The 68,537-nt window shown below is 34.1% G+C and overlaps 3 protein-coding genes across 9 annotated transcripts; 1 reads left to right on the forward strand and 2 right to left on the reverse strand.

Moving 5' to 3' along the window:
* The first annotated feature begins 10,021 nt into the window (after window positions 1-10,021).
* Window positions 10,022-27,366, forward strand: LOC110102274 (LRR receptor-like serine/threonine-protein kinase ERECTA). 4 transcript variants are annotated; one of them, XM_020830540.2, is made up of 28 exons: window positions 10,022-10,582; window positions 10,655-10,823; window positions 18,796-18,934; window positions 19,019-19,090; window positions 19,187-19,258; window positions 19,333-19,404; window positions 19,484-19,555; window positions 19,635-19,706; window positions 20,056-20,127; window positions 20,251-20,322; window positions 20,407-20,475; window positions 20,566-20,637; window positions 20,996-21,067; window positions 21,624-21,695; window positions 21,772-21,843; window positions 21,945-22,016; window positions 22,106-22,177; window positions 22,324-22,395; window positions 22,481-22,552; window positions 22,624-22,695; window positions 22,810-22,881; window positions 22,971-23,039; window positions 23,112-23,183; window positions 23,496-23,578; window positions 23,699-23,824; window positions 24,221-24,568; window positions 24,789-25,159; window positions 26,732-27,366. In XM_020830540.2, exons 2-28 carry the CDS (start codon window positions 10,733-10,735, stop codon window positions 27,098-27,100), a joined length of 2,961 nt encoding a protein of 986 aa, XP_020686199.1. In that variant the 5' UTR covers window positions 10,022-10,582; window positions 10,655-10,732; the 3' UTR covers window positions 27,101-27,366. The 4 variants fall into 4 exon arrangements, with proteins under 4 accessions (XP_020686199.1, XP_028557189.1, XP_020686200.1 ...); XM_028701356.1 differs by having other exon boundaries at window positions 10,677-10,823; XM_020830541.2 differs by having other exon boundaries at window positions 10,022-10,574.
* A 5,606-nt stretch (window positions 27,367-32,972) lies between these two features.
* LOC110102277 (fatty-acid-binding protein 2) lies at window positions 32,973-50,911 on the reverse strand. 4 transcript variants are annotated; one of them, XM_020830543.2, is made up of 12 exons: window positions 50,746-50,911; window positions 50,427-50,533; window positions 45,633-46,235; window positions 45,200-45,428; window positions 43,278-43,353; window positions 42,991-43,093; window positions 39,972-40,040; window positions 38,529-38,565; window positions 38,368-38,442; window positions 38,242-38,293; window positions 37,036-37,080; window positions 32,973-33,432 (listed from the first exon to the last, which is right to left on the reverse strand). In XM_020830543.2, exons 3-12 carry the CDS (start codon window positions 46,124-46,126, stop codon window positions 33,335-33,337), a joined length of 1,278 nt encoding a protein of 425 aa, XP_020686202.1. In that variant the 5' UTR covers window positions 46,127-46,235; window positions 50,427-50,533; window positions 50,746-50,911; the 3' UTR covers window positions 32,973-33,334. The 4 variants fall into 4 exon arrangements, with proteins under 4 accessions (XP_020686202.1, XP_020686204.1, XP_020686205.1 ...); XM_020830545.2 differs by lacking the exon at window positions 50,746-50,911 and adding an exon at window positions 50,607-50,680 and having other exon boundaries at window positions 50,427-50,516; XM_020830546.2 differs by lacking the exon at window positions 50,427-50,533.
* A 1,506-nt stretch (window positions 50,912-52,417) lies between these two features.
* On the reverse strand, window positions 52,418-60,573 carry LOC110102275 (ESF1 homolog). The gene is made up of 7 exons (XM_020830542.2): window positions 59,441-60,573; window positions 58,783-58,899; window positions 56,102-56,322; window positions 55,831-55,993; window positions 55,590-55,718; window positions 53,077-53,741; window positions 52,418-52,838 (listed from the first exon to the last, which is right to left on the reverse strand). Exons 1-7 carry the CDS (start codon window positions 60,098-60,100, stop codon window positions 52,622-52,624), a joined length of 2,172 nt encoding a protein of 723 aa, XP_020686201.1. The 5' UTR covers window positions 60,101-60,573; the 3' UTR covers window positions 52,418-52,621.
* Between the last annotated feature and the right edge of the window lie 7,964 nt (window positions 60,574-68,537).

Genomic DNA, 68,537 nt, shown 5'->3' on the forward strand with positions numbered 1-68,537 from the left:
TTGCTTGGCATGAAGAGTATCAAGTTGCAGATTGATGGATTGAGAGTTAGCCCATTGATGCTTTTTAATATCCCCTTTTAATAACCTCAGAGTGTTACAAAGATGGGATAAACGGTTTCCAGTAATAGGCATTGAAAAGCATTTAAGAGAAACATCCAATATCTGTCTTCACTAGTCCAGAAATTCTTAAAAAGAAACTTGTGATGAGAGAAAAAATTCAAACCTGAGTGGAAAATAATAGGGGAGTGGTCCGAGCAGGACGGGCTCTGAAAGGAGCAATAAGCTTTAGGGAAAAGCTTCACCCAGTCCTAATTAACAAGGGCTCTATCCAACTTGATAAAAATTAGATTATCTGATTGCTGATTAACCCACAGAATGTAAATCCAACATATTATTATCAAATATCATAGAGTTGAGATCTATCAAATTGGAATGATGAAGCACAGAACCACCAGATTTTTCAGTAGCATAACGACAACAATTAAAATCCCCAGCAATGGCCCACGTGATACCATTAGAAGGAGCAACCATACTAATAGAGTTCCAAAGAGCTTTCCTATCAAAGGCATTATTGGAAGCATAAACAAAAGTGAACTGAAAAGGAGAGTGATTACCAACTTTAATCATACCACTGATCATCTGCGGGGTCACCATTGAAGGAAAAAAATTAAGTTTGCTAGCATTCCATTTAATCCAAATCCAACCCAAGGATGAGAGATTAAAATTGTGTTGACTGTCTTCATAAGAAAAAAGAGAATGAGAGGAGACAAAAAAAGGGTCACAAAGAGATGGAGCGTGCACCCGAGTTTCCAACATACAAAGCATGCCAAGATTGAAAGACTTGATGAGTCGTTTGCAGCTAAGAACTTTTTCAGGACGGTTGAACCCCCTAACATTCCACACACCAATGGAAAGAAGGGACATTAGGAAGTAGATGGGGTTTGGGATTTTTGCTCTGCTTACCCTTTGCAGACTTTTTTGAAGTTTCTGAAGCAGTTTGCTTCTTGCCTTTACCTGGCTGTTTGATCAAATTATCAATCAAGTCACTACTTGAAACAAAATTCTCTTGCGGATCCGAAGCAATTTGAGAATTTAAAATCTCAAATTTGTTGAGAGAGGTGATACTAGTGGATGTCTTTTTGGTGGAAGCCAAAACAGAGCATGAAGAAGCCGAGTGTTCTTCAGTTGGGATATTATGGTTGGGAATGCTAGCAACAATGGAATTAGATAAAGTAGCTTCATTTGGAGTGCCCACTGTGGGAAGCGCCTCAGTAGGAGGAATGATTTCAACAATGCTGGATGCTTGAAGATTCCCAATAGAGGAAGGTGGAGGTGGTGAATGAGCTTGGTAATATAGAGGTTGACCGATGCTATTGGTATGGAGAGGGATAGTGGGTGCTAAGTTAGCAACAGTCGGAGCAGAGGTGGAAGCATCCTTAGGTTTAGAATCAGACCGAGTGGGTCTGGAATGAAAACGGTTTGTAGGTTTCTTGTTGTAACTTCTCCCACGAGAAAAAGGTTTGGAAGCTACAGGATCATTCCCAGCTGGAGAAGGGTTCAAAGGGCAGGAAGAAGAGTAGTGAACTAACGACTTACAATGTTCACAAGGAGACGGTCTCCATTCGTACTGCACCTTAAGATCCACAACATCCCCATCCAAAGAAACTTTAATTACTTCAGGATAAGTGTCATTACAGTCAACCAAAACACAAACCCGGGCAAAAGTGAGACGACTTTTATGCTCGGTGAGATGATCAGCAGCTAATGGAACACCAATCTTACTAGCGATTCTCGAAATGCCCTCCGAATTCCAACATGCCAAAGTAAGGTAATGTATTTTAACCCAAATTGGAACCAAAGAGAAGTTCTCCCTCTTCGGCTTAAATTTGGGGTGCCATTTTTGAAGAACAAATGGTTTACCAAGCATAAACCATACCCCCTTTGACCAAGCCATGTCAAAATCTTCAACACACGAAAAACGCAGCAAGAAGAAACCATCACTAAGAGATAAGAGTTTTAGAGAATATTTAAGATACCACGTTTTGTTTAATGCTCCCAAAAGCGCTTCATAGAAGGGCCTTCGTCCAATGGAGTAACCGACAAGGCCTAAGCTCCAGTCATCACTCCCTTTAGCTAGTATCTCACTAGAGAAAGGTATAATGTCTGGTTCTGAAGGATGATGAGTGAAACTAAAGACTTTAGGGGTGGAGGAAGTAGCCGGTGCAAAAATCTGGTTCCAATTGCGCAAGGAAGCAGGAAGAGCAAGAGTACTAGCAGAGGAAAGAGGGGGAAAATCAGATGAGAGGAGGGAAGGCTCCTTGAAGAGAATCCTCCAGCCTAGCCGGAGGGGAGGCGGAAAAGTAGAAGCTCAGCAGGGAAAAAAAGACGAAACCCTAGCGGAGCTCAGCCGTCCTTCCTCTATCCTCACTGTTTGTGAAACCTCTAATTTTTTAATTAATATAACTTGCATTAACAACAAGATACCATTGGAGCTGGCAAATACTTTCCATCAGCCCGAAGAAACTGCCATGATGAGATGAAGGATTTTATCTTTTCTTCTTAAGGCAGGGATGCTTATGTAGAATTTTTTTAATATAATATTTAGGTCAATTAAAGTAAATTCGTACACGTGTCACATACTCAAGATTTGAACCCAAAATCTCTTGAATGGTAGACAAAGCTCCCAACCAACAAACCAATCTGGATGCATGGTGATGTAGAATATCAATCATTGAAAGCTCAACCGCAACAGAAAGATGTCGGATTTGTCGCGGGGGTACAAATACATAGCACCCAAGGTGGAACCATTATTATTTTCATGTGGTGCACAATTATTAAATAAATAAAAAAAAAACTCTCAACATGTTCATCCGGACTTGGGACCAATATTGGCGTTTCTAATTTTTTTTAATTGTCATTATAAAAAGATAGAATATATGATTGTTACATCTTGGAGTATTCACGGTGGCAGAGAGATAGAGAATTTAGCATCCTAACTTTGTACAAAAATTTATCATACAAATAGATAAAGATAGAGAGGTGTGAAAGTAATAAGAGACATCAAAATTTTTATGTAGAAAATCCTGAAATGAGAAAAAGCCACTAGGTCTGGTCTAGTTTGAATGAATCCATCAATATTGATGGTTTATTACAAATAATATTTATCCTTGGAGGAGGGTACTGATTCAATGTAATAAATACACATTGCATAGAGCACATTACATGATATCAATTCTGAAGAGGATGTGGAGTACCATTGTTGGATGACATCAACTCATCCCTTGACTCAATATCGGGGATAAGACAATATGCTAAAGAGATTTTAAAACTTCGGAAGATTGGCCCCCTTAATGTAGATTAAATAACAAAGAATTTTCCATTAATGTCTAGTAATTGATGAAGATGCAGTAATAATCAGTCGTTGAGTAGATGTTTGGAAATGTTTGATAGTTGGGAAAATATCTAACAACAACCAATGAATATCCGGAAGTCCAACAATTGTTGATATTCGAGAAGATATGGTTGGTGGTGCAAGCTTGAGAAAGCAATAGAGAACTTTTGTTTTTCATCTCCTCCTCCATTTGTGAAGAATGAGGAGTTCATTTCTAATTTTTCGGGAGTGCCATGATCAGTAAATATGAAGAATATTAAGGCCATGTTGAGAGTGTTTAATGGATGACTGATATAAACTCCATCGATCATATATCATTTATCGAATATTTTAGTGTCTTAATTATGTCAAAATTTTACGATCTTGAGCTCATTAGATTTGTCTTGTCGAACATTTTGATTCGACTATAAGCATGTCACACATGCATATCATTTTGTCATCCAATTAATGTTTTGAAGCTTCCAAATATGTTTCGGGCCTTGATGTGAATCCATGTGAGTTTGGATTGATCCGATGTTGATGTTATTGGGTTCTTCTCTTTTAGACTTTTAGTTTGACTAACAAAAATTGGAATTTTAATGGTCATGGATTTAATTTTGATAGTTTATGAGTCATATTTAAATCAAGATTTGTGACCGATCAAGATAATTTTTGAGGACATATCAATGATAAATAAAAAAATTATAATTGACAATGTTAAATCTTGATATTCTTCTTACATATAAATGATAATATGTCTCGCCAAGTCTTTATATTTTAAAATTGTTCTATAATCATTTTATTATCAATACTATTGAATATATCTTTGTTAATATAAGTAGACATTCATTCATTCAGAAGTCTTTTTTACGATTGCATAAATGGTTGGTTCTTTATAATATTCATTGCAGAGAATTTTAGTTCGACTGTTGTTGTAGCAATTGGTAATATCAGAGCAAGTTTTATAAATAGGAATATCAAAGAATAAATATTATTCTTCCAAGTCTCTACTATTTTCTGCGCAATTTCTCTTTGAATTTAATGTTATAATTATATTTAATTTAAGAAATCTCTCATATAATTTTTTTTTTCATTTCAATATATTAAAGTATATCAAAGTAATTTTTTCTCATACAACTACAACACATGAGCTCAACAGTTATGCTTCCCAAATAAAATATTCTAATTTCTGCACAACTTTAAATATCAACTTTTATTACAATAACTTCACAATCTGCTTTACTGACAACTGCAGCAATCCTAAGCAAACCCTTAATCATACTTAATCATACATCCAGTGGGGGGCCATGCCCCCAAGGCCCCCAACTTAAATCCACCCCTAGCACACCAAAATCATAGGAGATTTTAAGACTCTATTCCACTTTTGAATTTGAAAAATGAAAAAAAAAATATTTCAATGATTTGATGATTTTCTAAATTTTTGAAAATTAAATTTTGATTATTTTTTGTTGCAAGATATAACAAATATATTTTCAAAGTAGGATTAAGAAGATAATTATCTAATAAAGATAACAATTATGCCTTCAATAAATATAATTATCCAAATTCTAAGAAAATAATTTCTATTTCATATACAATATGATGCATTTTATAATCTTATTTGCATGCTCAAAAGACAAGCCGATTTCATCTCTAATTATTTTCTTCCATATATTATAATTAAAAAAAACAATAATAGATTTCTTCCCGATATTACGTTTCAGAATATCTGTTTCTTAAAAGCATTTTCTTATCATAATTAAAAAAAAAATTAATAATCAAACAAATGTGTTTATAATGAAAAAGCTGCCCAAATATATCCAAAATTTCAAATATAATTTGTATATAAATTAAAATTAAATTTTAAAAACAATAAATAAGGAAAAAAATTTTAAAATACAAAACAAAACGTCGCTGCCAAAGCATTGGCGCATTGTTGGAATGTATCCATCACGTGATAGGCTTAGGCTTTTTAAGCGCTGAGTTTGACAGATTTGTATGTTAGGCCCAACTAATATTGTGCGGTGGAGATTTACAAGCAGAGGGTATGATTATTTTCATACTGACATCTGACCCCACCACATTTAAAGTTGAAATCTCTCTACAAAAATAAAAAGATTTAATATTTGTTTCTTTTGTTGAAATATATTTCAAATTTTTGAATTTCATAAATTTAATTTTTTTCATTTTATAATATTCAGACTTTGTTTGTGACGACTTTTTTACTACTTTTTAAAGCAGTTTTTTATTACAAAAATTTTAATTTTTTTACTAGAAAATTGTTTTAAGAAACAGTAAGAAAATAGTCCTAAACGAAACCACTAATTTATATGATATTGCATAATAAGAATTTATTTGGGATGATGTTTGACAACCGTTTTTTTTATTGTAGCTTTTTAAAATGAGATGATGTTTGGCAGCCGTTTTTTGTTGTTGTTTTATTATAGCTTTTAAAAAAGTTATTTTTCTCAAAAAAAAATTAAAAACATGTTTATAAAAATTTATAGTCATCCCTAAATTGCAAAAAAAAAGAAGAGAATGATTAGTTATTTCATTCCTTATATCTTTAAGATTAGGAACTTTATTTGTATTTGAAAAGATAACATCGATCTAATCTTTGCTTAAGTTCTTGATGTTATCTAATCTTTGTTTAAGTTCTTGTAAATTGATTTTGCAAAATGAAAATATAATATCCATATAATCTCTTAACTATAGTCATTCCTAAACCCTAACCCCCCCCACACGAGAGAAAGAAAGGGAGAGAATCCAGAGGTCAAAATTCAGGTATCATCCGTCAGGCTAGTTAGGGATTTCATAGAGCACAATGCATATTTTTTACTACTATATTTGATTTTAAATACAAAAAATTCTATAAAAGATGTGATTTAAAATTTGTTTTTATTTTTATTTTATGACATTTTAATCATGTAATTTTTAGTATGTTGTTGAATGCTTTATTTTAAATATTTTAACTATAAAAAATTGAATTTTTACCGGTTAGTTTTCTCAACACCGAATATTATGCGTATTAAATAAATGAGGCATTTCTGATTTTTGTAATAGTTATTTAAGAAGGCTTAAAACACCACTCTGAATATTCTTCTAAAATTATAATTAAAATAAAAAAGTCTAGTGGACATATTTGTATACATGCAACATGAATTACCATAGACGATTTTGGTACTTCAAGCATCATCATAATTATTTGTTAAAGTTATTATTACTTATTATTGCATTTAGAAAGCATAACTCATGGCATAATATTAGAGGAGCTCTTAATTATATAATATGATAAGTACATTCTTTGAAATGATATAAGTGGCTTGCATGTTCTATTTTGATCCTATCTGTCTTGTGTGGATGCGAAAGAGATTTTGACCACACTTATTAAAAGCAAGTATGGGATGTTATTCTATTATGTTCTGATCCCACTTGCAATATTCGGATATGGGAGGTTAAGAGGAGCTATAAGTAAAAGTTGAGACATAAATAGTCATTAGGACGTGCATTATACTGATTCATTACATATTCTGATAACTCCAATAAATTGAATATAAATGATATTTTGAACTAATTCTGATCATCCCTAATTTTTTGTATGAACTCATATGAAATAAAAAAGTTATTTGCAAGTGAACCTCTCATAACTAGTATCATTTAATATCTCTAATATTTATTTGAAAGTGGGTTGTAAAAGTACAAATGATGACCATGAAATTAAGCACACTTTGATAACTCAAATTAATTATATTTTACTAGACTTTATTTATTCTTTAATAATTAATTGAATATTTAAACAAATTGCTATCAGTATTTTAATTTGATATTGATTATGTGATTTGAGATCAATGAAATAGAGGAAGGTAGATCCATAATCCTCTAAATACTTAAGAAATTCTTTTGTAATATAGTATGAATTATTTTGACGTTTAGATTCATCATAAACTGAATTATATATATATATATATATAACAATGAAAATGAAATAATATTTTATTGGTAATATTGCTTTGAATTTAAGAATCAACTAATTTATTTTGTTGAGGTTGAGTTAAAGTTTAAAATTAGACATTCAATTATTCTATTAGATCATATGGAGTCACAACTTATGTCCAAATACCACCATCATCCAATAATATCAATGCATACCTCTCCTATTAGGTCGATCTACACTCTTGGGATAAGCACCTGCGTCGAATAGCATCATAACACAATGTCACTAATAACATTAATGTATGACATCAACTATAAAACTGATGGTCACCATCAACACAAATGACGACATTCACTTGCTTCACACCTCATAATCACTACCAACATTGATGCACACCATCAACACAAAAACACATACACCCATTAACTTCATTGCATATTGTCACCAACAATGTTTATAATCACCAATGTGGATGTCGACTAGCTCATCATCTATTGTTGCCAATATTATTGATGTATGTCATCACCAATAAAGATAAAGAATGATGTCACCACAAACTTTAACATTTAATATTAAATAATGAATCATACTAAATTTCATGGTCTTTGATTTCCTCTCATAAAAAGAGAATGATAAAAAACAATCCCTTAGAGACTACTCCAATACCTTAAAGCTCTTCCAACTTCTACCATAAAAGTCATCATCTATAGTTTATACCTGCCATATTGTATCAAAGCTTTCGCAAATTAAGTAGAAGGATATCATTCATAATATACGGCATACATTAGTGAAAATATTTCAACTAAGCAAGACCCTTTAGTTCTTCCCTTTTTTTAGGATTTTCTACATAAAAAAATGATGTCATTTGTAATATTCTTATATATAGCGTATGATCTTCATACAAAATCAAGATACTAATCTTTCACTCTGCCACTACGAATATTATAGCATGCAACTACAATATTATCATTTTTTTGTATAATTAGAAATAAAATTTCTAACTTCCATTTCAACAAACTCTAGCTTTTATAAAAAAAAAATCGACCTTCCTAACATACCCATGTAAATAACCACATCTACAAATTATATTATTATCTCAAAATAAGTTTGTCAATTTTATTGTTGGTTCTAAGCTTATCCGTGAATGATACCTAACCTTACTAACAACATTAGGCGAGCTCATTGAGTACGACCCAAGAACTAGTGAGAAGATAGACAAATAGAGAAATATAGAGAGACAATTATGTGGGAAATAAGCAATCAAATAAAATATCCATAGAAAATGCCAAAAAGTTACAAACATCCTCCAAAATATTACTCTTCACCTCTTTTTTAATAGAAATAAGATGGCTACAAAAAATGTTTCACCAATAAAGAAATTAAAATACATATATTAATACTCTAAGTACAAACTGTCTTAGACACATGTCGCACTCCCTTTGATTTGATGGTTGATTGCTTTACTTGATTCTGCTTTTTCTGTCATAGGTCAGTTCCGTAATGTCGATGCCTAAGAGCAAGTAGGGGTAGACTAGTTAGTTTGGAGGGAGCTGGGCCAAAAGGTTGTAAGGGCAACTCCAATAGAACGACAAACAAGTGTTTGTCATTTTTGCTTTGCTCCAACCGACTGTCATTTTTGATGTCATTTGATCACGGATGAACAGTGCGACGCCAATATTGGCGTTGCACTGTTCATCTGCACAATTCTTTTATCTCTACCGAACTTTGGGAAGAAAGGCGCGAATGAAGAGAACGATGGTTTACGGGGCAAAATGACGTTCGATTGGAGACGAATCACGTCATTTTTTGGTTTCACTGTATTTTGGAGTGAAAAATGAGATTTTCGGTTGGACATGCCCTAACCAGCTAACATCCCAATGTCATTGATGAAATGTGGTGGAGCTTCAAATTGCCAAAGAGTTTCGTGGCACGTGCATTTAGGTTGCGATGATGACGGACTCTATGGTTGGCTAACTATGATGAGCGAGCTGAAACCCTCTACGATGGATGCTTTTCTATAGCTAAGTTGATGCGTATGAATGGCGACGCCCTGTCATATATGTGTGTATATAGTAATAATGTTGCTTGAAGTGATAACTTTTATTGAAATATATTTATTTTGAACAAAATCAACTGACTAAATATCCACAATATATTTTTATTAATTTTTGAAAAATCCTTCTTTAAAACTATAGATCTTGAGCCATAACATACATCTACGGTCTAGAATAATATAATATATTAAATTAAATTATTACTAAGTCAATTAGTTTTTTATTTATTTTTTATTTATTTATTAAGTCAATCAGTGTTAAAATTATTATCTAAAATATTATAAGAATTATAACTCTTTGAAAAAGATTATTAAGTGTGAACAAATTTATTATTTTAAGAAAGAGAAGAAAATTTATAAAATCGTTTTTTAGAAATTTTAGTTCTCTTTTTTATTATTAAACTAACTAATTATAAAATTATTTTAATATTATCAAATTTATGAAAATTATTTTTTTAAGATAAACACCCTGAAAACTCTCACAAATAATATTTTCTTATTCGGATAAAATTTACGTATACTAATATTTTCTAATTAGTTTAAATTACAATAATACCTATTTTCAAGAAAATCAATAAACAAGCAATTTCGAATTAATTCTGAACAATAAATGCTTATTTATCTTTACCTCCTAGCTTGGTAACGCGAACCGTTTCCCACACGTTTCGTCGCACCTCGGTAGATCTGCAGATAAGATCACGCCTTTTTATTGAAGCTTACACCCACACTGATAAATTTGCACCCGCTGAGTATTAAGCAAAAGAGAGTGAGATTATCTAATATCATTTGGAGAGCGAGGCTGAAAAGGCTAATGTCTGTCCTCTGCCACCCCCATGCCTGCAACTGCAAACTGCTCTTCCTTTATAGAGACAGAGAGACTTTTAGTGAGAGAAATGCATACCTCTAGTAAGAGAAAGTTGATGGTGAGGGAGAATAAGTGAGTAATCATGTCTACGGGAGTAGAGGAAGCTCTTATTAAGTTCATGCGGAAGAAGTCTATAGTGGAAGGTGATGAGCAATGAATTGTTAGAGAGATATTGCAGCTAGAAAGATAGGAGACATTTAAAGGTCGGATCTTTGGAGGGATAAAATGGAGCTCAGCAAGTTATGCATTTTAGTTGGAGAAGTAGCTACAGGGACGGGAAGTAGCTGGTAGCTGCAGGTTAGCTGTATGGGCCTGTGATAAAAGGCACTGCCACATCGATGTGACAATACGAGTATGCGAGTAAATCTCTTCGTAGTCATCGCTTCTTCTTTCTTTCTCACTCAAACTGCGTGTGACCGTTCTTCTCCTCAGTCTTAACCAGAGGCGACTCCAGCTTCCAGAGCTTTGAAGCTGCGACGCTTCCAAGCGCGCGTTTAGTGGCTGTACGCAATGCGAAGGAGGTGGTCGTTGTCATTTGTTCTGGCTCTGTTTCTTGCGTGGGGTTTCTGTTTCTGCGGCGGAATAACCGGTGGAAACGACGGTGGGTCGCCGGAGCTACGACTTCTTCTTTGTTTATTTCTGCCTCGGTATTTTATATTTCCGGACTCCGGACTTAGTGCAGAGCCGCCATTTACTTCTTGTTTTCATTATAATAATACTACTTATTCTGCTACTGTATCTTATTTAGTATTTTAATAGGGGCTCCATAGATCTTTCTCTCTATTCTATCCTCCACACTTTGATTTTTTAAGCAAATAGGAAAAGCGTTGTCTTTTTTAAAATTTGCTTTGCTTGCTTACCTCCAATCATTTTTGTTTGGTTGGTTTATTATAGTATTGAAGCTGTTTGTTCTGTTTCGTTGTCCCTTTCAGAAATTTTAATCTTTTTTATCAAAGAAGGCATCCATCTCATGAACAGACCACAAAGGAATAGATGCCGGATAAGAAATGGTTGGTTGCTCTGCTACGTTTAGGCTGTAGAGCGGTTAAGGCATCACACCTTATCCTTACCCCGCCTTTACTGTAATGAATTGAATATATAGAGCAAGGGTAATACTCTGTTTTCAGTTCAAATAGGATAGCTCATTTTCTTCTCATGCTGTATAGTTTACACTAACTGTAAGTTCAACTCCATAGCAACTTCAACATGTTGAAGATTTAAAGGATTGAGACCATGAAAATTGATGAGTTTATAAGTTCGTTACTAATAAAGTAAGCAAGAGCAGTTCTTCAAAGGTAAATTTACTTGAAGGAGGCAGACAAAATTTAAAACATAAACGAGGAAAAAGCCAAAGAGATCACGGTCATGGCCAAGAAAATGCCCTGGACATGATCAACGATGTGGAGGATATAATTATGATGAAAGAAATCGAAGTCCTTGAGGAGTACATGGACAGGGAAGAATACATATATGGCAATTAAATGATCCAATATTGTTAGTACAAGAAATATGGCCATTATGTTTCATGCTAATGGTCTTTCTTACCAACTTAAGGAGGATTCAAAGTTCATGAAAAAGCAAGTAGGACATTCTATTTAATTACTGCATATAGAAGAGAAGATCACAACCAAAGGGCAAGATCCTACATCGCACATTTCATGCAACTTTGGAAGATATTTCAAGGGGTAACAAAAACTTGAAGTTTGCAAGAGATCTTATTATGTAATTAATGTGCTTAATCTCATTTGTCTTGTTGCTATTCTAAAAATCGATTTCTTATTACATCACTTATCTGGTAAAGGATAGAACTTTTTTGGATGAGACCATCAAATTCATAGAAAAATGAGAAATTGGCACTTCTCACACTTCTAGGAAGCATGAAGATATTGATGTGTAGTTGGCTTTTAAAGTTAAGAAGAAAACTAATGGAGATGTGGAAAAATTTAAGGCAAGATTGGTGGCTAAATACTACAAGCAATAATGGGTATCAATTATGATGAGGTATTTGCTCTTGTTGCATGTGTGAAAATTATTATATGGATATTATATATTGTTGTACAAAACCAATGGAAGATTTTTTAAATAAATGTTGAATTTGCCTTATTGAACGATTTTCTTGAAGAACTCTATATGCAACAAGCTAGGCTATATGTGAAGGATGGCTATGATGAGAGAACCTAGAAGTTAAAAAGTGAAACTTAAATGGATTGAAGTGAGTGCCTCTACCTTGGAATATTAACATTAATTATTTGTTTAAAACAAATGATTTTGTTGGGTGTTTTTGTTGGTAGTGTATGTAAACCATGCAACGAACACAAAATAAAAAATAGAAAGCAACAGATATAGGAAGAAAATAGGATTTAATGGGGGAAAAATTGAATTAGGTTCAAAATTGGGAGAAACAAGTTCAAATGTCTATTTTCTTCTCTTTCATTGCTTCTCTTACCTCTTACACCATTCTCACACAAAATAAAATAGGAAGTCAAGTAAACAACATCAATGGATGCCACCCTTAAGAAAACAAGAGAAAAACTGTCTAGTTGGTCTAGAAGCATTGCGATGCTGAAACCTCTATCATTGGTTCTTCTGACAGCACTGTAACGATGACTTTAGAGCGTTGTGATGTCGAATTTAGAACGTTGCGGTGCTAAGCTCTAAGTCATTTCTCCCAATAAATTTGTAGCATTGGGGTGCTTTGGTACACAGCACCGGGACGTACGAAAAAAGTTTAACCCAAGCAAGGGGTGGACACCCTACCCCCTCCTCCCTCCTGCGAGCAAGACAAATTGTACTAAGATCCAAGGTAGATGTACAACCCGATTAATCATCTCATTTAGATTCCATACAGACTGACAGTTATTATGAGCTTGCTTTTTATGTAGAGAAAAGTTGAGATATATTGATAATAGTTGTTTTGTTTTCTTGGGCCCCAAAAAGGGGGGGGGGTGGTTGACCCCCCTCTTTCTTATCTTCTGTTAGGCTCGATTGTCCTGAATTGCGCAGAAGGCTTTTGCTTGACCTGGGTGTAACAATACTTGTCCCCCAAAGATGCACCTTATCCTCAAGGGGGAAGAATGATAATTGTCTCTTGATCTTCTCCTAAAAGGGATGAGGCCTGTTGAGGGATTCTCCTGATGCGACATAGTAGCATTCCCATACTTATCAGTGGCTATGTCATCATGCCAGAAAATTATTATATGGATATTATATATTGTTGTACAAAACCAATGGAAGATTTTTTAAATAATGTTGAATTTGCCTTATTGAATGATTTTCTTGAAGAACTCTATATGCAACAAGCTAGGCTATATGTGAAGGATGGCTATGATGAGAGAACCTAGAAGTTAAAAAGTGAAACTTAAATGGATTGAAGTGAGTGCCTCTACCTTGGAATATTTGTATTAATTATTTGTTTAAAACAAATGATTTTGTTGGGTGTTTTTGTTGGTGGTGTATGTAAACCACGCAATGAACACAAAATAAAAAATAGAAAGCAACAAATATAGGAAGAAAATAGGATTTAATGGGGGAAAAATTGAATCAGGGAAAAAAATCACGGAACCAAACCACACCATGAAATTCACTATAAAAATTGGGAGAAACAAGTTCAAATGTCTCTTTTCTCTCTCTTTCCTTGCTTCTCTTCACTCTTACAACAATCTCACACAAAATGAAATAGAAAGTCATGTAAACAACACCAATGGATGCCACCCTTAAGAAAATAAGAGAAAAACTACCCGGTTGGTCTAGAAGCATTGTGACGCTCAGACCTCTATCATTGGTCCTTCTGACAGCGCTGTTACGATGACTTTAGAGCATTGTGATGTTGAATTTAGAGCATTGTGGTTCTAAGCTCTATGTCATTCCTCCCAATAAATTTGTAGCATTGGGGTGCTCTGGTACACAGCGTCGGGACATACGAAAAAAGTTTAACCCAAGCAAGGGGTGGACACCCTACCCCCTCTCCCCAGCGAGCAGGACAAATTGAACTAAGATCCAAGGTAGCTGTACAACCCGATTGATCATCACATTTAGATTCCATACAGACTGACAGTTCTTATGAGCTTGCTTCATATGTGGAGAAAAAATGAGATATATTGATAATAGTTGTTTTTTTTTCTTGGGCCCCACAAGGGGGGGGGGGAGTTGAATCCCTCTCTTCCTTATCTTCTGTTAGGCCCAATTGTCCTGAATTGGGCAGAAGGCTTTTGCCTGACTTGGGTGTAACAATACTTGTCCCCCAAAGATGCACCTTATCCTCAAGGGGGAAGGATGAGAATTGTCTCCTGATCTTCTCTTAAAAGGGATGAGGCCTTTGGAGGGATTTTCCTGATGAGACATAGTAACATTCCCATACTTGTCAGTGGCTATGTCATCGTGCCATACCCTCACATGAATTTCTGATAGTATTCAGTGAGGCTTAAGAACCCTCTCAACTCCTTTATGTTTTTATGTGAAGGCCAGTCTAGCATAGTCTCAATCTTGGACTGGTTTGTTGCTACCCTTGCTTTGCTCACCACATTGTTATAGGTACTACATTCGTGGCTATTTAAAAGAATATTTATTTAGGTTGGCATATCGTTAGTGCTCTCTCAAAATCTCCAATACAATCCTCAGGTGGCCCACATGCTCTGCCTCTATACGATTATAGATCAGTATGTCATCAAAACAACATCAAAACAAATTTTTTCAGGTATGGTTGAAAAACCCGATTCATGGGAATGAAAGGTGGTTGAACCATTGGTCTGGCCGAAAGGCATCAACAAAAACTCGTAATGATCTCATGAGTTCTCAGAGTTGTCTTATGCACATCTCTTGATTTCATTCTAATATGGTGGTATCCAGACTTCAGGTAGGGGTGTCAATATTTTACCCCACTTAAAACCCGACCCAAATTCAACCTGAAAAATTATGGGTTTGGGTCAACCTGTTTGGCAAACTAGTCTGATTCAGGTTCAATATCTCGACCCCTTTTTAAAATTTGGTAGGATTTGGGTTAACCCAAAGACTTGAATTTGGATTGGATTGACCTGAATCTCGCCCCGTCTAGCATTCTCACATGCACCTGTTCGATTTCCTGCGCCCTCTTGTGTTGCCAACCTTGTATTGCACTCCTTGCCTCACCTGCGCACTGACGCTCTTGTGCCCGCTGCCGCATCTCCACGCGTTGCTGCACCGTTTACACTCAGTGCCCTTTCGCTCTCGTCTGCAAGTCAACTCAGCTACCAGCACTGGTCATTTGCAAGTTTTCCTGCATCGCTCATCAACCAGATCGGGTCGAGTCAATCCGGTAACATGTGTGTGTTAGATTCGGGTCATAAATCTTGACCCGGGTTAGAATTCCTGCCATTTACAAAATCGAGTCGGGTAGGGCCAACCCTTTTGGACCTAGGTCAATTTCGGGTTGAACCCGATAATTCGTTCTGGCAATCCTAACTTCAAGTTAATTTTGGAGGAAATGATCGCTCCAAATAACTCTTTGATCATGGGGATATAAAATTTGTCCAACACAGTTTCCTTATTTAGGATCTTAAAATCCACACAGAACTTCTAAGTATCATCCTTTCTTACCAATAAGAAAGGTTGAAAAAGGGGCTCACATGCCTTCCTCAAGCATCTTTTTGATGAGCTTCTCTATCTCATTCTTTTGAATTTGCGAGTATCGGTATGATTTGGCACCGATAGGAGAAGCTCCCTCCTTTAAGGTAATGGCATGCTCGTGCTCCTGGGGTGGTGGTAATCTACGAGGCAATTGAAAAATCTCAGAGAGTTGTTACAGAACTGTTATACACCATTAGAAACCTCCGTCGGCTTTGAGGCTTGGACCTCCTCCAGGCTCTATAGCTGAACTAAGTAGTCTAGTCCTGCTCCTTAGATCACCTTGACCATGGTTTTTAGTGAAATTGTGGTTCTGCATGGCCTAGCATGTCCTCGTAGTACGACCTTCTTGCCCTCCACCTAAATCTCTATTGTTAGAGATTTCCAATTTTCCTTTGTCTCTTCGATTATTTGTAACCACTTCATCCCTAGGATAAAATAAGTGCTCCTGTGCTCCCCAAATCCAAGGAAAGAAAATCCTTCACTATTTGTATGTCATGGAGTGTCAGCATCACCTTCCTGCAAATCCCTCTACTCCTCTCCACATTTTTAGTTCTCATCACAACTCCAAAGCTTCTTGTGTACACCAACTTCAATCCCAACTGGTCCACAACCCGATTTGAGAAGAAGTTATGTATGACCCCACTATAGACAAATATCACCACAGGATGCTCCTTGATTTGACCCCTCACCTTCATGTCGTGATTTAGAGCAAATCCCATAGAATTTAGGGACACTTTAGCCACATCAAGGTGAAGGTGTTCTCTTTCTTCTTCTACTTCCTCCACCAAGACCTCACTATATTTCTCTTCCTCTTCACACAACAAAAGACATGGAGTGTGCATACTTCTCATTACAACGAAAACATTGACCTTTCGCTTTCTTGTCCTGCACCTCTATTTTTGTAAGGCGTTTGAAGTTGGCCCTAGGACGAGCTCTCCTGTTCTTCTCCCTTGGTGCCTCCCACTAAAATGATACCGTCTAGGTCCTCGACGCTAATGAGGTTGAGGTACTTCCGTAAGAGCTTCCCGCAACTCTCCTTATATTGCTTCTCTCGATCTGCCTTCAATCCTTTGTTATTTATGCTTGCTCAAATGTTTCCTTCAACCCCTCAGCCTCAATAATCGAAGGTCTGCTTGTATGGTTGAAAACCTTCCTTCCATGGTGGATAACCTCTCCTCCATCCTGTATGTAATTTGTTCGAATTCACTTTCCAATGCATTGACCTTCTTTACTGCCATGATGCCATCTCTTCAAAACCTCGCTCTGATACCAATTTGATGGGTTTTGGAAGCGAAAACAACAAAATAAAGAAGAAATTGTTGGAAAACAATTTGAGGGCTGATTTTTATTACTCCTTCAACAAATAACAAAAAAAATACAATTGATCTACTATTTGGAAGGTAGATTTGCTCTCTGACAAGCCCTAGACACCACCAGGAAACTCTTAAGAAAAACTACAGCAGAAAATCCATGGTATAAAATAGAAAATACAATATAATTAGCCTTAAACAGGCTTCCCACTTTCCTTTTAAACCAGCCCCTTTTTATAATTAATTCCCCTCTCAATTTAAATTTGATTTGTATCTCTTTGCTAAATCAATTCTCACCCAATTATAATTAAAATCTTCCTAAATCTCTTTCCCATTATTTCTCCTCATAATATATTTAATTAAATATTTTTTGGGTCTCTCAAGGGGGCTTGAAGGCCCCTCTTTCCTATCTTCTGCTGGGCCCCTCTTTCCTATCTTCTGCTAGGCCTGGTTTTCCGCCTGGCCTGAGCATTAGCCTGGGCGTAACAATGATCTCATTTGGGGGGGATGGCATGCTTTGAGAAGTCGAAATATAAATTGTTTTCTGTTTGGGTGATCCGCCATTCTTATGAATTAATTTCTTAGATCACATAGGGTGGATTTGAGTTGACCTTTTGTTGGTTTTGTGCTCTTGCCTTCTTATTGCAACCATGTCTCGTCAAAAGTGTCTCTTCATGAGTTCTTTTTTATTTGGGCTATGGTAAGTTATTTTTTGACTAGTGATTTCTCCTTGGAACAAATGCACCTCTACCTATATTCTTTGTCTAGTTATTTTGCCTATGCATTCACATCACTTACATGTAAAAGTTTACATGTTTTCCCTTTTTTTCTTTTGCCTTCGTATTTTTGTTTTCATTGGATAGTTTGAGTAATCTTTTATGTAATTGGGAAAGGCTATTTTGGTTGCTTTTTGGTGCCCGCTTTGAATGAGTTTTTTTGTTTAATTGAATTTTTATCTCTGATTGTTATTTTTGTAGTTTTGGCTTTTTAGTTTGTTTGCTTAAATGACGAGGACTAGTTAGGTTCTTTGTGATCTGATGATCACTTGGATCACCTATGGTTGGTTTTCTTGACCTCTGCAGTCTGCCCATATTCCAGTCAAGTTATTTTCTTATGCATTCTCATCTTTCTTACACTTACAAGTTTACATGTTTCCCTTTTTGAGTTGGTTTTTGGTAGCCCGTTGAGACCTCTTCGACGAGGGGGCTACTTTATTTGGTCATGTAGTTCAACTCGGGCATAGCTCAATTCCCTCTAAAAAAGGAAGTTGATTGTTAAAGCTAATCTCAAGTGGAAGTTGATTGTTAAAGCAATGACTGTGTTCTTTAACCTTTTTTTTAGAAAGGAAGATTCCTTGTTCCCTTAAATTTGAATTTTGGGTGACATCAACTTTCAAGCTATTCGATTACATATCCGTTTCATGAATGTATTTGATTTTTCTACCAAATACATCAGCATCACAATGCAATTTAGGCTTCGTTTGGGACGGTTTTTTTACTGGTTCTTAAAGCTGTTTTTAGTAGAAAATTTAATTTTTGTACTAGATAGCCTCTTTAAGAAGCAGTGAAAAGCCATCCCAAACGAAGCCTTAGTGTAAATCGGCTAAAGTTACTGATTTCATAAATTTTTATGCTTATGGCTCTTGAGTCCGTTCCTTTTCAGGTTTGACGCTTGTAGAAATCAAGAAGTCGTTCCGCAATGTTGATGATATCCTCTATGATTGGACTGGTGCTGCTTCCTCAGACTATTGCTTCTGGAGAGGGATAACCTGTGACAACATAACCTTCGAAGTTATTTCACTGTGAGAATACCCTCTCTATCATTTCTGAAATAGCTTTTGAATGATATTGAGGTCTTTTGAATTTTTTTTTTAAATTTAATTCAGCAATTTCTCTGGCTTAAATCTTGATGGGGAGATCTCACCAGCAATAGGGAATCTCAGAAGCCTTGTCACACTGTATAGTTTTATCGATACTTTTTACGGAATTATCTGAAATTTCTGTGGCTTGTTGACCTTTAGCTGGAACTTGATTCATTTTCTATGATTGAATAGTGACCTCAAATCGAACCAACTTTCGGGCCAAATCCCTGATGAGATTGGTGATTGTTCCTTATTAGAAACATTGTGAGTCCTCATTTACATTTCTTTTCAACATATATACTATGATTATAGCTTATGGCCTTTTTTTCTGTCATCAGGGATTTGTCATTTAACAATATCAATGGGGATATACCTTATTCAATATCAAAATTAAAGAAGTTGGAAAGCTTGTAAGTCATTGATTTGAAATGCCATGGACTCTTCTTTATGTCTTTATGTAACGTAAATGCTTCATGTTTTTTTTTTCAGGATTTTGAAAAGCAATCAGTTGACTGGTCCTATTCCTTCAACGCTCTCACAGATTCCAAATTTAAAATTTTTGTATGCGTCGTAGCACTTTCTTTATTCTGATCAGTTCTCATAAAATTTGCCCAACTTCTATTACTTGTTACTGTTACAGGGACTTGGCTCAGAATAAATTGAGTGGGGAGATACCCAGGCTTATTTATTGGAATGAAGTATTGCAATACCTGTGAGTGGCATTTCCTGGTCTAGAATATGGGAAGAACTCTTAACACGTGCAAAATGGAAAATCTGCAGCTGTGCATATTTAGGCTTCATTTGGGATGGCTTTTTCATTGCTTCTTAAAGCAGCTTTATAGTACAAATTTTTTTAATTATTATACTAAAAATATAAAATCGTCCCAAATGAAGCCTTAGTGTGCGGGGATGAATGGGCTCCCTGCACAGTGTGCACTGTAATGGATGATTTCCTTTTAGTGAAGTTGTTGTGAATTATGCCAATGCAGGTTTTGGGGAACACCAGTCTTGGAATTTATAACTATTTTGTGTATGTTTATTGATTCACATTTTTTTTCCAGGGGATTGCGAGGAAACAATCTGGAGGGAAGCCTATCTCCTGATATGTGTCAGTTGACCGGGCTTTGGTATTTGTAAGTATCCCATCCCTAAGGCTAAATATAGTGGAAATAAGCAAGACTTGATTATCATTATTACATCACTCTATCCCGCATATTTCTCTAATGAATTTTATGTTTGAATACTTTATCTTTTAGTGATGTGAAGAACAACAGTTTGAAGGGGACTATACCTGAAAGCATAGGAAACTGTACAAGTTTTCAAGTTTTGTAAGGACTCCAATTCCCTTTCATCTTACTTCTAATGAGCTGTTTAACTATAGAATCTTACTCCAAATATATGCTTTATTATAGGGATCTTTCGTACAATCAATTCTCTGGAGAAATTCCCTTCAACATAGGATTTTTGCAAGTTGCTACTTTGTATGTGATTATTCTCAAAGGCTTTCTCTACTTCCTAGTAGTTAGATATGCGGATACTTACTGAAGTATTTATTTGCATTCTTACACCAGGTCATTGCAAAACAATAAGTTTACTGGATCTATTCCTTCTGTTATTGGTCTTATGCAGGCTCTGGCTGTATTGTAAGTCATACATTCTCTTGATCTTTTAGTTTTTTGTGTTTTTTCAAATTCCTTTTTCCTTGTTTTCATCAAAGAAAGAAGGTTCAATGTTTTTTTATCCTTAAGAGTACGAGGCTTCGTTTGGGACGGCTTTTTTATTGCTTCTTAAAACAACATTTTAGTATAAAACTTCTAATTTTTGTACTAAAAAGCTGCTTTAAGAAGAGGCAAGAAAGCCGCCCCAAACGAAGCCTGAGACTTCAATGTTAACTTCAGTTAAGTTACTTGATTTTCTAATTTGCTATACTTTTGTGAGTCTATTAATGATGAACATTATCCTGGATACATGATAGAATATCTGTTTTTTTTTATGCTGCAGAGACTTAAGTTGTAATCTTCTAAGTGGACCAATCCCTCCTATTTTGGGCAACTTAACATATACAGAGAAGCTGTAAGTTTACAATTTTATGAACATATCATGCTACAAGCTGAAGTATCCAAGATAAATTTTTAAATGAAAGCTCTCGACTTTGCTTGTATATCGAATTCATTGACTAAATTGTTACTTGCATATTCATCACATTTGAGTTATCATCTTTTACATTAGCAACTGAAATTAAATATAGTAGTTTAATGTGTTGCAGCCACAGTTGTGTATATCAGGTTCAACTACTTGTTTTATAGTGGAAAATTTCAGAAAGACGAGCAAATTTAAATTATATTAATCCGAGAAAATGAATTGAAGACCTTTTCTTTGTTTTTGATGAACAATACACTTTTTGATGGATTTTGTTCTCTTTTTAATATTTTTGCTTTGGATATTATCCTTTTTTAAGGATTAAATGTGGCAATAGCTACTTGTGCCTTACCATTTCTTTGTCTGTAACTTCCGTTAATGAAATCAAGTGAAAGAACCAATCTCATGAAATAATTATGGAATCTATCCTATTTTTTCATTAGTGATTGACAATTCTGTTGGGTGTTAAATGACATTACTGATCATCCAGGTATTTGCAAGGCAACAGATTGACTGGACCTATACCACCTGAGCTTGGTAACATGACGATGCTTCATTACTTGTAAGTGGTAACTGTGAAGAGTTGCTGTTTTGAAATTTTGTTATAAGTTTCTATCTGAAATTTTACAGTCATGCAGGGAGTTAAATGACAACCAGCTTACAGGGAGTATACCACCCGAGCTTGGGAAGCTAACAGACTTATTTGACTTGTATGATCTTGCCTAAATTCGATTTTTTTGGTCTAGATGCTTAATTTTTCATGTCATCTTTGCACCAAGAATGGAAAAGAATAATGAAATTAATGATTTAGGAATATTGCGAACAATTATCTTGAAGGGACTATTCCTGATAATTTGAGCTCATGTGTGAATCTTAATAGCCTGTGAGTATTATCTTTTAATCGCAGTTGTTCATGTAGTTACGAATTCTTCTTGTGTGTGAGTTATCTACTACTAATTCATCTTTTTACAGTAATGCACATGGAAACAAGTTGAATGGTACCATTCCACGGACTTTTAAAAACCTTGATAGTATGACATATTTGTGAGTTAACATGTTCCTTATATTCATTTATTGAAGTGACTTTTAACTCTGATCAATCAATTTTTCTTAAGACTTTATGTGCATCAGATAAACCAAGTAATATTTGAATTTAGCATTTTTTTATAATTATTATATGTCTATGACAGGAATCTATCTGCAAACAATCTGAAAGGTCCAATTCCTATTGAACTTTCAAGAATTGGGAATTTAGATACGCTGTAAGGATCAATGAACTTTGAAGGCTTATTTATGAAAAGGATGATAAATGTTTTGGTCCTTCTGATGGTATATACTTTCATGCAGTGATATATCATCTAACATGATCAGTGGCCCTATTCATTCCTCCATTGGTGATCTAGAACATCTTCTTAAACTGTGGGTTATATAATCATATTTTCATGCCTTACCTTTCTACTCCCTTCTAATAATTTCTCAACCTTATTTAGGAATTTGAGCAATAATCATTTATTTGGTTACCTTCCTCCAGAGTTCGGAAACTTGCGAAGTATCATGGAGATGTAAGAACTCTGTAGAAAGTAAAAAATTATAATGCTTCTATTTTATTTATTTAATGTGATTAACGTTCCTCTTCTAATTCTTGTTTCCTTTAAAACTACTGGATTTTAATGCAGTGACTTATCTAGAAATCAGCTCTCAGGCCAGATACCCCAGGAGTTTGGATTGCTTCAAAACCTCATGCTATTGTAATCCTCGTCATTTATGCAGTAGTAAAGTAGATAAGTAGAAGGCATTTGTAAATAATATATTAATCTTTGATTCTATATCTCTGCAGAAGAGTAGAAAACAACAATTTATCTGGCGGCATAATGTGCCTAACCAATTGTCCTAGTCTTTCTGTTCTGTAAGTTGAGAATAGAATTTTGGTTTTAAGCTTTTACTGAAGAAATTTAATCGTATCAACAATTGTAAACAGCAATGTTTCATACAACAAATTTGTTGGTGATATACCAAACATGAACAACTTATCGCGCTTCTCTCCTGAAAGGTGTGATCTCTTGGAATTTCTCCATTGTTCTGTAGCTTTTATTTCTCAACGACTTGAGCTTCGTTTGAAATTTATTTGATGGCTTACTTGCTGTTTCTTAAACGAGCTTTTTAGTATAAAAGTTTAAATTTTTGTACTAGAAAGATGTTTTAAGAAGCAGTAAAAAAGCTGTTCCAACCAAAGCCTTAACTTATCAATTATTTGTTTGGGTTTATACCTTTTATCATGATTGATGGTTCAGTACCATTTAATTATTATGTTTTTAATTTGAAGGGGTTCTTATTGAAATCTTATTTTTTATTGGGTTTACAGCTTTATAGGCAACCCTGGTCTGTGTGGTTACTGGCTTGGTTCTCAATGTGATTCAGCCAATCCATCTGTGAGAGCTAAACAAGGTCTGTTTTTTGTTATTTTTTTAGTCCTTCAATTTAAACCTAATTACTGTTAGGGGCTTCTGTTTTCCAATGCATGGAATTTGAGCTATGATATTTTGTCTGTTAATATATTATTTGCAGCCACAATTTCCAAAGCTGCCATTTTGGGAATTGCTTTGGGAGCTCTTGTCATTCTTCTGTTGATTTTAGTTGCAGCATGCAGGCCACACAAACCTCCAACTTTTCCTGATTATCCACAAAAACCAGGTAATCTTTCTCAACTGTCATTTATTATTTTGTGTTCATTTAGGCTTTGTTTGAGATAGCTTTTTTGTTGCTTCTTAAATCAGCTTTCTTGTATAAAAAGGAAATTTTATGTACTAAAAATTCAAGAAGCAATAAGAAAGTTGTTCCAAACGAAGCCTTAAACAGAGGTGGAGAAGGAAGGGCTAGCATCTCATTTTCTCGAGCCGGTCATGTGCCGCAATCACGAACCATGTTTTTTGTCGGCGTACATTAATGCCTCTGTATGCCCTACGTGAACAGGAACCTAATTCTTTGAATTTTGCTTACTGTTCTTCATGTCTAAAGACATTTCTTCTCAAAATTTAGGTTGTAATATATTATTTCCATGATCAAAGTTAATATTCATTTTTTATGCAGTTACCAATGCGTCACCTAAGCTTGTGATCTTACACATGAATATGGCTCTACATGTCTATGATGACATAATGAGAATGACTGAGAATTTGAGTGAGAAGTATATCATTGGATATGGTGCATCAAGCACTGTTTACAAGTGTGTGCTTAAGAACTGCAGGCCAGTAGCCATCAAGAGGATTTACTCACACTATCCTCAATACCTTAAGGAATTTGACACAGAGTTGGAGACACTTGGAAGCATCAAACACCGAAATTTAGTCAGCTTACAAGGATACTCTCTTTCACCATTTGGCAATCTACTCTTTTATGATTACATGGAGAATGGGAGCCTCTGGGATCTTCTCCATGGTAATATTTGGCACATTTCTGACTCATTGAATAATTTTATTTTGACACATTGGATGAGTGAAATCAAGATTATTACTTTTTCAGTCTGTATCAATCATTAAATGAGCACTTTAAGTGATTCTGACTTGTTTTCATTCATTAAATGAGCACTTTTTAAGTGATCATGAGTTGTTTTACTATCAAAACTAGCTAAATTTGTTATCTCGTTTCTTACTAAAAGGATCTTTGAAGAAGAAAAAGCTCGATTGGGAGACTCGACTAAAAATTGCCCTGGGAGCAGCAGAAGGTCTGGCTTATCTACACCATGACTGCAGCCCCCGGATCATTCATAGAGATGTGAAGTCCTCTAACATACTATTGGACAAAGATTTTGAGGCTCATCTCACTGATTTTGGCATTGCAAAATTCCTTTGTGTGAACAAAGCCCATACCTCGACGTATGTGATGGGAACCATAGGCTACATTGACCCCGAATATGCTCGAACTTCTCGGCTTAATGAGAAGTCTGATGTCTATAGCTATGGCATCGTCCTACTTGAACTCCTCACAGGCAAGAAGGCGGTCGATGAAGAATGCAACTTGCATCAACTGGTAACGACTTACCTCTTGATTAATAATCATATTATAGTTTCTTTCTATTTTTTTTTATTATTTTTTTGACAATTACATTGTTGGTTACTTTGCATGTAATTTTAAGGACTAGAGAGCTCAAGTAATATTTCATCGGACAACTATTTTGATGTTGGATGGTTAAGGGTGTAGGGTTTATAATGCTAATTAGGATGAGATGTAAGATGAAAATATATAAAGTACTCATATGTTCGGCAATTAATTTTAATGTATGGATAACATGCACAATTATTCAGTCCAAAAGATAATGAGGCAATCAATCAAAATTTAAAATTTGAGATGATAAACAAAGATAAGCATAAAGGATTAGCAACAATGTTTAAAAGGAGAATCTGACATATATCTTTATAAAATTTCAGTCATATTAGCATGCAAAGTCAATGACTGGAAAATTTGGAAGACAAGGACAATGAGAAAAATCACCCTAAAGGAAGAATGAAGCCTCGCCTTGTTGCAAGTATTCTCCCCTTAGAAGTAGCCACTTATGTTTCGAAAGTATTTGAAGAATATAAATTTAATAAACACATAAAAAGAAAATTTGAAATGGGATTTTAATATTTACCATACAATGAATTTAACGTACAAAAGACTTGATAGGACCTCTAAAAAAATTAGCGAAAATAAACAACATCAGGATTTAATGTGAGAAAATTCGAAATTGAGAAAAAATAACGGAGACACACCATACCAAGAAATTCACAATGAAATTTGAGGGAAATAATACAGATTTTTCTTATCTTTCACTCTCTTCTTATCTTTCTTCACCCTTGCACCGTTATCATACAAACAAAACAAAGAGACTCAATTAAAACCACCAAGGGACACAACCCTTCAAGAAAAATGAGTAAGAAAACTACCAGCCCACATTGTAACGTTGCGGCGCTCAACTCTATCTTCTGTCTTTTTGATAGCATTGCAGTGCTCCGGTTTGTCTGTTTCCAAGCAAACTATACAACACCACAACATTGTACGGTTGTAGGGGGAATTTTTTTATTTTTTTTCTGCTGTGAAGCACCTAAAAACCAAGCATGAAGAATTGAAGATTATTACCCCTGCAACCGTCCAACGAGCTTGATCAATGGAAATGAAGTCCAAGGCAGCAATACAACTCGATTGATAATATAATCAGAATCCACACAAAAATAACATCATTTGTCATTTTCAGTGTATTTTAACATGTTAAGTGAGCTGTGAAATAAAAACTGATCATCCCTACAAAATGGATTGCTTTCTCAATAAACTGAAATGTGGAGATTTGGACCATATTCCTTTTGAGTCGCATTATTTTGAAGCTGAAAAAACATCTGAGCTCGGGCCATTAACTTCATTAGCTTTTGTAATTCTATATTTTAGCTAAACTGGTTGCCTGTTATAGGAGCTTATATGAATGAAATAATCTGCCATTATCTGTTTGCTAGTGCATTCTCATAAAGTGATACTTCTGTTTGTGATTGGGGAGACCCTCATCTAAAATAGTGCATTCTCATAGCCATTGTATTCTATTTACATACTTTTTTTTTGTTTTTGCAACAGATATTATCGAAGGCAGTAAACGATGCAGTAATGGAAACAGTTGAACCGGAAATTTCAGCCACCTGCAGTGATCTCGGCCCTGTAAAGAAAGTGTTCCAGTTAGCTCTCCTCTGCACCAAAAAGCAGCCCTCGGACCGGCCGACAATGCATGAAGTGGTTCGGTTACTAAACTTTCTTGCTAAACCAAACCTTTCTTCATCAACGAAGCAGCTGCTTCCTTCACCTCCACTTCCATCGACAATGCCAAGCTACATGAATGGGTATTCAGGGTTTCAGAAAACATCTGCTCTTACTTGTACTTCTTTCAGTTCCTCTGATGCCCAGCTCTTTCTCAAGTTTGGTGAGGTAATTTCTCATAACAGCGAGTGATAGTGATCTTAAAAAATTCACATCAGAATCAAATGTAGAAATGGAAGTTGCAAAGTTCTGCCTTTTTTTGGTTTCCTGTGAAACTAAGGGGAGTTTTCTTTTGAAAATCAACTTAGGGGAGTTGGCTCTCTTTCTGTTTGGCAATCAAAATCTTTAATCATTTTTGTCATAAGGATACCTTTTCCATGCTTTCTGTAGGAGATTGAATTCAAGGAACTTTGCTATGTGAACGTCAGAAATGATGAAATATATATATGCTTGAATTTTGAGTTTGTAAAATTTCGGCTTTTTTGGGGAATTGAAATCAAATAGCAGTAGCATAATTAGAAAAAAAAAAGAATGTGAGTATGAAACTGGAAGCTAGATTTCTGTCAACAGAGTTTCGTAAGAATGAATTAATTATTTTGTGCGGTCATTGTATGTCGTCTGGAGTCAAATCAGAGTACGTTATGTCACCTCCTTGCTGTGTATTAAGGTTGTGTACCTTTTGTCTTATTGTGTATAGTGGTTGTTTAACCGTTGCATATTGAGTTCTGTGGCGTGCTTTGATTCGCTTATGGGTACAGAGCTATCGTTGTCCGCACAGAATAATTTCTCGTAAGAATGAGAGCTTATTGAAACTTCAGTTAGATTAAATGTCTACCATTGATGTTCAGTTTTGTTGGTTTGTTGAGCTGTATTTTGCAGATAATCATGTAGGCATGTGGATAAAAATGTTGCCTTGACTAACAATCAAACAGAAGCTGATTGATCTGGTTTGATTTTAAAAATGTTGTCAAGAGCTGTAAATCAAACAAAAGCTAAGTTCTATGCTCAGTTGTCAATTTTGGGCCCAACCATTAAAGATCAATAAATGAAGATGAAATCTGAGCTAGTAAATTGATGGAGGTATCGGTGGGCTTGTAAGGTCGCTTTCTATGGCAGCGGTGATTGCAGAGTGTAAATTAGGGTTGATTTTGTTTGAGGCGGTTTTTTTATTGTTTTTTAAAGGAATTTTCTTATATAAAAAATAAAATTTTTATATTAAAAAAATATTTTAAGAAACAATAAAAAAATTATTTATTGTGATAATATATTGATGAATCATATTTATGAATCTTTTAATGAAGTTGTGAGAAAGAGTACTGAAATATAGATTTATAAAAATTACATAACTTTTGCAAAATAAAATTGGTAACTTGTAATAAAGATCTACTGAATGCAATTTTTTTGTTAGATAATTAATTTGTACTTTTACAAAATAAAGATGAGAATATTGATAAATGTACAATTTAGTTTTAGAGTTTCATATTGTCTCTATTTAGTTCCTCAATTTAAAATTGATTTTATTTTGTTTTAGAGTCTAAAATAAAAATTAATGTTAACTTCAAAATTAAATATGAAAGATAATAATAAAGAAAGTAAATAAGTCAACATAACATATACAAATTTTTTACATGATTATGGATGTTACACTCCGAGATCTTAAGTGAAAGAATTTTCTTCTTCTTTATTATGTTTATTATTTCATTAACAATAAATATCCATTTATTTACAATCTAATCAATTAGACATCCATAGCTAAATTATTGCATCAAAGGAAATAAATAATCATAGAAACATAATTCACATTATTATAACCCATAATTACATGTTATAACCAGAGCTCAAAATAATATATATAATAGTCATGTTGGCCACAAAAGAATACATAAATCAAAGAGTTAAATAAAAATAATGCTTTCATCATTGCAAATATAACCTCAAACTGCATGCTTCTTATATGAAATCATTTAAATCACATAATAAGCATGAAGTCCCTGCAAATAACTAAAATAAATGCAATGAAAAAGAGACAATATGTTATAAACCATATAAGAAAAATCTATGATACTATCTGCATCATTCACCTATATCAATCAATCAATCATTCTATCACACATCGCATCTCGTTTTGTCAGTTAATCAACCATTCTATTTTTATTATTCAATTATTCTAAATTGTAGCATTCGTTTTATCTTATCAATAAGTCAATCATATCATTGTTCAAATAATTGTAATATATATATATATACTCTTATCATGTATCAACACTATATGTACTCATATTGTTGAGGTATTAATACGATTATCAATACTCTTATCATTGAGGTATTAGTATGGTCATCCATACTATTATCGTTTAAATACCAATATCTTTACAATATTAACATAATAATTAATATCAATGATCAGTAGACAGTAATAAGTATTAGTAATAATTCGTATAAGTAATCATTAATTAGTATTATATGTATCAAATATTCAATTGAGGATATCTTGAAGGTATCTTATTCTTGCATTTATGACTCCCAATCATTCATCCCTTATGACTCCCATCCATTGACTCTTGTTAGTGGATCACGTTGATCTTAAAGGTATCACATGAGGTTATCATATCGATTATTTGATATCAATGAGTATATAATTTTCTATAAGAGCAATATCACTACAATACATCTTTTCAGTCAGATCGGTATCACATTCCAATACATATCACCCATGCCAATCATTTCAACGCATATTATATTTCACTATTATCAAGTTAAATTATAGTGCATCATTTCAACCCGTTTGCAATATGCCTTTTTCCTACACATTTTATAAAAAAATTCCTATACGCATATTTAATCGGTGAAAATATAATAAATTTCTATCAAATCGTTCAGAACAATCAAATCTATAACGTATCAAAAGTTACGCAGTGAAAGGTTATGGAACCAAAAGACAATGCATTTTTGGCTAATTTAGGAGAGATAAATTCATAGAAATTAAAATGATTGAAAACATAAGTAAGAGAATAATTACTTACTACGAATAGAATAATTTTCATTAAAGGAATAACGAACCAAAAAGCCCCAATGAACTTTCTCTCTCTTCCCATCGCCTTTTTCTTCGATTTCTTCTCAGGGCAAGGCAACACTGAGTGAGAAAGCGAGGAAGGGCGGTAGGGATATTTATATTAAAAATATATAAAAATAATGTTAGTGGCCTAGCACCCCAGTGCTCCAACCCACCACCGTAGTGCTGCATGTCAATTTTAGAATTACTATAGGACATAGACACAAACACCGCAATTGTATTTTCTGGCGTCGTCGTGCTCTCATGCAAGTGCTGGAGCACTACCTTGCACAACACCGTTGTACTCCACTTCATACATAAATAACAGATTTTCATATTTTTCATTTTAAAATGATTTTCATATCTTTGGATTGTTGCAATACACCCAACTTGGCCCATAATCATGCACCGTAAACTATTTTAAACAATTAAACCTCAAGAGGCCTCTAAGCAGATACATAGATCAAACAACAATAAAGAAATGACATAAAATACTAACTATATATTTACCCTCCATTTCAGTGCCTAAACCTTCAATGATTGCATACACAGTTGTGTTAAATAGCTGTGAATTTGATATGATCTGTTAAACGACTTAAATAGTTGTGAATTCAGTATGCTTTGTTAAATAGTTCTGCCCCAATTTAATTTACACTTTAGAAACTAATCTAGACAGTTGAATCTTAAGAGGGCTCTAAGCAGATAAATAGATCATACAACAAACCTAGCTGTGTTTAAGCTTGATTTTAAAAGATAAACAACAAACCTAGTTGTGTCTCCATCTCCTTGTGGATGTCATACATTGCTCACCATCTTCGTCTCATGATGTTGGTGAATATAACCCAATTTAATTTACACTTTAGAAACTAATCTAGACAATCGAATCTTAAGAGGGCTCTAAGCAGATAAATAGATCATACGACAAACCTAGCTGTGTTTAAGCTTGATTTTAAAAGATAAACAACAAACCTAGTTGTGTCTCCATCTCCTTGTGGTTGTCATACATTGCTCACCATCTTCGTCTCACGATATTGTAGCTCATCATGATCGCTCATAGTTGCTCGCAGAAGCAAGGTATGGATGTCGAAGCATGCCAAATCGCTCGTGCCGCATTGTCTGGCTAGCAGCAGCACCCGACTCTGGATTTCAATTCGAAGCACGTAGTCTCGCTCGTAGCCTCCCACAGCAGGTTGCCTTGCTCACAACTTCTACCTCACCTAATTCAGTCTCATATTTTGTCTCCGGGGCTTATAGTGGACAAATCTAAGCGAGGGATCAAATTGGACAATTTTTTATAGTCGGGGGACTAAATTAGACAATGTGAAATTTTGGAACTAATTTGAGTAAATATCAATACTGGGTGGACTATTTTGAGCTTTTACTGGGTCTTTATTAATATTGAAAAGACATAATTGTCTATAACAAAAAATGATTTGGTATAATTTAAGACAAAGATGAATATATGAAGGTCAAATTCAATGAAGCATTGCCTAATAATAAAAGAATTGTAGAGTGAGCTAAGAGTTTCTAATTATTAAAAGTTATTAATTATTCTATCAATTCCAAGATTCTTACCTCCTCTATACGAATGACATACTGGCTTCTGGTATTGTATTGCCAGCAACCTAAGGTCCTAAACCCCCCTTAACAAAAAACATCCTGGCTAAATTTGGCAATTTGCTAACATCTATATTAATCATGCCAAAATTTCTATAATTTTATGTAACACCAACTGTTTCAGAACTTTAGTAATTAATGTAAAATATAATGAATGTTTATTTAATTTTGATTTAGCTAGAAATTTGTGAGTTTTACTGTGCTTAATTCATCCCAAATAAGAGAAGGATTTGACATAGGAAAGATAAAATGCAAGTCACTAAAAATTATAATGGAAGCGCCGTGGCGCTAGGAAAATCGATACTATTACATTGAGCTCTTTGATTGAGAAGAGGGTTTGATGGAGCACTGTGACTTTGGGTGGTGCTGCCGTAGTGCTCAACTCTTGGATTTGAGAGAGCATCTATAATGTTTTATTGAAGGCAACAGTGTTGGACGAAAATGAAGATTTCTTAATATAAAATATCTTAATTCATTTTGATCCTCGCACCAACCACCTTGCACGAGAAAAAATAGGGAAGGAAAAGAAGAGGAAGAGAAGAGATAAATAGAAAGTAAGAATCCGATGGCTAAAGCTCGTGTTTTATTCGTCAAGCATGCTAGAAATTTAATAGGTAAACTTTTGAACTCTTATATCTAACTTTAATTATAACACTTATGTAAAAAAATATAAAGAAAAATGCATTTTTCACAAATTTTATAATATTTTTATCATATAACTTTTAACAATTTATTGAATGCTTTATTCTGAACATTTTTACTACAAAAAGTCAAATTTCTACGTATTGTCTTCTCTACACCGAATTCTACCTATATTAAACAAATGAGATATTTCTAATTTCCACGATAGCTATATAAAAAAATTAAAACATTATTCTAAATATTTCCCTGAAATACAATTGAAATGAAAAAAAAATCTAATTGATATGTTTTTATACAAAGTTGAACCCATTAAACTTTAAACAAGCTTATCATCAAAATTTAAGCAACCACATCATCAAATTTATAACTATCATGTTCTTGAGCCATCATGCCTTGTAAAAGACATAACATCACATCTTAAATGAGCTCTATAATGAGGTTATTGTTCATAAATAGATCGAGGAACTCCTTAGTCAAATTTTTTTCAGTTCATAGCTAAACTCCTAAAATATGGCTAATCAACTACAAATGGAACTCATCAGGTCACGAGAAATTATTCTGTGAGTCTAGATGCAAAACGTCTTTCGAAGACCAATCAAAATATGCCACATCAGCAGTACCAAGCTACAGTACGGAGCGAAAGGGTGATGTGGCGCATTCTGGTTGGTTTCCGGACGACGTTCGGCGTCCACACATAATAATTAATCCATTTGTTCAGCATTCATTCCATTGTCACAAATGAAATTGCTAATAAAAACACGTTAAAACGGCGACCGAACTTTTGGAATAATGAACTATACATTATTCATTGTACAAAGAATGCCATCATTCATGTAAAAAAGAGCCATAAGTAACATAAAGAGCTCAAAATATAAAGCCTTTGGCAAGTCCCAATCCCTCTATAAACAGTAATAGCTAATGGAGCCTTCTAAAGAATGAGAATGAACATATATTCTGAACACCTGAACTTGATGCATCACAGCTACCAAGGAAAAGAAGGTCCTGAAGCATTTAAAAAGCTTCAACCTGATCATTTTTCTCTCTTTAAATTCAGCCTGGTATAAAAATGGACCCCATAATCTATATAGAAATTAGGAACTCATTAGGTCATTTGTCTAGCATCTCCTCATGAGTCTAGCAACATTCTCAGCAATATCTTGCTTGGTTTGCAGAGAGACAGGAACATCACCTATGTACATGTCAAAGAAAGCCCCTGCAGATGGATTCAATATAATCAGCTTTTAAGCAAGATAGAACAAATATTTTAATGGCAATCTAATACCTTCAAGAGGCCTGCATTTGGATGGCTAGAAGCCAAATGCAGGATAGAAGACTATACAGTCATGGGCGGATCCCCCATGTACCCAGGGTGGGCAAATGCCCATGCTAAAAAAAAATATTTAATATTTAGAGGGGATGTTTTGAAATATTTTAGGTATTTTGGATATTTTGCCCCCCTCAAAAATATTTTTTGTCCTAATTTTATCAATCATAAGCGCCTTTGTCCATCCCCTACAAATTTTTTTTTTGCCCGCCCTGATAAAAGAAGCTGGATCCGCCCTTGAGTACAGTGTAAGATAAAATGAACGTTAGTTTACAGCACAAGTGAAAATTGATGAAATGGCATGTTTGAGCAATGGAAGGATAACCAAATTAGGCCTAACAATGCTCTGAAGGATGATTATTACAAACACAATGAGAGCAAGGATAAAAGATCCCGCCCTGTGGGTATCCTGTGTCTATATCAGTTAGAAATGAGCGGAGAGGAAGTTAAAAGTCAAAAACCTAAAGAATTCGAGACAGAATAGTCACAATATTGAGGAATGTAAAATTTGCCATCATTTGAGATTTGCATATGCTGGATAGATAAGTAAAAAATATTGGAGTGAGGGATGATGTTCAAAAAGAAATTTAGCATGAAATTCCTCATTTTGTTTCTATCAAATGGATAGATTAGTAAAAAGTATATAATTTAGAACTTCATCCCACTTTCCCCATATATTATTGTAGTATTCTTAGATAGACAGATGATATTATAGAGAAAAAACATCTCATAATAAAGAGTGGATGTCGGCTCCAAAAATTCCACGGGCCCCAGCCTCTCCACGCCAGTCTCTTTTCTTGTTGTGTGATGGCGAATAGTTCTAACGAGATTAAAATTCGGTCTACAGTTAACAGTGGAGACATGTAAAATATTACTATGACAAAAATAGGTGAAATAAAAAAAGTTTCATATCATAGCAAAATCTTGAAACACGAATATTGGGCAGTTGAAGGTTCAAGAAACTTGAGTAATGAAGTAAGAACAATTAAATCAGAGGTTTGTCATTTGAAAAAAGATAAAAAAAAAAATAATGGTGTCATTGCAATCTGAAGGAGTTACGACAAGGTTTTGAAGTTTATAGTCCAAAAATATTAGGAAGTGAAAAACTCTCAAGCATAGGAGATAGTTGGTCACATTACATTTAATTGAGATACTCATGGCTGAGAGTTTCACAACATTGAAGCCATGACACCATTGAGTGAGAAAAAGAAAGCAATGCGAGATAAGATTAAAATGTTAGTTATGTGGGCAAGTTGAAGTCGGATCACAGCAAGGAAGAAGGTTATTCGCGGAGGTTAGGTGGAGATTAGGTATAGGATATGCGATCATATATCTAGGTCAAGCACAAGGGAAGAGAAAGAGGAGAGAGGAGAGAGGAGAGGATTAGGAATGGAAGGGACAAGAATGAGTATGCCAAAGACAATATGCTAAAAGTAAATCCAAAAATATTTTCCTTACTCAACTGAAATCAAGGAAGATTCCAATAGCCCAGATCCAAAAAACTGTGACCTCAGATTGCTGATGGTAATGTTATTTAAATAAAAAAACAACAATAAAATTGATACTTCAATGTCTATTTGATGAGGACATCCATAGAAGATTCCGGCACACGTACCATCAGAGGGGTCGTCGAGCGACGGCCATGATTCAGAGTCTTTATTTTTGATGTTTTATTTTATTCATGTCATTTATATTTCATGTTTTCCATTTGTACCCCTATGAGGGAGTTTGTGTTTATTATAGCCCAAGGGCAATGTTGTCTTTATGACTTTTATTTCCGGTTGGCCTATATATAGGCTTTGTCATTGTATTTGAGATCAGTTTTTGATAAATGAAAAAAAGTTGCTCTTTGTTCTCTTTGTGAGTTCATGAATCCTCTAAGATCTCTTTGTCAGTTCTAGAAGAGGATATCGTCGTAGATCTCTTTGTGAGTTCTACCGGTGGTGTGGTGCAACGTTAGTAAACCTGGCAATTTCAATTTCCTTGAAGCCCTTCCTCTTTCTTCCCCATCCCGCCGACCCCTTCTTCCTCCCCAATTTTCTTGCCGCCGTCCCTACTGGACCAGCCAGCTCCTGGACCAGCCAGACCCCCCCCCCCCCCCCCATCAGCTACTTCCTGCCGGCCTCCCTACCCCGTCCCTAGCCCAGCCCCTTGCCTTGGCCGCCGGCTTCCCCCTTTCCCCTCCTTTGAATTTCAAAATTTGAAATTCCAATTGGTTTCATGAGGCCATGAATACTTTCCAAAATTAGCTCCTTGATTTAAGACTTCAATATTAATTGGATCTAATTTTGAATAATCAATTCAAATTACTTCTAATTGATAGCTCCCCATTTTGGAAACGTTCCCTCTCATAAAATCTGAGAATTAGTTCAGATTTATTCAAATATTAGACTAGTACATGGGCCCCACTTACTTATAATTTATAAATACCCTTTTCCTCTCTATGTGGCCGGTCATTCATTGGGTCCAGTTTCTCTCATATGATTAATTGCTACCCAATTAACTCCTTAATTTCTCCTAAACCGCCGGCCCTTTATGGGATTATTTTGAATTCTCAATTAATTTCCCTCCCACTTTGTCTAAGGGAAATTCAAATTGAGATTGCTCATTAGTCTCTCAAATCTCCACCTAACTCATCCGTCCACTCCCCTCCTCCTCACCACCCGATCCCTTGCTCCACCCGCCCCCCTTGGCTCCACCTCCCCTAGGTGGCCTTTCTCCCACCCTCTTCCACCACATCAACGCCATGATCTCCCATGATGCATGGCGGATCCTGAACTTGAAGGCGGACTCGTATTCGGCATCTACGGAGACATCCACATTCTTCGATCTCCATTTTTCGACGTGGGGTTTGACCACGACAACACCATTGACGAATACTTAGATTGAATCCTCCCCACCCTTATGCACGTCATCGATGGGCAATTTTCAGACTACGACTGGATCATCCACGGACATTCACCCGCTTCCCCACCTTCACTGCCGCCGCTTCCCTCGCCATCACTACGGATAGTCTGCGCCGTCTACCTTGGAGTGATCTCGTTTCTCATATGGTTCTTCTTCCTCCGACAATCCTAGAAGTAGAAGAGTGTCTTTATGCCTCAAGGTGAAACGATTACTTTGTTAACCGTCTGATTCTAGTTGACTAATCATATCATTACGTTTGCTTAAGTTGTTATTTTAAGAATCTTGCAAATTTAGTTGTAATGACTTGCCTAAACATTGTTAACTTCTAAGATCTTGTTTGATTTGTCAAATTTGAGAAGCATTAAACTACTTTATCATTACTCGAACAAATTTTATTAATTTCTAAGAAAACAATTCCTGGTTTCATATCACTATTGCTGTAAATGTCCATCAGATCTTCAAAATTTAACTGAAGCAAGAATTTATTGCACAGTATAGAAATATTTTCCCCTTTATTTGTGTGGAGATCCATTTAGTAATTGTTTATTTCATATTCTAACATGAACAATAATGTATTCAACTTACTGCATAAATCTTTGCTCTGAACAGCACCAACATGCTTACCACCAACTACAAATGAAAGCAATATTAATCTGTTAGAATCTGACATTAACAATCTATAAAAATAGGAAGAGATTATGTTATATAGAAAAAATAACCCGCACTTTCAGTTATCAGGCGACCATCAGTGGTTTGTCTAAAATCAATTGTCGTTCCCTGAAATATAAATTCATTAAGGCAATTTCTGATTAAGCAATAATAGTTGGAAATGCCGATTTTAAAGAACTTACAATTGGTAGAGGGATATCTTCCATGAAATAAGAACCAAAAACTCTCAAGCATTCATAATCTGTATTAGGATTCATCTGATCAAAATAGAAAGGCCAAAGTTATTAACAATTCATTTTATCATCTTGAGAAACAATGCAAGGCATGATTTATCAATGGATACCTTCAGCAACCTAGCACGCAGGGACTTCTCAAAGGCGCTGCAATATAAAATAATCACGTCACTGAAATGTGCTACTATTTTCTAGTTAAAATTGAAGTTAGAAATGACAAGGCTGAAATATATGGGACAACATATTAACATAGAAGTAGAAATTTTTTATCAAGAATTGATAAAAAATAAATAATTTATATTGGGTTTGTTATACGTAAAAGAGAGAGGAGAGAGGAGAGAGGAGAGAGGAGAGAGGAGAGAGGAGAGAGGAGAGGATGAAGGATCAGGAATGGAAGGGACAAGAATGAGTATGCCAAAGACAATATGCTAAAAGTAAATCCAAAAATATTTTCCTTAACTGCAATCAAGGAAGATTCCAATAGCCCAGATCCAAAAAACTGTGTGACCTCAGATTGCTGATGGTAATGTTATTTAAATAAAAAAAAAACAACAATAAAACTGATACTTCAATGTCTATTGCTGTAAATGTCCATCAGATCTTCAAAATTTAACTGAAGCAAGAATTTATTGCACAGTATAAAAATATTTTCCCCTTTATTTGTGTGTGGAGATATCCATTTAGTAATTGTTTGTTTCATATTCTAACGAGAACCCTGAAAATCATGAACAATGATGTATTCAACTTACTGCATAAATCTTTGCTCTGAACAGCACCAACATGCTTACCACCAACTACAAATGAAAGCAATATTAATCTGTTAGAATCTGACATTAACAATCTATAAAAATAGGAAGAGATTATGTTATATAGAAAAAATAACCCGCACTTTCAGTTATCAGGCGACCATCAGTGGTTTGTCTAAAATCAATTGTCGTTCCCTGAAATATAAATTCATTAAGGCAATTTCTGATTAAGCAATAATAGTTGGAAATGCCGATTTTAAAGAACTTACAATTGGTAGAGGGATATCTTCCATGAAATAAGAACCAAAAACTCTCAAGCATTCATAATCTGTATTAGGATTCATCTGATCAAAATAGAAAGGCCAAAGTTATTAACAATTCATTTTATCATCTTGAGAAACAATGCAAGGCATGATTTATCAATGGATACCTTCAGCAACCTAGCACGCAGGGACTTCTCAAAGGCGCTGCAATATAAAATAATCACGTCACTGAAATGTGCTACTATTTTCTAGTTAAAATTGAAGTTAGAAATGACAAGGCTGAAATATATGGGACAACATATTAACATAGAAGTAGAAATTTTTTATCAAGAATTGATAAAAAATAAATAATTTATATTGGGTTTGTTATACGTAAAAATGTGAAGTAGACGAAGAAGTAACGAGTAGGATTAAAATCAGTATAAAACTTATGGGATTGTAGTTTGTTTGTCAAATCGTAGAGGATTTTTTGTAATGCTGGTGAACAAAAGAGTAACGCAAAACTGATTGAAAAGCTTTAAACTGCAACAATAAGACTGGTAATACTGTATGGGAGGAGCCGTTTCATTAAAAAGAAAGAAAACATCAAAAGAAAGAAATGAGAAGGATGACATGAATGTATAGTAAAATTAGAAAATGCAATAGGATATTGTAAAGGACAAAGAAAACAAAACAAATTTTGTAAATAGATCTGGTAATAATTTATATTATTAAAATAAATATGTAAAAAAGAAAATTTAAAATTAGTTATAGTCGCTAGTAATGCTAGGGAGTGGCTAGCTGATGTGGACGAGGGTGGACGCTTTAGCCACATGCAAATTTTAATTTGGCATATTTATTTATTTATTTTGTGAATAATTAAATTATATATATAAGTTTAAACTATATAAAAATATGAAAAACTATAATTTTATAAAAAAATAAAAACAAAAGTACGAACAAAACTGAAAAAAAAATTGAATTAAAAATAAAAAAAACTAATTGGGGTGAATAAAAAATATTGGAATAAATATAAAATGAAAAAAAGGAACAAATAAAAAATTTAACCAGAATGAATAAAAAAAACGAAAAAAAAAATCACAGCTAATAATAATAAAAAAAAGAAATAATATTTTGCTAACCTATATTTCTTCAATGCATCAATAAACAGCAACGGATAATGATCCACAAAGTTCGCTTAAACCTCAGTACAACTGCCGCTATAGTTACAGATGATGGCGGCAATTAACAGCAAAATCGAAAACACAGTCAAGTGACTGTAAAAGAGAGCACAGTGGGCTTATAGATAGGACTGAACAGTTTTCACAAGCATGGCTTGAGTGCAAGGCCACATAAAACTAAAATAGTGTTGCGAAAATGCAAAAAATGAAGCACTCAATCCACATTAACGTCCCTATCATATATTGCACTTAATAAAATATATTAAAATATTTTGAATGCCGCGGTTGGGACGGCTTTTTTATTTCTTCTTAAAATGACTTTTTAGTTAAAAAAAATTAAATTGTATACTAAATTTTTTTTTAAGAAACAACAAGAAAATCGTACCAAACAAAACAAAAAATTATGCCAGAAAGCTGATACAAAACCAGAAAAGGAGAAAAGCTGCTTACTCTCGGACAGTATGAATTTTAAGTCCATTGTAATTGACAACCAGCCTAACAGTCAAACCAATATCTTCCCTGCATTAATATCAGACAATTGCGTAAGACCATCCTGTAAACCTTAAATAATCAATATATGCCCAAAAGATAGCAGAAATCCTGAAAAAAAAAAAAGAAAAAAAAAGTGCATCCATAAAATTACATTAGTATGTCCTAAAGAGGGTGAGAGCAATAGCTAAAACTCAGGCCATAGTCCACTAGTCATCTTGGTTCCCTAGTGTTACCGCAAGCAAATAGTTAATTATATTCTCATGCTATTATTCTATACGCAGCAACCCACTCGAGAAGACGGAGCTTAGTAGAACTTTAATATAACCATATGGAGATTAGATGTCGAAATAAGTAAGTTGGTTGATAAACCACATAAAATTATTTGCCCATCTTGATCGTTAGATTAGTTTACATTCCTTACACATTTACTAATTAACTTATTAACATTGCATGATTGAATGTTTATGTAGTGATTCTTATGCCTTTTTGTCAAGTAGATCAATTTATTTGTGCTCAAAGTTGTATACCCTCACATATAACATAGATCATTTTGTAACACCATAATCTTGTTTGTAGACACTTGTGTGTAGCTTTGGTGTATAATATGTTAATAATATCATCCTTTGTGTGATTGAGTAGCTTACTTATATTGTGCTCAATAATTATATGCTCACTCCTTGCTTTATCATATTCTTACACCATTGATCACTTGTGTGGCATCACATTTCTATGTTTACTTATTTGAATATAACTGATAGGAAAGACTTGGATTTCCAAGTGTTTCACACCAAAACCAAGAGGATCCAAAGAAAGACTGCTGTCCACAGCAGAAAAACAGCCAACTGCACGAAAATCTGAGAGGAAACGTAGGAGAAAACGTAGGAAAAAAACACTGCAAACACTTTTATTTCGATAACGGATAAAAAGCACTTGCAAGATACAGCTTTCCTTCAATTCGAGAGGAAGGAAAAACTCTCCAAAAGATCTCCGGCGAAGCCAAGAGCCCAAGAAACCAAAACCTAGATCTCAAAACAATTCAAATTCAAGATGCCTCTAATTCCCCCCCAAATCTCCTAATTATACAAATTCCTCATAAAGGACAATAATGGACTTCCTAAAACAGCCCCTCATTCAAAAATCTCCCTCCCAAATTCAATTTGAGCCAACGTGGGGTCCACAGGGGAGTTCCGCCCCTTTTCTGTTTTCCGCATGGCATAGTATCGGACCGGTCCAGTGGGGACCGGTCCGCTCGTAACAATAACTTTGTGTGCTAATTTAGTTTTTTTTTATATCATATATATCATGATTAATATTGATCACTCAGTTTGTAGCATTACACAACTTACAAACATTATCACCTACACTTAAACATTTGTGTGTTTCATTGTTGAAGTATTCATTTCTACATGTTTATTATGAAGGTTTTAAGTGAGAAAGATTTGACAAGAAATCCTAAAAGTGCCTCCACAATTCCAAGCATGCATTTAAGCTTTCATCATGCACATGCCACTGCCATCTGTTTCTTCATGATGAAAAAAGATTGCATGGTGAGAGATTTAGCAGTGTAATTGCTTTGGGGATGGGCTTGCGTAGCTTTGGCGAACTTTGAGACCACTTAAGAGTTTGTGAGGAAGTTAGGAAGGTGAAGAAGGCGACTTAGTAAAAGCCTTGTCAAAGATTCAATTTGGTTTTAGTTAATAACTGTTAGACCGGTCCCAGATTTATGCTGTTTTCCTGCTGTGGACAGCAGTTTTGCTGTTGAATGTTCGCCGATTTTGGTTAGGTTACTTGCGAACGCAAGTGTTTCCTATCAATAACCTTTGAGTTAACCTAGCTAAAACTCTTCTTTTGGATGCTTCCATGAGTAAAATGATTTGAATTTGCATATGAAATCCTTATTGATATCTTATATTAAACATCACTCTCTTCACCTTGCCTCAAACAAGATCTTAAATGACTTATAATCTAAGCTTTTATTTGATTATCATGATAATGTTACATGGACATGTTAATATACATGTACCCAAAAGTTCACGTTTCTGCTTTATGATATGACAACTGACAAGAGATTGCACGATTTACAATATAAATGAAAAGAAAAAGTTTCATGACAAATACATCTAAATAATGGCTAGGAATGTCATGTGAAGATTTATAGAAAAAGCATCCTTTGGCAAGCAAACAAAACAAGCTTGTCCAAATCAGCCAGAAGGGAAAGGTGGGAGTATAAGTAAATCATACTTATCCGAATAGCCAACAAGCATGGGTAATAATCCTACATGAAGAATGAGAATAGGTGTTGCGCCTATATCCAATGCCACCTATATAATTTATATCATGACAAATTTTATTTATATATATATATATATATATACTTATCGTGCTAATGATCAATTGTCATGATTCATGTGTAAGGATCATCTTTTCATTGAATCCTTGCTATATTAGATTATGACACTGAGCTTTACCCCATGCTTGCAATTTATATGACATTTTTCAGATGCAAACAAAAGGAAATAGATTGAGCGAAAACTAAAGTTTGGTGACTCATAGGACCACTTGATGATGCATATGTTGATGGAAGATTGTTGTATTTACTTGCAAATGTTGTATAATAATGTTGATGGCCCATTTGTATAGGATGTATATTATAAGTGATGACACATATAGTCTCTTGTAATATGCATAAGATACTTTGAGTTTCAATGAAAAGAAGGGCTTGATCTATTCTATAGTGTATCCAATGATTTATTACTGGTTGAGTAAAAGTATTGACAACCAGTATTGAATGGCGTATATGTTATGATGATAATTTGTATGTTAGTTAATAGATCAATTTCTTCCTGTCCGACCCAATCTCATGTGATTCTCCACACTGAGAATTACACGAGTAGCGTTCTGACACTCGTCTTTAGAGAAAATAGAATAAGAAAAAAAAAACCCAGCTTTGAAATTAGTGTAAGCCTGTAAGGTATACCTGAGAAGATCTTCATAAAATTCAGAGCAATCCTTTAGCTCAATGGCAGACACGGAAGCATATTTATGACCTAGTTTTTTACAGATGGAACCAAAATGGACATCTGTAAATAGAATGTAAAAAAGTTCAATCACCAATTAGGAAAAAAAAACTAAAATAAATTTTTAAAGGTTTCCCCTCGAAAAATAAAATGTATAACCACATGCAAACACCAACAAAAACTTTAAGTATTACTGGCAGAAATAGAAGAAAACCTAAGTATGGAAGCCAATGTTCGAGTTACTCACATAGTCCAAATGCATAAATCTTCAGAGATTTGAATTTTATTATTTTCATGCTTCTAAATCCAATTCCAACAAGAACCTGAAAAACATAAGAAACGAACGCTGCTCAGAAATAATACACATACAAATGTGGCTACTTTTAATAATTTAGTTAGTACAAATTTACGGAATAAGCAAAAAATAAAAGGGTTAGAACATTAGATGTTTAAAAGACAAAAAAATAAAAGAATGTCACAAAATCATGAAAACCCACACATACACAATGATATAAAAACCTAGTTGATGGACTTCTTCCCCATTACAACCTAGTTTAACAAATCAATGCTAATAACAAAGGATTGTTTAACAGTACTTCAAATATCTTCCAGAGTTAACAAATAGGAGTGTAATCCCACGATGATAATACCAAAAAAAAATTCTGAAAAGTAGACATTTTCTTTTAAAGCACTCAACTTTCACATGAGCCAAATTAAAAAAAAAAAACACGATCCTAAGATTTCTAAAAAACTCACGTCTTCCTTGAGTAATGTAGCGCATCAAATGGAAGAAGATAAATAAAGTTAAAAGCCCAATTACAAGATCTAAGACAAAAACCCAAGGAAGAGATCAAAGAAAAGGCTAAATTACAAGAGCCCAATAATGAGCCCATAGTTTTTAAATGTTTTAAATGTAATTTATATTGTATTTTTCATCTATAAACTTGCATGATCAACCATGAAATGATTAGACAGGGATGAGGCATTAATAAAATTAGGTAAGTGAGACTCCTCTTTAATGTCCACCAAACTCCATTTTTTTCTCCATCTTTTCCCCAAAAGTTAGTCATGTAATGCATATAAATATAGGCTGATATGTATTATAATTTTTAATTTTAAAAATGAAATAATTTTGTGGAGAAGTTCTCTTCATTTGCTTGTTGCTTGGTGGCTTCAAGTATATGCCTTTTCTTTGGTGATATTAGATAGTTATCTTTCTTTTATGTTCAATATAAATCCTCCTAAACACCTGCTCTAAACTATTCACAACTCTTCCTTCACTTTATAAGCATTCTCTAAGAACAATAAACCAATAATCAAAATCATAAAGCTCTTCTAAACATTTCCATATAGCCACTAATCCAAATAGAAAATACTTGGACCTAATCTTACTCCCTACACTTTAACATCCTCTTAAACTCCGCTAAACTCTACTATCAACCCCAGATCATAAGTTCATATCTTAATCTAACATTTCAACATCATTCACAGTCATTTATCTCATATAAAGGCCACTCTCTAAAGTGATAGAGTGATATTTCAAAATAGCTCAAAGTAGCCCAAACTAGATTAGTATTATCATTTCTATTAATATACTCCTTTAAAACCCTCATTATTCCACCATAAACTCCAGAACACTTCTCTAAAAATTAAACAAAATATTCATAGCTATTTTTAGCCATTAATCTCACCAAAAGGATACCCATCACCATCATTAAGACATACAAAGATGGCATAACCAAGAGAGGCATAAAAATATCCCCATGGGAAGAGCATAAGTAGTATAATCACTGAAAGCAAATAACTTGTTAAAATAAAAATAATTTTTAAATAATGCCCCAAAAGTGATTAGACAAGACATCGAAATTCAAATATTAAAGTTAGTTTTTATTATCAATGCCTACATTTAGTAGCCATAAGAAAACCAAGGGCTCCATTCAACTATCAATGGTTCATCCCAATAAACTGTTTATTAAATAAGAATGGGATGAAGCAGGTGGTCAGCTGTCCAGGGGCACTTAAATAACATATGGAGGATGCCAGAAAAAATAAATTTAGCAAGAAAAATATATTAAATCATGGATTCCATAAAAATCTACACAATGATGACCACAATAATGGATGTAAATGAAGATGCAAAAAATTAAAAAGGTAGAGGAAATAAACCACCTCTGAAGTGCGATTAGAAGTAATCTCGCCACCTAAAGGTTTGCCCAGAACTGTTGGGAATGAAATCCCAGTTTTTGGTTCAACTGCATCTCTAGACAAAGTTTGGCCTGGTAGAATGCACATGTCACAAACTTGATTACCTTCCTCTTTGTTCAGCGGAACCAGATGTTCACCAATATGATCACCAACCATTCCAAGCTGGATGGTGTCGGATAGAACTTTTGCAGACCTTTAAAAACCAAAAAGAATTCAAGATAAAGTTAAAGCAGAAAGAAAGTAAAAAAAAAAAGTTCCTGCACTGGGGGCCTTGCACAAAACATTTCAAAGAATTAATAAGAAAAGCCTAATGGTCTTATTTGCATCGGAGTAAAAGAATTTCTACAGAATGTTGTATACAAATCTCACTGGATGAGCCATGGAAAATAAAACTTACAGATTTTCAAAAGGTGGTATAAGAGCAGCAGCTAATGACAGCACAGGAAAAGCTTGAAATTGTCCAAATTCTTTCCACAGCTTCCTTGTTGTTGAATTAACAAACTTGGAAAAGACCAATGGAATGGCAGATTGCAAATCTGACACAGAAAAGAAGTGCAATCCTTTTATTTTGTTCGTACAAGTAACATGCTTAATCTGGGGACAAACTTGATAATTTTTAACATTTGATCCACGTGAGACGACTCTTGACATTTTATGACCACTACTGGAATTTGAACTGGTTGATAACCAGAAAAACAGAGCCCCAGCAAACTTGGAAACACAACTAAATGCTTCATGAAGAGCTATACTTCCAGAACTGACTAAATGGTTGGAATTGAGCAAAGAGAAATCCACAAGTGAACATAAATGAGATAAATAATTAACCCCAACTCCTTCTAACATATTGGAATCCATATAAAATATGTAAGGGTTCCCATCATCAAGATTCATATCACTGAAAAGTAACCAACTGCTGCAAATGACCTTTCTATATAGAAAATTTCTTATTCAATGTGTTCTTGCTGACCAATGTGCTCTTTACAAGAGTACCAAAATGTGCCTGCCAAGAAGGAAAATAAAAAGGTTATGTTCATTGTCATATAAAGTGTATAAAGGGTGACATTGAAATATTATACCATGCATAAATTATGAAAATTTATTATTATAATGTTCGTGATAAAAAAAGGCCTGAGAATATAAGCAACGCAAAATAGCATCCATGTTGGATCCTAAATTTTATGAGGGTGAAACCATAACTTTAATAAAAAGAATGGATAAAGATAAAAAAAGAGTGCAACGAAGGAGAGCTTAGAGAGAAGCTCTAAACTTTGCACTAAATTGTTGTCAGAAACAACAAATTGATATGACTTGATAAACCAAGATGAGGCAAAGATGTAATAATCATCCCATGACCCCCTATTTATAGGGTAAGATCGAAATTCAATGATATTTGAAAATATTATATTTAAATAACACAAAATTATATAGTAAGACTTCCTTTATTGTCTCTAAAAAATTCACTAGATGTTTGTTGATTATTTTATAGCTGGCGATTAACTTTGGATATTTGGCGACTTAGTAGGTCAAGTTCATGGCCAAGTCCATAAGCAAGTTGAAGTAATCATATGACCGAATAAAACTCTTTGTTTTGGCGACTTCACTATTCTTTAGAGTTGTTTAGCCAACACCTTATAGTATGCTAGAACTTAAATTATTTGAATGACAATAGAGCCTTATCAACAAGAATGGATAAAAATCTAGAGAGAAAGAGAGCTTAGAGTGTGAAGCTAAAAGATTTAAAACAGATTGCAACCAGAATGTACAAACTAATATGATCTGAGTTGACCAAGATGGGTTACAGTGAGCCGTTCTCATCCCCTAACCCCCTATTTCTAGATTTAGGTTGAGATAAAATACTATAGGAAAGACTAAATTTGAGTAATGCACCTAATGAATATATAGTAAGGCTTAATGTTTCTTGCTATAAAAATGAATACAACAACAACAACATCAAGTCTTTATCCCACTACATGGGGTTGGCTACATGAATCTTTTTTCTCCATTGTGTATTGTTATGCGTCAAATTCTTATTTAAATTTAATAATAATAAAAAAAACATCATTTCTATTATTTTTAGCCAAGTTTTTTTAGGTCTACCCTTACCTTTCTTAACATAGGTCAAATCCAATACATCTATTATTCTAATCGGGTCATCAGAAAGTTGACGTTTTATGTGTCAAACCATCTAAGGCGACTCTCTCTAGTCTTTGCTACTGGAGCTACTCCAACCTTTTCATGTATATACTCATTTCGCATTCTGTCTCTAAGAGTGAAACCCCTCATCCACCTGAGCATCCTCATCTCTGCAACACTTCACTTAATTTTATGCTTCTCTCTTAATGACCAATATTTTGAGTTGGAGGGGCACTATTCTATCACACAACAGGCTCGATGCATTCCTCCACTTCAACCATCCAACTTAATTCTACTAATAATATCCCCATCTATTTCACCATCACTTTGAACAATAAACCCAATATATCTAAAACGTGATATTCTTATTAATGACATGATCGCCCAAAACTACAATCCCCCACTAGATCTATTACTACAAAAATTACATTCCATGTATTCGATTTCACACATACTCAAATGAAGATCTTTAAACTCTAAGGTTGACCTCTATAATTCAAGGTTTTTTTTTTCAACTCCCTCTCTAGTCTTATAAATAAGAAGAATATTATCAACAAAAAGCATACACCAAGGCACATCTTCTTATAAATCTCTAGTAAGAACTTCCAAGAATAAAGGAAAAAAATATGGTCTTAATGTTGATCCTTGATGTCAACCAACATAAATAAAAACATACTCAGTCAAACTATCTTGTATTTGAACACAAGTAATAATTCATGCATACATATCCTTAATGACTTGAATATAAGTATTATTGACTCATTTCTTTTATAGAACTCTCCAGAGCTCTTCTCTTGAAACTTTATCATATACTTTCTAAAAATCAATAAATATCATATATAGATGTGGGCTCCGAAAATTCGCGTCTCAGCCTCTTCGCAGATCCCCCTTCCTTTTTGAGTCGTCGATGAGAGTTTTAACGAATAGGTTATGGGGTAAATTTTCAGAAGGCATATTGGATTCTAAATAAGACACTACCCAAAAATTTCGCCCTCATTTTGCGAGGACTTTATGATTTGAGTTTTGATTTTCTATAGGCGCAAGCCCCTATAGTGTCTTATTTAGAATCCAATATGCGAGAGAGAACTTTTGATTAAAGCTAGTCGTCAAACAGATACTGAGTATATGGTGTATAGTAGCAGTATGGGTTTTTTTTTTTTTTGAAAATTTAATGTTTAAAATTAAAAATTTCACCATCTTGCACATAAAACGAATGGTGGGGGGTGGGGGGGATGATGATGAGCCCGATCAAAATCCAATGGTTCCGTCGTCTCGGGACATCGTGGTCTCTGATCTACTAAGTCAAAGGAGGTAGTCGACCCATCTAACAAAAGGATCATTGTCGGCAGCTATGGGTTGCTTCATCCAAGGGTAACTTGTAGAACTGGGGCGATATTTATCTAAGGGGACAAATTGAATCCATCTTAGCTGACAGAAGGCTTTGTGCCATATCGATTATATCCTATTGATCCATTAATCAATGATTTGATGTCCATGGGAAATATACAAGCTCTAACCATGACCATAATATAATCGTGTCATTTTGTGGCAAAACCACCCGGTCAGAGGATCCAAGTCATAACTGTTTACCAATAGTGTCATTTGGCGGCAAAACCATCGGTTAGAGAACACGTGCAACATCCTTATTGGCAAAAGACGGATTGAGAATGAATCCTAGTGATATTCTTGACTAGACATTAATTTGTTTAGTTTTTTATCACAGGGATCAACCAGCACCGGTGCACCGAATCCCATTATAAATCTGCAGTTAAGTGTGCTTGGGTGAGAGTAGTACTATGATGGATGACCTCCTGGGAAGTACTTGTGTTACATCCCTTTTTTACGCCTTCTTTTTTTCACATAAAATGTCGTCCTTTTGATGACACGATTAGGATATAGATGTATTAAATCTAACTTATGTTAAGAAATGCAAGGAACTAAAGATATACCTAAACATACTTGGTTAGAAAATTTTAGAAATGACATTTTTTTCATTAGATTAAAAGGAGAGTTTTACTTTTAACATACACAATGGAGAAAAATGATTCATGTAGTCGACCTCACATAGTGGGATAAAGGCTTGTTGTTGTTGTATCAATAAAAAATGGACTAAAGTTCTTGGTTCTTGATCTAGACTGTCCTAAAACATCTAAATATAGGCCCTAGTCCAATCCATAATTCAAGTTTTAGATTCTAGATGGATTCCTAATCCAATTTATTTAGATTGGATTTCGAAATTAAGAAGTCCAAAATCTAGTTCCCAAAATTTCAATTTTTAGCAAAACCAAACTAGGATAGTTTTTGGTTGGGTAGGTTGTTCGCAGGTAGAATTGAAACCGATCAAATTCTCATGTTAATTGAATCATCGAAAGAATGCACATCCTTACTTCATTTCTTACAATTTGAGTAATTTTTCTTGGCAAAGAATTCATTTGATGAAGATATTAACTTAGTTCAACCAATAATTCAGTCGGTTCAAAAGGCCATGGAAGATCTTAGCAAACTCAATAAATGAGAGAGAAAAACAAAGAGAGAGAGAGAGAGAGAGAGAGAGAGAGAAGAAGAAGAAGAAGAAGAAGAAGAAGAAGAATATACAAGGCTCGGGTTGTAGACATAAGGAAGAGAAAAGAATCTGGTTTGAAATTCATCGCCTTCTCCTTTTGTTGTAAGAAAACCATTGATGAGTACAAACTAATTACAAGAATCTCCGTCTGTCCAGCTCAACCGAATGTCTGGCTCAAACAAGATACAACATTTCTAAATTTTTAGACATAATGCCCGATATTTCTTCGATATTTTAGTTATTTCAGTTCCGATGCAAGGCATATGAATAAAATGAAATGAAAAAGAAGTTCAAAATCTCAAATCAATGGTTGTTGACTCATAATAAACACGCAAACTATCAGGATTTCATTTCGTAATCTCACTCTCCTCCAATCAAAACAGAGCCTTGGAATCTCCGCAGCACATTTTTTCCCTCTTTAATTCCACGCAAAAAATGGAAACATAAGCACAACTTTATCAAACGAGTTCTACGTTCAAAAAGTCCAAAACGTACCACAATCTTTCCAGATCAAGTGAAGCAAGCAACTTTGTACCCGAAATTAGATTATAGGGCGTGAAAATCACCCCCGAAAAAGGTCCAAGCCTGCCACGATCATTCATCTAAATCCAAAAAAAAAGCAGAAAAGGAAAGACAAATAATTGCAAAGACGAACATAGATTTCGCAGGAGTTACCCGCATTATCATCCACATCATGCCCGATCCCAAACAGCATCGACAGATCCATGAAAATGCAACATAAAAAAAAATCCAAAAAAAAAAAAAAAAAAAAATCTTGAAATGAAACAAAAAAAAATGCCCCTTCCGCTCAAACCTCTAAATAAGCAGCACTCGGTAGATCACAGCTTGACACCAGATCTCAAACTTAGGGTTTCACCCCTCTCTCCCTCTCTATGTAGCCTGATCGATCAGAGAACTGCAAGCATGCAGCGCGAATAGGAAAGAATATTCGTCCGTTATTAAAGAACGGAAACAGAGGAAATTACTTGCAAGCTTTATAATTGAGGAGATATAAACAAATAAAATACATAATTTTTAAAATATATAAATATAAAAACTATTAATTATCATTAATCAGATATTTTATTTAAATTTTAATAAACTATTTATTGAAAAAAAAAATCGTATGAGAGAAGATTAAGCGATTTTTTTATGATTTTTAATTTTATACTAAAAATTTATTTAAAAAAACAGAAATAAAAGTCTCAAATAAATAAGTAAATATATATAAAAAAAAAACATTCCCAAACAAAGTCTCATGCTAAATTTATTCATTTATAAAATTTTTTCGAATTTATTTAATTATTTATTAAATAATGAATATAAAAGATTTTCATTTTCTACGAATTACTCAGCTGCAGCCGTCCAACGCGTCAAGCAAGTCGGCCAGAACATGTACCACGTGATCGTTGGGGGGGTGGGCGGTCGGCTGTACCAATGTCGCGACCGCAAGCGAGATCAACCGTCTATTTTCTAAATGTGGAGGATTTGACGCCGGGACACGATGGTCTATGATGCGAGTATTATGCGACCACAGCGTCGTCAAAGGTGATGATCTCATTTGTGATTAGCACAAATATTAAAGTATATCTTTGGGCTATAAATCATGTTTCATGGCTTGTTGTTGCATAGGATGTTTTCCTACGACAACGCCAACATCTTGGCCGCGCTTTTGGTTGAATAGGAAAAGCCGAAAAGGAAAAGGGCATTAGATATGGCGTTGACAACGTCATAAAAAGAAAACAAAGATTGGTGGATGTCAAAATACAAATTTTTAGATGCTAGTTGGAAATTTTTAAATTTTCATTTCATTTATATATTCTCATAAAATAAAAAATATATTTTTTTATTTAAATGACATCAATGGCTTTTGTTAGCAAAATAATATCAGCATTTGACAAAAAAAAAAAAAGAGGGCGACAGGTGATTGAGGCGATGACAGCAATTGCTAGTGATGGTCATGATGGTGACCAATGGGGTTATTGATGACAAAGAATGTTGATAATATAATAACAACAAGAAGAACATCGAATCTTTATCCCACTATATGGGGCGGCTATATAAATTTTTTTTCTCTATTATATCGTATTAAGAGTCAAATTCTTATCCACCTGAGTATCCTCATCTTTGCAACACTTAATTTTATGCCTCTTTTCATGGTCAACATTTTGTGTCATAAAGCATTATAGGTCTTACCACCATTATAAAATTTTACCTTAAATTTGAGGGGTACTTTTCTATCAGACAACAGGCCCGATGGATTCCTCCACTTCAACCATCCAGCTTAAATTATACTAATAATATCCGCATTTATTTTACCATCACTTTAAGCAATAAACTCGACATACATAAAACATATACTTATTAATAACTTGATTGCCCAAAGTCACAACGCCCACTAGATCTATTAATACTTAAATTATTTTTCTAAAGATACACCGTACATTTATTTTTCTAAAGATATTTTATTACAAAAACCTACAGAATCTCAGAAAACAAAACTCTTTATCCAGTTTCATAACTTAAACTGTTAACAATACATAAACTTGAATATAGATAATAACGGCTATATATTCAAACCACTCGAATCTCACCTAATTGTTACAAAACCTGTCTTGAATTATGGCCTGCAAAAAAGCTATAATCTTGTTTACGAAAGCCATAAGATAAAAATGCTTCTGCATCCACCATTACTTCTTCATATTTCCAATGTTTCTCTTCAAAGACCTAATCATGGAAGAAAACTCATGTTTTTCATTCTCCGATTGTGTCCCCAGCACCGGTTTCTTCACCGATTCGATGTCATCTGCGCTCGATAAAGCTTTCTTTTCAAAAATCTTATCATCCACATCCTTCTCTTTTGACCCAATCTGCTTCTGCGTTTGCTTCCGGGCAAAAGCTACACTTCTGTAAAACCCAATAACAAAACCAAAGCATTTCAACAATATTAAATTTATTGAAGTAGAAATTTTAGAGGCTATGGCTTTTCGTTTGGGATGGCTTTCTTACCGCTTCTTCTTAAAGCAACTTTTTAGTACAAAAAAATAAAAATTTTCTACTAAAAAACTGCTTTAAGAAGCAATAAAAAAGACGTCTCAAACGAAGCCTATGAGATCACATTTGACTAGTTAAGAACAACATATACCTCTTATAATGTGGATCAGTGGGATCCAATGCATAGAGATGATTAGTGTTAAGTGCAGCAAACCGAGGATCATTTGAACAATCCACATTTGGTAGCTTTTCCTCTGCTGCAATCTCTTTACTCTTCTTTCCCTTGGCCTTTTTGGATTTCATGTTGTAACCCTTGGGGCCTTTGTCTATGTCCTGGTCTTCAGCAAATAACAGTTCTAATTCTGCTCTACTTGCTTCTTGCTCCTTCTCTATTTCTTGAGAAACTTCTCTTCCCTTCTTAAGTTTCATCCTATCCTTAGAAACCATTTTTTTAGCATCCAAAGATTCTTCGACAAAGAAATCATCTGGTTGCTCTGATGCTTCTTTAACATCATAATCACTTGAGTCATCGTCAGATGAGTATTTGGACCTGTTTTGCCTCGCCTTTCTCTTTTCGCTTCGCCGTCTAAGAACTTGGTCCCATGCTGTCTCTATTTTCTTGTCCTTCTTCTCTAGAATACGTTTGCTTAGATCCTCGAGGCCTGTATTAAAGGTGATCTCCATGTCCTTATCATTTTTACTTTCATCTGTATCAGAATTTTTGTTGGATTCAAGAAGAGCTCGCAGCTTTTCTACATCTCCATGATCCTCATCACTGTCATCAGTTGATGCTAAGTACTCATTCAGATCATCGAGCTACAGCAGAAAATGAGGGGAAGCATCAGTTAATGAGAATCAGCCACTTGAAATATTTGAATATGAATAAGAACGTAGTAGGAATCTAAGCCTAGATTTCGAATCAGGAGAAATCATATCTAGTAGAGGATTTGAAGTGGGGCTCATAGGAAAAAAAAAAACCATTATTTTAAAAGAAACTGAGTGGCAATATCATCAAGGCATGTTAAGGGAATCATGCATTGTAAAGGTATAGCACAATAAGATTACAACTGGTAATCGCATATTGTATCATTTGCTGCATTCGAATTTGAGCAAAAACAACAAAACATACAAACTGCATGAATAAGCTTATAAAATAAATAAATAAATAACTCCTACAAGAAGCATCATCATAGATTTATCTCAAATATTTAGGTAGGCCGTATACTAAATCAAGGATGATTTCATCAAACGCCAAAACGGATAACTAGTCTATTACTGGGATTCATCATGGAAATTACCCAAAAGACCTTTGATTTTGGTTCAATGGCCCTATAGAGTTGAATAAACCCTATAGGTTGAATAACCGCATCAAATCGGTTTGTGAACCTCATTGTGGATAACCAATAAATTATCCAAGAGTATCCATAGAAATGCCTTGGAAGTCCTACAAGTTCATTACATAAAGGCCTTCTAAGTTCCCAAAACTATAATTAATCTCAATACTATTAAATAGTTTATCTCCAAAGATTGATTATCAAAGACTAAAGAATTAAGAGATATTTAATAGAAAACTTATATAATTTTGAGTCGTCAGCCTTTGATAATATAACCAGAATTAATTATTGAGAATAATGGATGGCTCAATATGAATTGCTTGAAAAGGTTGACGAAAGTAACTAACCCAAGAGATCAAATGGACAATTATCTTAAATTCAAAATCAAGGTTTACTGGGGGCAATGATACTGTTAAAAGGGTGCATCCATTACCTCAATACTGGTTTAGTCATGGCATTCCAAAATACTAGTATCAAAAGAAACATCCTTGTCTTCGTCATCTCTTCCTCTCTATGTTTCTTTCATTAAAGGGAAAGGGACGAGATGGTGAAGGAGCTAGAAGAGAAAGAAGAAGCCCGAAAATGGGGACAGACGGACAGTGAAGGCTTCGAGAGATAGCTAAAGGTGGTGACAACTGGGCAAGGAGGTGGAGGTGGCATCAAGCAGAATAATGAAGAAAGGAGGAGATAATGTCCGAGTGCTTAAGATGGGATGTTTTTATAGCTGGCAGGGAAAGAGCATTATCATCAATGATATCCTCTTTAACCAAAACCAAATTAAAAGTTTAGTTAACCTTGCTATTTTGAGATGGGTTATTATGCTAATTCTTCAATACTACTTTTATCTGCCTACATAATGGGTGCATTTCCTTGCTCTGCATTGCACTGTCCAAACTTCGTAATTCTATTTTCAACTTACTTCAAATGATATTACTCCAACTGTTCCTCCAATGCAATCATTCCTTAGTTTATTCTTTTTTATTTTCTCATATATCCCTCTTAATATTCTCATTTCTACCCCACTCAAGTTAACTATATATATATCATAAATTGCTATTGCATGATAATTTCCTTAATAATTAAATATTTTTAGCATAAAATAAAATTGATTCCTCTAGATAATTAATTGGTTATAATTTTATTCAAGCTTCTGTTTCATCACTCTTTCTATGTATCTTGTTCATACAACTTGAATAAACAAACAAATAATATAATATTTGAAAAAGCAACAAAAGTTTGCATGCAAGTATAATGTGAATCCCAAAACAATTATGTAAATACTAAACAATTTTATTGGCGCATATACCTAAGAAGACATAGCAAAACCAACCTTCTCAGAATTGAATTTTCGCCTCAATGTTTTAACTCGTTGGGGCTCATCATCTTCCCAAGTTAAATTGACTTTGCAGTGCTGCAGTGCTCGAGTTTGAAAGTCTGGTTCCTTGTAACTTGTTGGCGCCTAAATCCAACAATTTAGTAAAAGAAAACTCAAAGAAAAATATGAGGATATGTACAGAAATCAATTATGAATTCAAGAATTCAAGATAAACATATAGATGCAATTACAGCACCTCAGTTGTGACATCACGAGGAGGATGTTTGAATTCCATAGAGTCGGAAATGAATCTCAAATCAAATACATTTGATGTTCTAGTAAGCTCAGTTCCATCAAGGGTGTTGTAAACATGATTTGCAGTGGCACTTGAATCAAATACAGCGACAGCATAATAATACCTAGAACATTAAAAACAAAAACTTTGATAAGTATACCAGAGCTCTAGGATGATGATATGCTAACATAATAAACAAGATTTATTAGAAATAAGTTCTCCATCCAAAAACCTTAGCTTGTTCATTTCGTATGCTCGTAGTTTTTCATTAATGACTTCGGTATCTGGTTCCTCCTCACTTATTTCTTCATCATCACGAATGAGACATGTTGGCCCACGCACTGCTTCAACTTCCATGCACTTGAGCCCGAACTCAGATGGATATATGGTTACTGACAAAATTTGGCCACTTTTTGGAAGGCATGAACTCATTACAACATATAGATCAACAGACTGCAGAAGGGCAGCAATATTAGATACACAAAGAGTGTATGGGAATTACACACAAGAATGATTCAGTCATCTTGTTTAATCAAATAGAGAACAAATCAAATCTAGAGTTGTTGGCTATAGACTAAAAAAATTCAGTTCAGAGATCACACATGCAATCAACAAATAAAAGCATAAGCTGAGACACCATCTTTACATGAAACATATTTACTTTTTTTCAATTTCTTCTACATTTATCCAGGGATTATACTGTGGGAGCATAACAAAAAAAAAAGTGATGAGCAAACCAATGCAAATAAAAATAAAAAAATAATTTGATCAAGAGATAAAAAAAAAAAAACTAAAGAAAATAGAAGGAAAATTCATAGTCCAATGAATTACCATCAAGTTTGGGTTAACCCATTAGCTTTTCATTCATGCAGACACGTTTCAAGAAAAAAAAAACACAGAAAATTGAATAGCAATGTGAAGCGTATTGAGTTTCCATGGTGGCATACACAGCGCAAAGTAAAATTGTTCATCAATCAAGTAAAATACATCCATCTTATGACTTCTTATAATAAATCTGTAAGTATAATTTTAATATGATCTACTTTAATAAGCTATATATCAATCTGTATCAAATAAAAAAAATCAAGTATAAAAAAGCATAGTAAGAAGACATGAAAAATAAATAATATCCAAGATTCAATGAATAAAAGTTGTAGTCTTAGCAGAGGTATCATATTGATATGAGAGAATATAGAACATATGAACAGTGTAGGAGTAACACTACAAGCTAACTGACTTGATAAATGTTTGTTGAGTCCCAATATGAATAATCCAAATTTAGCTATGGCTATTTGGATGTCGATAAGCTTTGAAAGTTATTTATATAGACACCTATATTTTGTAATATATAATCATTAAACAATTTTAAAAATAGGTACTCTTGACAACACTCTTATTTGGTTAAATTCGATCATTGCAAGTTGCATTCTTTGGTTTATTGATATGGTGGGATCAATTAGGAGGATTATTGTTTGATGATACATTAATAAATGATAGAGGTTAATAATAAATGATATGGTCAACTACTTTAGGAAGCCAAGGGTACAACCAAAGTGCCAAAGAATGTCAAATTGTATGCCTGTAGGATTTACTAAAAATTATGTGCATTTTTTTTACTACTGCACTTGTATGGTTAATTAAAATTATTTTTGAGTTAGTTACCTTGTGTTTTAATTAGATGTGATACTTGATTAGTTGATGCATTGAGATGGATCATAATTTTTGTAGTATAAATAGATATTGTTTTCCTATAAATTTTATGGTGCCTATCAGACTTTAGTATAATAGTCATATACTAAACTTGATACATCTTGTTATATGATTGAAATGGAAAAATGAAACTTCTAGGTGCTATCTCTTGTAGTTTTCTTTTTTAAGTTAAATAACTGCTTAATAGTAAGATTTTTTTTAATAAAATTGAATCAACTTTAATATCTACAAGAGCGACTTTTTGGTTTATCTTCTAACTATTGATTTTTCTTTATCTTCAGCTATTGCTTTTTGGTCAATCTTCCAGGATATACTAGGGGAGGCACTGCACTATAGAGATGCTATCACTAGGACACAAAAACAAAGAAAGTTTACTTAATCTACAAAGCACACAAAAAGGATGAAATAATGTTTGCAGTAGAAGGCAAATTAACTAGTGATTCTCTAAGTGAAGCAAATCTCAATCTCTTTTGTTAAGCCTATGAGTCTGATCAAATCATAAAGCTCCTTTGAATCATCTAGTGCTTTACATCTACAGGTCAAGAACTAGTCAGCAAGACTATTTTTGCTTAGTAATCTTAGCACCTCCTCAACAGTGGAGATGTTAGTCTCGGTACCACGTTCTACAATAAAGATGGGAAAGGGATGATATATAAAAGATAATGAAAGAACGAAATTGTCTCCCAGTTCCCCTATAAGTAAGACTAGCTGAAGGAAGAGTTCCATATAGGATTTGCAAGCCAGCCCGTTGGGAAGCTACCCTGGTTATAAAATATGCCTTCTAAGAAGTTAGAGAGGCAATTCAAGTTTTCCTCTCCCTTTGGTTTTTAAGATTCAATTCCAACAGTGATTTTTAAGTGTGATGCAGGATTTCTATCTATAAGGTGATCTATTTATGATTTTATGCCTAATTAGTGATATACTAAAATCAAGCAATTCTTCGTGAAATTCTTCATTGAGTTGCTTTAACGCAATTCAATCATTTTTAGTTCCTAGTATTTTTTAGTTTATCTTCTAACTACTATCCAATTAATGAGGTGTTGAAAGGTAATTTAATCAATAGAACTAACTACGGTTAAAGCTATTAATTCATGGAACTGACATTTAAAGACATAACTTTTTTTACCAGTATTAGGGAACATTCACACAATGAGAATGACATGAAAGCTTGGATTTTACATAAAATATAAACTTCTTTCATACCTTAATGTGATCCCAGTCCATGTTAACAATCGCCAGCCTGTGAGTTTCTTGTTCGACTGTTGGTGTATCCTCATGGTTAGCCATCAGATACCGACAAATGTCACTATTCACAGAATACTACAAATGAAAATAAAACTTGAGTGATGAATCAAAATGACCTGGCTTGAAAGAAAAAATAGATATTATCATCAATAATAATCAAACAAAACATGAGCTTGTTCTGATGCCAAGATGAATTTGTGTTTTTCCCAACCAACAAACCCAATGCAGCTAGAACATCATATGAAAAATTAATGCTGAAATAAAAATTTGCACAGAGTTGTCATTCCTTAGATCTAGCAGGGAAGAAACAAAACTAAAAGATGTACAAGAAATAAAGATCTGAACTGAACTAAGGCTGGAAAACTGCCAAAAAGATGTTTCAAAAGGAAATACAGAAATAAAAGAAGAACCAAATGAATGCTAACGTTAATTCCATTTATATATATCATAAAATTGAGTAACTTTAGATAGGCGATTCCAAGTTCAAGTAAATACTGAGCTGAAAACACAAAACGGAAATGCAAACCTAACCAGCAGAGACGGAAATTAAAAAGGAAAACAAGCAGAACAAGCAAGGAAGTAAATTCTATGTACTAATAGCTTTAAGGAAACTCACGTCGTCATCGTCGTCGTTCTCATCGCTGGTGGTAGAACTACTCTCATCAGTACCCACATATGAAGAAGTGTAAACTTCTTCTCCATTCTCCTCCCCCGCCAGCTCTTTTTCCACCTCTGCATCCTCCTCAGGCTCTTTCTCATGGAGATAATAGTGCAACAAAGGATTCACCTTCTTGCCCTTCCTCGGCTTTCCCCTCTTGTCCACTGGCGCCACAGACGACGTGAAGCTCTGATCAGAGAGCATGCGCGCAAACCGTGAATCGATTGGGACCTTCGCCTCTCTCTTTGGCATACGCTGGAAACGCGGATCCAACTGCGCCGGTGCAAATCGAACATCAGTGATAAGACTGCTATTCCTCTCTTTCTTTCCTACCTCCTCCTCGCCCTCGTTCTTTTTCTTCTTATGATTCTTATCTTTAATCTGCGTGACCCAAGAAATAGATTCACCTAGGTCCACCTCTGCCGTTGAGGCTTCATTACTCTCCGTTTGAAGCTTCGCCTTCTTATTATTCTTCTTCTTCTTCCTCTCTTCTTTCATCTCGTCCTTGGTAATAAGAAAGGATGCGTTGGATTTTTCTTCCTGCTTCTTTCGCTTCTTAATGTTCTTCGTATCCCTTCTTAACTTCGTATTTTGACCGGCGATAGCCGCCGGTGACATGGCGGCAAGGCAAGGCGGTGACGAAAACGTAAGGCCTTTAGGGGGTGTTTTGTATCGGATTTGACATCAATTTTAAGGGGCTGTTTGGATGCAGGATTTAGAATGGATTTGAAGCGGATTTGAGCTAAATCCAGCCAAACGGCCAAAAATGAAAACCAAATCTGACGGTAAATCAAAGCTGCGGTTGACGGAAAATTCCCTCTTTTCGTGGTAAATCCCGGATTTACGAAATCCTTTGGTTCGGTTCGGCGGATTTACTGGATTTGGCCGAAGAAGCGCGCGAAAGGGAGAAAGTTACCTTCACAGAAAGCGACCTCCCGTTGTTGCTTCCGATCAAAATGTCGTAACTTCCGATCTGACAGAAGGGAAAGTTGTCGACTGAGCGAAGTCGAACAGCCACGACGGAGCCGAAGAAGTGACGCGTGTACACCAACTTCTAAACCCTAAACGAAGCAGAACAGCAACAACGAAAAGAGAAAATGAAACGTAAACCCTAGACGCCTCTAAGTTATTATTGATTAACTTAATTAAAATAATTTTAAATATGAATACTTAGGTAAATTAATTAAATAATTAATAGAATAATTAGTGCATATATTAATTATCTAAATTAATTTAATTGAATAATTATCTTAATTAATATAACTTAAAATATATATTATTAATATATACTTAATAGTGTCAATAATAATTAATGAGTAATTTATACTTAATAATTTATTAAACTCATAACACATTAATTTTTATTTTTAATTATAAATTTAATTTTTAATTTATAATTATCTTCTTCACACTTAAATCTTTAACTATCATAAATCCTATAATATATTGTAAAACATCTTTTTAGGATTTAACATTATTTAACATTTATCATATCAAATACTTTTCAAGATTTATCAACCTCAAAATTTACTAAATTCATATTTACAAGATTTACTAAATTGCACTAAAATTGAATCCAATATGATACCAAACACCTCCTTAGGAGCAATGGGGACGATTTGGCACCCACAAGGAAGCAGTCTTTAAGAGCATCTCCACCCGAAAATCACATTTTTCACTTGAAAATGCCGTGAAACTAAAAAAATGTCGTGATTCATCTCCAATGGAACGCCATTTTACCTATAACGGTCATTCGCGCGTTTCTTCAGCAAGTTCGATAGAGACCAAAAAATGGCGGAGATGAACAGTGCAACGTAAATATTGTCATCACACTTTTCATTCGTGACGAAATGACGTAAAAATTACCGCTCAATTAAAACGAAGGAAGAATGACAAACAGTTATTTGTCGTTCCATTTGAGATGCTCTAAAATTTGTTTCTGCCCATCCCGATTTATTACTTAATCCTAGATTCAACGGATTTATCTTAAATTCACGTTGGACTCGAACTCCTCTTCTCCTACACACACCACAGTTACCATCGAAGCTTTCCTCGGCTAGCTCCGATCGCGGTTTCTTTGCGTCAAGGGTTTGGGGAGTTTTATGCTAGAGCGGATGGGGTGAAGGAGGAAGGGTTATAGTTTAAACTGGTTATTTTAATTAATCTTAATAAGTAATGATACCTAATTAAAAATATATTAACTTAACAGTTGATATTATTCATAATTTAGGTTTTGTTTGATAAATTTTTTTACTATTTAATAAAGTAGTTTTCTAATAATTTTTTTTAAATTAAAAATTTTAGTACTAAAAAATTAGAAATAAAGTTATTCCAAATAAAATCTTAGACTTCTTTTGAGACGATTTTCTTATTACTTCTTAAAACTATTGTAAACAAAATAAATTTTTAAAATTGTCGTAGAAGGCATATTTTTAGTAAATAAAAAAAATAAAAGCAACAAAAATTAAAATTTTTAGTCGTAGAGGGAGATATATTAAATTTTTTATATTTAAAAGTTATATTAAAAATAATTATATTTAAAAGTTATATGTGATGTACAATTGAAAATAAAGTAAAATTGATTTAAAATTTAGTTTACAAATAGTGTGTTAATAATAATTTATATCGAAATACAAATACTTTATAATTTAACCTCTATTTTAAACTAAATTTTAAATCAATTTTACCTTATTTTCAATTGTACATCACATATAACTTTTAAATATAATTATTTTTAATATAACTTTTAAATATAAAAAATTTAATATATCTCCCTCTACGACTAAATATTTTAAAAATATATCTAATTCCTATATACAAAATAAAAACACATTAAATGACGGCCTAAAATGACTTCTTCTCATTTGACAAACAAAAAATTTTTCATTTGGCAATCATAACTTAAAACAGTTCAATGATTACGTCAATGCACAAATTAACACGGTTGCATCAGCCAGACAAACGAAACAACGCAGCAGTCGGAACAGTGCAACGATTCAAAGAATGAGCTGACTTGTTCAATGCATTCTTGAATGCGCTGAACAGTTCAGCGCATTCTTTGAATGTGTGTTCTTAAGTGGCACATTCAATGAATGCGCCAAAAGGATCCGCGTTTTTGCTCTTTTTAAAATTGTTTCCCGATTAAACTTTTTCCCCTAAATACGGCTGCAACCGTGCTTGTTCTGAAAATTTGGCCTTAAATAATTTAGATAAAAATATATTAATTAAAACATTAATTAAAAAATATTAGTATTTTCTATTGTTTAATTATTAAAACAGATTTATTGTATTTAAGTTGTTAATAAATTACTTATTAATAATTCTTTATTTTAATTTAGCATTATTAATAAAAATTAAAAATTTTAAACTAAAAAATTATTTTAAGCAGCATAAACAAAATCAGCCCACACAAAACCTAAAATGCTCGAGCTTGAAAATTTTTGACATACAAAACAAATAGTTTCGTACTACCTGTAAATATTAAGAACACAATTCTATCAATATTGCCATCGTTCCAGGCTTGTCCTGAGAGAATAAGAATGGTATAGAGTAAAATCCTGATTGTTGTAATATATCAATTAAAATAATATGGATAAATTCATTACCTAATATTTGAAGTCAAAAGAGTAGAGATGCAGAAATGAACTGTCTTACGAGTCCTTACTAATCTCCTTCTCTTGTACTCAATTGTCCTCAAATGAGGAATCTAAAATGAAAGACCCAAAGCCGGAGAAGGAAAATAACGGGAAGACGAGAACAAGAAAGAGAAATTAGTTCATGTAGAAAGAGTTAAGGTTACAGGGATATAAATAGAGCTAAGGATTCAAGAAGAGAAACGGCTAGTACACGTGTACAATGGTAATTGGTCCTAACATCCCCCCTCAAATTGACCATTCAGGCTGAATGGCCAATTTGTTGCGGAGATCATAAAATCTGGTTGAATGAAATGCTTTGGTGAGAATATCTGCAATCTGATCAGTGAAGCTGATGTGAGAGATGAGGATTTCTCCGGAGACGATGTGTTGCTGAATGAAATGAAAGTCGATCTCTATATGCTTTGTTCTTCAGTGAAAGACTGGGTTGTTTTCCAGTGCGATTGCGGAGGTGTTATCGCAGTGCATGGTGGTCGGAGAAGCTTGCGGAATCTAAAATTCTTCAAGTAGACGACGAAGCCATAAAACTTCGGAGGTTGCCGCAGCTAGGGAGCAGTACTCTGCTTCAGTCGAGGACTTAGCAATTGTGGGTTGTGTGATTGGATCTGAGAAATGTGCATAACCCATAAATTGACTTCATGTCGGTTGGATCGGCTGCCCAATTAGCGTCGGAGTATGATGTGAGTTGGAAATTGCTTGGTGGAAGTGGTAGTCCGTAGTTAAGGGTTCCTTTGATGTAACGGAGAAGAAGTTTAAGCTTTTGAAAGTGATGTTCGGTGGGGGAATGCATGTTTTGGCAAATGGCTTTCGTTGCAAATGCAATATCTAGACGTGCGATAGATAGATGTTGGAGAGATCCGGCGAGTTTGCGGTAAAGCTATGGGTCCGAAAATGATTGAGCTGTGAGGAGACGATAGGCGGAGGGCGGTGTGATCGGCATGAGAGCTGGGAGTGAGTTTATTGGGGGCATATGGTTTTAGCCAGGGAAAGAATACACAGCCAAACTATTTGATTGAAAAATATAGTTTTGAAAAATATTAATTTTCTTTGGTAATAATTTGAAATTGATATTTAAATTTTAATTATGAAATCAAACATCCATTAGTGATGATATATTACCTCAAAAGTTAAAAATATAATCTCCAAATGGGTTTAGATTAGAATTACAGATTTAATCCCGAATATCATAGTCAAATTTGGGAGAGAACTACATATGATCCAAAAGGATCAAAATGACGTTCAATCAAATATTTAACTATGATAATTTAGATATAGTATCATTAATTTCATACTCGAATTCATATCAATGACTGATATATCTCCCCGGAGGAAGAAAATACAGCTTATTCGAATATGATAATAATGATCGCCATTTTTTTGTTTAAATTCCCAAAGATAATTAATTGAAGTTTTTGAAAAGTTTAATTTTTGAGAATCTGGTCTGGGTTTCTAAATCTCCTACGAGCGCAAGCCCTCGTAATTAATTACATCATAGGAAATTAGAATTTCATACGAAAACTCTCAATTAAAATAGTGGTAGAAATTCTATTTAAGATTTCAATGCTCGATGTCAAAGGAGGTAAGAATTGGAAATATCAATCGGGAATGATTCAATGTTGAGCACTTATTTATGGAATCAAAGGAAGAAGGGTATGAGTTGTTTTGAGATTCTGAATTACTTCAGAAACACCTCAGCCTATCCTAAGTGTTGGGCTTGAATTTGATTGAAAGAAATTTAAGTTTGAGTGACCAATTTTATTAGAAGGTTGGGATTCAATTCCCAGAGGTTGAGGGCTTATAGCTTGAGCATACCTCAGATCCTAAGTCTAAATTAGGTATTGAAAATCAGTGACCCAAACCTAGCTAATGCAATGCAAATCTAGACTTACCCCAGCCTGGATTGGGGAGCCAGCTAAACCACATAAGCGCTTTAAAATCATGTATCTGGTCAATTAATGTTGGTGGTAGGTATGTTGTTCAAGAAAAGTTTTTGAGAATAGGGCCGACATCTAGAGTAGATCCTAATTGGCCCTTTGACTTATGTTTGGTGTTTTCTTGAAGCAGAAATGCAACAAGTTCAGAGGATCTATTGAGGAAACGTTATATAAGTTGAAAACACCGAAATAATTGGAGTAAACCTGCAATGCGAGGGGAGTAAATGCTGGTAAAAACAAACGATATACCGAAGCATTTGGAGAGACAAACTTACCAGAAATTTTGGAGAGACAAAACTACTAGAGAAGACAGTGAGCGAAGGTAGAGCAAGCTGAAGACGGCGCCAAAGCGTTCAAAATTTCAAATGAGGGTAACGAAGCATTGATTAGTAGGATATACGAAACATTAATATGATAATATGTAAACGAAGATAAATTAATTTTGATGGTTCTCAAGCGTTCAGAAATAAAATTAATTTAGTATGAAGTGTAAGTCATTAATATATAAGTATTTTTTTAAATAATTTATTAATATTAATTATTTAAAATACAATGAAGGGATAAAATAATTTAAGAAAAAATAAAATGGATGGCTAAGATCTCATGGGGAAGAAAACTTAATCAACTTTTATAATAATAGTATAGATTTTAAAATCTTGTTTTAAGAGTATAGTTAAATCATATATGTTTAATTTCAAGTTAAAATGAAAAGATAGCAAAGGAAGAATAAAGATAATGATACAACAACAACCACATCAACATCAAGTCTTTGTCCCACTACGTTGGGTCGGCTACATGAATCCTTTTTCTCCATTGTGCTGGTTAAAATTCAAATTATCTCTTAAATCTAATAAAGAAAGATCATTTCTAATATTTTATAACCAAGTTTTTTTTAGGTCTTTATCTACATTTCTTAATATAAGTCAAATCTAATACCTCTAATTTCCTATTAGTGTCATCGGAAGACCGTCATTTTATGTGACCAAACCATCTAAGGTGACTCTCTCTAATCTTATGTTCCACTGGAGCTACTCCAACCTTTTCGTGTATATGCTTATTTTGTATCCTTTCTTTAAGGGTAAAGCCACTCATCCACCTGAGCATCCTCATCTCTGAAACACTTAACTTAGTATTATGCTTCTGAAGAATAAAGATAATGTTAAATAAAATAAAACAAAACACTTCCAACAAGCAAATTTTTGTTTTGGGACATTTAGGCCAATTAAGACAAATTCATACATACATCATATATGTAAGACTCGAACCTAAGACTTTTGGTTGATAACCCAAGCTCCCAACCAACATACCAAGATGAGCTGCATCAACAAGGAATTTCAATGCTCAGAAGTTGTAAGTAGAAAAACTAGGCGAGAGAAGAATGGATTTTGAGCGAGAGAGAGAGAGAGAGAGAGAGAGAGAGAGAGAGAGAGAGAGAGAGAGAGATCATTTAAATGTTTTTAATTTGTTGTCAAAGTTTTGGGATCAAATCTTTCTTTTATCAAAATTTTATTTGACTTTCATTACTTTCAAATGAGAGAGAGAGAGAGAGAGAGAGAGAGAGAGAGAGAGAGAGAGAGAGAACATATGGAAGAAAGTTCAAAGTGGTTGGATCTGTTTGAGAATTATTCTTTACATCATATGCTTGGAAGTTAAAAGTTCAAAAATGGAGTAAAGCTAACTTTGTCTACGATTTGTATATGCTTTATAAACATGCTCAGAAGTCAAAACTTCAAAATCATTGGCCGGAGTAAATTGACACATTTTTTTTATGTGCGATATCACCCAGCCTATTTCTAATTTTTATACACGGTTGTCGCAAAAAATGTTTAAGTTAATAGGTAGTATTTTGTCAGCTGAATTTAAAAAATAAAAAAATATATTGTCAGCTGAATTAGGTTTTTTTAATGATTTACATTATTTTATAATAATAATTATTATCATCATCATCAATGAGTTTGTTTCATGTTTGAAAATTTGTTGCAATAGCTTGCGAAAGAATTTTTTGTTCTAATTTTTCACAAAGATTCTATATTGCATAGGTGATACTATAAATTTTATGTAAAAAATATGTTTAGGGGAAAAATCATGGGTTGTTCCCTAGTTGAAATAATTCTACTATGTAATAATTGATTTAAAATATTTGCTTATTCCTTAATTTGGAGACTACAAGATTATAAGAGTATGAAGAGCTAGTAGAAAATATTGCAAAGCTGATATAGAATGAAAGACATTCAGATAGTTGTGGCCAAGTAACAATAATTCAAGAGTGCTGGATGGACAATGGTGGTCTGACAACGGGCAATGCGGTATGATAATAACGATCAGGTGGCCATGGTTTGATGGCGACAGTTGAATGATGGTAGCATAGCATTGGTGCTCAGGCTGTAGCGGTCCAACGAAACAATTAGGTGATGACATATTGAATGTGGTAGTTGGGCAATGGTGCAACAACGGTGGTTGAACAACAATGATACAAGTATAGCAATCTGGTGATAGTCCGATGGCAATAGTCAGGTGATTGTTTGAGGGTGGTGCTCTAATGAACTCCTTTAAAAAAAAAAAAAAAAAAAATCATTCAACTCTCTTGAATTTCAAGTCAAGTGTCATTTTCATGTAAACAATGGAGATCGATTTATAGATTTTTTAGAGTAGCATGCTCAGTAAATCTATACTACTATTATAAAAAGGGCTTGAGTTTCCTTCCTCCGACAAATCTTGTTCATCCATTCTACTTATTTTTTAATTATCTTGGCCGTCCATTCTATTAAAAACATTTAATAAATCAAAAAATTCACATCTATATCTATACTACTATTATAAAAGCCGCTTGAATTTCCTTCCACACAAAATCTTAGCCATCCGTTATACATGACTATTCAAATTCTATTATTTATCAATTTCTATAAAATATTTATTTAATATTTCAAATGCTTCCAATTCCTTTTCATTAAATAGTCGTTTCAGTCCATTAAATAGCTGAGCCGTTTGAAAATTAAAAAGTCTAAACACAACACCCTTTGGTTTCTGCACTCGAGCCGAACGTTTCAGAAAAATAGCCGAACGACTCCTGAAATAAAAAACGAAAAAAAAAAACCTTCACAAAATGTCCGAGCGTTTCATGCCTCTTCTGATTCCCCTCCCATTCCTGTCCATCGCAAACAAACTATAAAAAGAGCTTATTCGCGTTCTTCTCATGTCGGATCGAAAATCACGATGGGAGCTCTGGCTTCGCATGAAGAATTGTAAACGTGTCGCTAAAGAAGCTTGGGCTTCACTTTTTCAGCTTTAGTGTTTCACCTCTACCTTATCTCCTTCCTCGATCTTCTACTTCTCTCTTCGTCTTCCTCCCTTCGCTAAGCTAAGAGGCTGTAATAGAGAGGGCAAATTTTCGTACTAAGCATAATTAATAATTAAACTGTAAGATTAAGCATGTTTTAGAAAGAATTTAAAAATAGGCAAAGTCGCTCG

Source organism: Dendrobium catenatum, unplaced genomic scaffold (assembly GCF_001605985.2).
Source record: "Dendrobium catenatum unplaced genomic scaffold, ASM160598v2 fragScaff_scaffold_1679, whole genome shotgun sequence".
Lineage (NCBI taxonomy): Eukaryota > Viridiplantae > Streptophyta > Magnoliopsida > Asparagales > Orchidaceae > Dendrobium > Dendrobium catenatum.

Coding starts and splice junctions, on each gene's coding strand:
- LOC110102274 (XM_020830540.2), top strand. CDS start 10,733: ATGCGAAGGAGGTGGTCGTTGTCATTTGTTCTGGCTCTGTTTCTTGCG. Junction 19,091..19,186: donor CTCAGAAGCCTTGTCACACT/GTATAGTTTTAT, acceptor ATGATTGAATAG/TGACCTCAAATCGAACCAAC. Junction 22,017..22,105: donor TGTGTGAATCTTAATAGCCT/GTGAGTATTATC, acceptor ATCTTTTTACAG/TAATGCACATGGAAACAAGT.
- LOC110102277 (XM_020830546.2), bottom strand. CDS start 46,126: ATGAATCTTGATGATGGGAACCCTTACATATTTTATATGGATTCCAAT. Junction 40,041..42,990: donor TTTTATGAAGATCTTCTCAG/GTATACCTTACA, acceptor ATATTAATGCAG/GGAAGATATTGGTTTGACTG. Junction 33,433..37,035: donor TCAGAGCAAAGATTTATGCA/GTAAGTTGAATA, acceptor ATCCATCTGCAG/GGGCTTTCTTTGACATGTAC.
- LOC110102275 (XM_020830542.2), bottom strand. CDS start 60,100: ATGTCACCGGCGGCTATCGCCGGTCAAAATACGAAGTTAAGAAGGGAT. Junction 55,994..56,101: donor TACGAAATGAACAAGCTAAG/GTTTTTGGATGG, acceptor TTAATGTTCTAG/GTATTATTATGCTGTCGCTG. Junction 52,839..53,076: donor ACTGATCCACATTATAAGAG/GTATATGTTGTT, acceptor TGGGTTTTACAG/AAGTGTAGCTTTTGCCCGGA.